The sequence below is a fragment of the Magallana gigas genome, chromosome 10 (assembly GCF_963853765.1).
Source record: "Magallana gigas chromosome 10, xbMagGiga1.1, whole genome shotgun sequence".
Taxonomy (NCBI): Eukaryota; Metazoa; Mollusca; class Bivalvia; order Ostreida; family Ostreidae; genus Magallana; species Magallana gigas.
Window position 1 is genome coordinate 26,190,455 of NC_088862.1, and position 72,089 is coordinate 26,262,543.

Here is a 72,089-nt window from a genome sequence, read left to right on the forward strand (position 1 = left end):
ATTTTTTGAAAGACATATTGCTTAGAATGAAAATCTCGATTTTACTCTCGGTGGTGCTGATGCTATCATATTGTAAAGGTAAGAAAATGTATTAATACTGTTCATTTTCTAAAGTTTTGTTCAAAACATCGAATATAATAAAACAGTTTGTATTTTTAAAAAATGAAATACAAATTAACGTCCTTTTCTGGTTACATTTACACAAATCTCAATTTTTTTGCAAATAATGGCTTTGAGAAATGTAGTCAGGTTTGAGTTTCCTCTTTATTTTGTTTGATACAAAATATAACATTTTACTTTAGTCTACAAACTTATGTTCTCATTTATCTAAAGAGAGTGGTGGTATTTATAGATTATGATAAGTTTTAACTAAATGGGTGAAAAAAAAACCGCTTTAGATCTTGCTAGTTTTTTTCGTATCAACAAATAAAAAATGTCTAAGATAAGTTTTGGATTGGTTTTAGAAGAACGTGTCAAAAATATCAGATTAGGCTTTTCTCAAACAGACGTTGTTCAACTTTTGGATTCAATTTACCGTTAGTGTATTTGTATATAAGACTATCGACATGAATTATAAACGCAACTCTTTAGCTCCCGATTTAAAACAAAAATGGATGAAAGATTTAGGATCTACAGTGCCTTCAGTGCCTCGAATAGTAAAAAAAACCCCTTCAATTTAGGGTGAACGAAAAATTGCGCTAGATTTGGACTGAGTTACCTTACTCACGATATGAATAGTAAATTGTATGAAGAATTGAAATACACACCAATTTATTTTCCGAAGTTGTTAGTTAGTGTAAAAGAAATCTGAAGCAAAAAAGCAACGGTATCAGCAGTTAATTGTCTGATAAAATTAATGGGGTTAATATCTTACAGAGTGTTTGTGCAGATACAAGATAACTCAGTCTAATACTAACGAAAGTTTATATGCACTGTTATTTTTTAACTTTATTTTTTTTTTTACTTTTAACCATAGGACAGTTTAGTTCCCAGGTTGTCCATCCGATTTTATTTTTCAAGACTATAATTAAAGCAGCAGATCTGTATCAATTAGACTGTTAGAATTATCCACAATTCAGGTTTATTAGGATTTAGAGAATTTCGTACTTATTTACTCGGTGATCTAAGGAACTAATGTCACTGCTAACAATATATCAGTTTTGTATTTGCAGGCTCTTTAACTCTTGTTTAAATGTGCTGGATGTTAGTGACCAATTAAACATTATATTAATCTTCTAAGAAAGAAGAGAATCGTATAAAGATAGAGCAACATATTGGCTAGTGCTGTCGAGCGCTAGAAACTACGTTAGTCTTTTTCACTGGAGTACGCATGCTCGACTCCATAGTAGGGGATTCTGGGAATACTGTACTACTGTAGATAAACTGTACCATTTGAATTTCGTTTTATCATCTTCACATGAAGTTTTATTGTAAATGTCAAAAAATAACAGTAGCTTAGGTCTTAAAGTTATTTTAAATATTATAAGAAATAACTTGCTTTATCTTAACTACCCTCGAGCTCGGAAAACAACCTCGGATCTGTTTTCGACCTTGCGCGAGAAGATGCGATTACTACAAAACAGTACCAATGATTCTTGAAAATTTTTAACTCGAAATTTGAATTACAGTAGATACATAATGATTAATGCACAGTCAATCAGCTATGTCATTGCCGATGTGAAGCCCACTCTAGATTCACAATTATTCTAAATTAAGACCCCACTCCAGCACAATTCCAGTACAATTCCAGTACTCCAGTATGCCTTCCTATTTTTTGTTTATTTACAGTTTTTCATTTTATAATACATATAACACATTCATACACACATACATACAAGTCATGATCTCATAAATCTAGAAAACTATTCAAGTTGATACAATTTTGCATAAACTGAAATGAATAAAGCTCTTGAAGTTAAATATTAAGAAAAAGATTTTTCCATTCAAACCATCTATCATTATGTTTATCATATATAAGAAGAGTTTCTGATAGCAACACATTTTTCAATTTCATATCTAAGGTTTAAGTGACAAAGTAGACCTGCAAATATTGGAACTTTTTTGTTGTACAGACATTGAAAAATATATTGTTTTGTATACAGGATCAAAAAGTTGATGACTAAGTTAGAATTAGAAAGAGGAGTCTCTCCAAATAATATGTTATACTCATTAAAGCCAATTCTTTTTGAAACAGCATAATATATATGCATACTTAAACTACTCCATAAATCTAAAACAAAGGAACAGGATGTGAAAACATGTTCAATAGTTTCTACTTCATTATTACAAAAAGAACATGTATCATTATCAACTATTTTTATCTTTTTTAGATACAATTTTACAGGAAGAATTCTATGTAGAGTTCTATATTGAAGCCACTTTACAGTAGTATCAGTTGTAACTTTGAAACAAACTTTGAAAATATCCTGTAAAATTAGTTCGGAGTAGCCTCTCATGCCAATTTTTGAATTCCATCGAATGATTGAGTTTGGAATAATACATTGGACATTTGTATTGATTAAATCATAAATAGGTTTAGTGCCTTCCTATTGTTTGATAATTGATTCAGAAATTTTAACCAATGTTTTAGAGATCTTCTTCTGTGTTTTATGATGACTACAGCGCTAGCACATCAATCTTCTTTAAAGATAAGCTTGTCATATTTCAAACTTGAATACTAGTATACAGGTTTTTGTTTCTTTTCTAAATGATAGTTTGAACAATGTAGCTCTTCAATCATATTTAAGAATTTTAAAGAGATATGATGGCTAAGTTGTTGATCCACTTTCCTTAAAATTTTCTTTTTAAACCGAAGCCCGTCAAAAAAATTCTGATATATAATATTTCAAAATTAAGGAAAAAGAAACTTTGAAAGTTGTAATGTTGAATGGAAAAGTCTTACTAAAGTATATAGCATGTACTACTACAATGTTTTTACATCTACGGCTGATAGTTAAAATAAGATTATAATTTAAACACTTTTTAATAAACATGTATTATACATCGTAACAGATATATTTTCTCATAAATTTTAATCTTAATAGGTTGTAGAATAACATTTGTAAATCATGGCACAGAAGCACAGGCAGCCCTTTCCTACTGGACCGGTTCTCTCTCTCTGGCTGATTGCCAAAACTCATGTGCAGTGGACATATCATGTAGCGGGGTTGGATTTGATTCGTCCTCATCAGCATGCTCAAAAAGTGGGAGATCTCAAAGCAGAAACGCCAGGGGATGTTTTACCTGTTCTTTCTACCACAAGCAATGTGGAACAGGTATATATATATATATATATATATATATATATATATATATATATATATATATATATATATATATATATATATATATATATCCAAAATGAGTAAATAAGGACGAACAAATCCTTTCATTATTTTATTCTCCATTGAAGTCATGAAAGGCCATTAATTCAACCTTTGATAAACATCCCATTGATGTATATTTTTGAACCCTTGGGAAGTCTGAATCTATGTTATGTATATAGGGACAATCAAACTAAATCAAGCTATCAGTTTTACAACATGTATTTAAATGGTTTCAGGTTGCACCCTGCAGTACACTGAATCTTTAGTCGATGTAATGGCCGATCCTGTCTACATAACTTTGACTGTATCCAGCTTAGATCTTTGTATGGCTTCCTGTACCTCTGACTACCAGTGCCTCGGTCTAACCTATGATTCTTCTTTGACAACTGGTCAGTGTAGTATATCGGAGAAAAACCTCCCAGGGCCTGGGTCGTGTAACACGTGCAGATTCTTCGGTAAATCCTGTTATAGCAGCGGGTCTATTGTAGTAAATCCGACAACAATGCCACCAACAACTTCGAATGATGTTACAAACCTGAACAACATTGTATCAACAAATGATGTCACTACAAAAGGAAGCATTACGTCCCCAAATGGTGCCACTATAATAGATAACAATGCGTCTCCAAATTATATATCAACCGAAATTAGCAATACGTTGCATAATGATGTAACGACCCAGAATATTATGTCATCAAATGATGTCACAACCCGAAACAACATTGAGTCATCAAATGATGTCACTGCAACAGAAAATAATATGTCACCAAATGGTACAACACATTTGATAAAAATTTCTCACGAATTAACGTATCATTCATCCATTATCCTCTTAATTTACTTTTTAAACCGAAGCCAGTTAAAGAAATTCGGATATTATAATTAAAAAAAAAATCGAAGCATGTATTGTTACAATGTATTTACATCTTTGGTTGATAGTTTTAATATAATCATATAATAAAAACTGATAAATAAACATGAAATTATACATCAGAAGAGGTATATTTTTTCATTAATTTAAACAGGATGTACAATGCCATTTGTAAATCATGGAACAGAGACAGAGTCACTCCTTCCCTATTGGACCGGTTCTCTCTCTCTGGCTGATTGCCAAAACTTTTGTAAAGTGGACATATTATGCGGCGGAATTGGATTTGATTCGTCCTCATCAGCATGCTCAAAAAGTGGGAGATCACAAAGCAGAAACGCCAGGAGATGTTTCACCTGTTCTTTCTACCACAAGCAATGCGGAACAGGTATCTATCTATCTATCTATCTATCTATCTATCTATCTATCTATCTATCTATCTATCTATCTATTTTAACCTTTTAAATCATCAGCTACGTATACATGTACGGATTTTATTTTTGAATAATGTTTAAACCATTTAACCGTGTGTTAACAAGTAAACGGTTTAAAAGAAGCTCTCGTAAGATTGCTATTTATTTAAGATTATTATAAAAAGTAATTTCGTTTACACGTCATTTCAGTATGAAATTGTACCTCAACATTTAAAAATGAATAATTTAATTTTGGTTGTAACGCGCTCTCTGATTGGCTACAAAATTATTTTATATCGTATAAAGAATGTTGCCTACGTCATAGTAAGACTAAAGTAAAAAACGTATCAATACGCCTAACGTTACGCTTGCATTTTGTACAATTTTACGTCATTTTAAAAGACTCAAACGATCGTTTTTATCTACAATAAAGAGTAAAACAAATTAAATTATAAGCAATGAATTCAATATTTATTAGTTTTATACGATATAAAATGGTTTGAAACAGTTTACGCTTTTTTATTAACCGCTTCGGTTTTCATAAAGCATAAACTGCCCCAAACCATTTTTTGTTTTCCCTTGGACTGAAATGTCACATTTTCATTGGTTTAAACATAGCACGTAATTGCCTCATATATCTCTATATTTGTTCTGTGAGAAATAATATTAGGCAATATGGTCGTCATTGGTCGACGCTTCGCTTACTTATTTCGACATTTCATAGTATTTTATACATAAACTGCATGCGTTAAGTTCTTAAAGTATTTGGAGTAGTTGCCCTTTGAAATTCTTTAAAATTAGAGTAGTTGCCCTTAGAATATTGACGTCACATTGTTTTGTCTGGAGCAGAACAAAATGGCAGCGTCGATATTTGCTCATATCTCTGTAGAGGAAAGGGAGAAAACATTTAAAATTGAATAGCAACAAAACATTGTAAGTAAACATGGGTGAAGCAAAGATTTTGAAAGAGTATTTGAAAGGTGAGATTGAAAATTTTGAAGAGTTTAAATGAGTTTAATTGGACGAGATGTAAATCATCTTGTACATGGCTTTGCGAAGATCATTGCTATTTGTGAATAAATATGTCGCTTGATAGTCCTCGAGTAAACAAAACACTTATTAGGTTAGTTACTGACTCACTACGGAAATATATTGGGTTGATTAATCTCATAGAAGGCTCCTCCTTGCCTCGCCATCTATGAGATTGATCTACCCAATATATTTCCGTAGTGAGTCAGTAACTAACCTAATAAGTAATAATATCGCATAAAACAAATAAATATTGAATTCATTCCTTAAATATGTCTGAAGAGAATTAAATGACTACCGGTATATCTTACAAAATGAGTGTAGAATAAAATACTCAATGAATATGTCCAGCTTGATAGGGCTCTAGACAGGGAAGTAGAGCTAAACCAATTATTAAGGTTTGATACCAATCCCCTGTTAGGCTCTGAATAACATAATGAATATTTTCAGTTATGCTTCAAACCGTTTACCTCATCAAAACCACATCAAATGGTGGATAATAGAATTGTCTTTCTTTATTCTAATGTTGATGTCATAGGGATATCCTGATATAATTTTTACTGTACTTTAAGGTGCACGTAAGGAAAACAATCGCGAATTTCTTTATTTCTGAGCAGTGTTGATGGCAGGTTTTTTGTGATGTCATAATTACAATTTCCAATACTTTCTGGTCGGCTTGACAATTCTACGAAGTGTCTGAAAATCAAAACAAACAAATCATTTCAATATTTAATTCTCCATTGACGTCATGAAAGGCAATTGGCTCAACTTTTGATGAACATCGCATTAATGTATATCATTGAACTATGGGAAAGTCTTATTTTGCGTTATGTATATAGGGACAATCAAACTAAATCAAGCTATCTGTTAAATGGTTTCAGGTTGCAGCCTACAGTACACTGAATTTTTGGTCGATGTAATGGCCGAATTTGTCTACAAAACTTTGACTGCATCAAGCTTGGATCTTTGTTTGGCATCTTGTACCTCTGACTACCAGTGTCTCGGTCTATCCTATGATTCTTCTTTGACAACTGGTCAGTGTCGTTTATCGGAGAAAAACGTCCCAGGGCCTGGGTCGTGTAACACGTGCAGATTCTTCGGTAAATTCTGTAATAGCAGCGGGTCTAATGTAGTCAATCCGACAACAATGCCACCAACGACATCAAATGATGTCACAAACCAAAACAACATTGAGTCATCAAATGGTGTCACAACCCAGAGCAACATTTTGTCATCAAATGGTGTCACTACAACAGAAAGCAATACGTCACCAAATGGTGCCACAACAATGCATAACAACCATATCACTGTATCAACTATAATTAGCAGTACGTCAGATAATAACGTAACAACTCAAAACAACATTCTGTCATCAAATGAAGTCACAACCCAGAACAACATTTTGTCTTCAAATGATTTCGCAACCCAGAACAACATGGTATCATCAAAAGAAGTCACAACCAAGAACAACATTCTGTCATCAAATGATGTCACTACAACAGAAAGCAATACGTTCCCAAATGGTGCCACAACAATAGATAACGATACCTCACCAAATGATGTATCAACCCTTATTAGCAATACGTCACAGAATGATGCAACAGCTCAGAACAACTTTATGTCATCAAATGATGTTACAACCCGGAGAAACATTATGTCCTCAAATGGTTTCACTACAGTTGAGAGCAATACGTCCCTAAATGGTGCCACTACAGTAGAAAACAATACGTCACCATTTGATTTATCAACCCTAATTAGCAGTACGTTGCACAATGATGTCACAACCCAGAATAACATTCTGTCATCAAATGATGTCACTACTACAGAACTCGATATGTCCCAAAATGGAACCACTTCAAAAGATACCAATACGTCACAAAATGTTGTAGATACCACAATTAGAAATACGACGCACAACGATGTAACAACGCAGAACAACATTATGTCATCAAATGATGTAACAACCCAGAACAACATTGTGTCAAATACTTTCAGTACAACAAAAATCGATACGTCCCCAAATGGAACCACTACAATACATACCAATTCCTCACTAAATAGTGTATCAACCATTATTAGCAATACGTTGCACAGTGATGTAACAAACAAGAACAACATTCTGTCATCAAATATTATCCCAACCCAGAACAACATTGTGTCATCAAATGATGTCACAACCCTGAACAACATTGTGTCATCAAATGATGTCACAACCCAGAACAACATTGTGTCATCAAATGATGTCACTTCAACAGAAAGCAATGCGTCCCCAGATGGTGCCACTACAATAGAAAACGATACCTCACCAAATGATTTATCATCCCTAATAAGCAGTACGTTGCACAATAATGAAACAACCCAGAACAACATTGTGTCATCATATGATGTTATAACCAAGAACAACATAATGTCATCAAATGATGTCACTACAACAGAAAGCAATTCGTCCCCAAATGGTGCCACTACAATTCAAAACAATACCTCACCAAATGATGTATCAACCATAATAAGCAATATGTTGCACAATGATGTCACAACCAAGAACAACATTGTGTCATCAAATGATGTCACAACTCTGAACAACATTGTGTCATCAAATGATGTCACAACCCTGAACAACATTGTGTCATCAAATGATGTCACTAGAACAGAAAGCAATACGTCTCAAAATGGTGCCACTACAATACATAACGATACCTCACCAAATGATGTATCATCCATAATAAGTAAAACGTCACACAATAATGTTACAACCCAGAGCAACATTGAGACGTCAAATGATGTCACAACCAAGAACAACATTATGTCATCAAATGATGTCACAAACCAGATCAACATTGTGTCATCCAGTACTGGAATTACAACAGAAAGCAATAAGTCACTAAAAGGTGCCACTACAATAGATAACTCACCAAATGATTTTTCAACCCAAATAAGCAATACGTCGCACAATGATGTAACAACCCAGAACAGGAAAATGACATCATATGATTTCACAACCCAGAATAACATTATGTCATCATATGATGTCACTTCAACAGAAAGCAATACCTCGCCAAATGGTGCCACTGCAATTCATAATAATACCTCACCGAATGATGTATCAACCATAATTAGCAATACGTCGCACATTGGTGTAACAACCAAGAACAACATTGAGACATCAAATGGTGTCACAACCCAGAACAACACTGTGTCATCAAATGATTTCACAACCCAGAACAACATTGAGACATCAAATGATGTAACAACGCAAAAAAACATTTTGTCATCAAATGATTTTACAACCAAGAACAACATTATGTCATCAAATGATGTTACTATCCTGAACAACATTCTGTCATCAAATGATGTCACAACCCAGAACAACATTGTGTCATTAAACGAAGTAAAAACCCAGAACAACATTGTGTCATCAAATGATGTTACACCCCTGAACAATATTGTGTCATCAAATGATGTCACAACCAAGAAAAACATTGAGACATCAAATGATGTCACAATCCAGAACAACATTGTTTTATCAAATGATGTCACAACGCAGAACAACAATATGTCATCAAATGACATCACTTTAACAGAAATCAGTACGTCACAAAATGGTTCCACTACAATTCAAGACAATACGTCACCAAATGATGTATCAACCATAATAAGCAATATGTCGCACAATGATATAACAACCCAGAACAACGTTGTGTATTCAAATGATGTCACAACCCAGAACATTATTTTGACATCAAATGATGTCACAACTCAGAACATAACTGAGACATCAAATGATATCACAACCCAGAACAACATTGTGTCATCAAATGATGTCACTACCCAATACAACATTGTGTCATCAAATGATGTCACTAAAGCAGAAAGCAGCGCGATACCAAACGGTGCCACTACAATACATAACGATACCTCAACAAATGATGTATCAACAATAATTAGCAATACGTTGCACAATGATGGCACAACCCAGAACGCCATTCTGTCATCAAATGATATCACTACAGCGGAAAGCAATACGTCACTAAATGGTGACACTTCAATAGATAACAATGCGCCACCAAATGATGTAACAACCATAATGAGCAATACCTTGCAAACTGGTGTAACAATCCAGAACAACATTGAGACATCAAATGATGTCACAACCAAGAACAACATTGTGTCATCAAATGTCACTACAACAGAAAGCGATGCGTCCCCAAATGGTGCTACTACAGTACATAACAAAACGTCACCAAATGATGTATCAACCATAATAAGCAATACGTCGCACAATGATATAACAACCCAGAACAACGTTTTGTCATCAAATGATGTCACAACCCAGAACATTATTTTGACATCAAATGATGTCACAACTCGGAACATAACTGAGACATCAAATGATGTCACAACCCAAAACAACATTGTGTCATCAAATGAGGTCACTAGAACAGAAAGCAATACGTCGCTAAATGGTGCCACTACAATACATAACGATACCTCACCAAATGATGTATCAACTATAATTAGCAATACGTTGCACAATGATGGCACAACCCAGAACAAATTTCTGCCATCAAATGATGTCACTACAGCAGAAAGCAATACGTACCCAAATGGTACCACTACAATAGATAACAATGCGTCACCAAATGATGTAACGACCATAATGAGCAATACGTCGCAAACTGGTGTATCAATTCAGAACAACATTGAGACATCAAATGATGTCACAACCAAGAACAACACTGTGTCATCAAATGTCACTACAACAGAAAGCAATGCGTCCCCAAATGGTGCTACTACAGTTCATAACAATACGTCACCAAATGATGTATCAACCATAATAAGCAATACGTCGCACAATGATATAACAACCCAGAACAACGTTTTGTCATCAAATGATGTCACAACCAAGAACATTATTTTGACATCAAATGATGTCACAACTCAGAACATAACTAAGACATCAAATGATATCACAACCCAGAACAACATTGTGTCATCAAATGATGTCACAACCCAGAACATTATTTTGACATCAAATGATGTCACAACTCAGAACATAACTAAGACATCAAATGATGTCACTACCCAAAACAACATTGTGTCATCAAATGATATCACTAGAACAGAAAGCAATACGTTACCAAATGGTGCCACTACAATAGATAACGATACCTCACCAAATGATGTATCAACTACAATGAGCAATACGTTGCAAATTAATGTAACAACCCAGAACAACATTCTGTCATCAAATGATGTCACAACAGCAGAAAGCAAAACGAACCCAAATGGTACAACTACCATAGATAACAATGCGTCACCAAAGGATGTAACAACTAAAATAAGCAATACCTCGCAAACTGGTGTAACAATCCAAGACAGCCATGCATCACTTAATGAAGTCACAACCCAATATAGCAGAATGTCAACAAAGGATTTCACAATCCAAGTTAGCACTCTGTCAGAAAAAAATGTCCAACCTCAAAATACCAATGCATCAACAAATGAAGTCACAGCCCATAGCGGTAGTACGTCACCTAATGATATAACAACTCAGGACGGCAAATCATCCTCAAATTATGTCACAACCCAAGCTAACAACACGTCATCAAATGATGTCACAACCTTATATAGCAATAGAGCACCGAAAGATTTCACAACTCAAGATAGCAAAACGTCATCTAATAGTGTCTCAACCAAGAATAACGAAACATCACTTTATATAACAACTCAAAACACTGAGAATTCATCAATTGATTTACCAATCCAAAATCATTACTCACCAGCTGAAAATGAACACCCAACAACTGTGGTTTTAACAACTCAAGACTCGTTCAAGCTTGAAACTACGACTCCTAATAACACACCACCAATAACTGTGGGTGTATATAACTTAACAGCATTACAGCAAACATCTACAACTGTCATGACCGACTCAAAGAGTGTGGCTACTTTGAATGACCCTATGAGTTCAGTTTCACACAATGTGTATTCAACCTCAGAATCTGTTATAAAAAACACATCTTCTATGTGCACATGCCATTGTTACGAAGACGCTAACAAACCAACTTTGGAGGAATGGACTTTGGATATGCGGCGGAATCTTTTAATCTCAAAAGATACATTGTCGTCGCAAACAAGGAAGCTGAAAACCGCCACAGACCCGCGGTTTTCTTCTTACGTAATCGGGATGTCAGGGGTCGCGTTTTTGATTGGTTTTGGAGTTTTATTACTTTTATTTGATGTATCTAGAATTGTTTCATCTATCCTCAACCGATGCAAACCTCATCCCTCTCGTTATAATGAATAATACGTTTAAGGGCACGTTTGAGAAGTTGATGAATTACCGAATGACATCTGATCTGCCTTATATCTTCAAACTGATTGATTATCTTTTGAAGAGTAAACTCATAAGTTTAAGCTTAAGAAATTTATAATGAATAGGGGAATTATGTGATTAGTTTGTTAAGATTGCAAGAAAAACCTGTCAATTTGCCTGTTGTCTATCTAGTTATTTACACATGTATATCTGCATATACGCACGAGAAATTATACATATTTTCATGTTTTCTCGGCTTTAGTTAACATTTTTAATTTTTGTGCTGATCAAGCAAAATGGTAATGTTAATTTTGCATGGGTTTAAATTTTATAATAGTTTATAATAGTTTGTATTTTAGGCATGGTTCGTTTAATATTTTGTTCACCTATATATATAAACAATCGCATTAGAACAAAAGAATTTTGATTTTTACTTTGAACTGAATTCATTTTTTTTTTTACCTGAATATTTCTTATCTACTATCCATCCAACTATCAATCTGATTACAGACTACCTGAGACTATATATATATATATATAGATAAACGATGTATATCTTTTGTTTGCATTTTGACCAATGCTACGCATAAACTTTTAAAACAATACATATATGAACATCGAACGTGTGATGACTTTTTTTTTCAGCTTTATTTCCATACTTATATGTATCATATAAGACAGTGAAATATAACATTTGGTTCGCAATTGTGACATATTGGCTACAAAAGTCCTTTCTTCAAAGACATATAACTAACTTGCAATTTGAATAGTCACAGTAGACACACTATTGCACACCTAAGAACGCAGATTGACTAATTAATATCATGGAGGAAATGTTGTATAGGACGACTTCATTATGCATTGGACAGATACATTGAATAAGATTTAAAATTAAGATAAGCTTTGGTTTGATATATACCAATACAAATGCATGCAGTCACGCTTTTAGATTGCACACATTTATACACCGATATATTTGTAATGAACCTGGTGTATTATTGTGTAAACCATCAGTATGTTGTAGTGGCAACTCTACGTCTAGATGAATAAATTGTATGCCCGTAAAACGGGGACTTTGCTTTAGGGAGGAGTGGGGGAATCAATTTAATAAAACAGGCTTAAATCTGAGTTCAGTGATTTCGTATAGTTGAAAGCGGCACAAAGATCAATTTTTATTTCAAAAAGGGGTTACGACGCATACCCCCCCACCCTCTTTTATTAATAAAAATCCTTATGTATGTATGTGCGGTTGGGGCTTCAGTTGACATTTAATACACTCTAAATTGGAAAGATCAAGAAACAACTGCATACATGCGAAAGCCGAAAACAAACTAAATCAGCTGCAACAAAAAAATGCATGCAGACGATATACTGAATAATCAGTTTCAGTTGAGATTGTCATCTCGGATCACTGCTTTAGTTATCCCACCAGTGGCATTTGAAAGTTAACTATATATCACTGACTATATATCTTTATTTAAGAAACCACTACGAACGAGGTGTATTTAACGATTAAAAATTGAGCGTTCAAAATTATTCCAGGATATTCCTAAAGATACTTTAAAAACAATAGATATACGACCAAATAACACGTCAAGCCTTCGTATGTCACAAAATGAATTTTAGTTAAAACAGTACTGATTTTAAAAACATTTTACATATTTTTTTTTCTTTAAGTAAACTTTGAAATCCTATTAAAGATGATACCTGTAACCTAAGTCATTTATGATCAATAGAAAGCTTTTTCTTTATGGATCTTGTCTGGCTATTAAACATTTTAATGACATGTTCAAAGGTAATTTATAGATCAGAACTATAGATTTTTTTTTTACTTGCAGCTATCTATAATGAGAGTATTGGTAGGTACGTAATGTATATAACAAATAATTATTGAGTTCACATATATTCCGGAATATTCCCTGGAGATACATACGAAAACTAAACCCGATCCACGACCAAGATACACAAGACTAATGGTGTCACAAAATAGATTTCTGTCAGGAAATTTTTGTTTTAAAAACATTTTGCATATTATTTTTCAAAAGTAAACTTTTAAAAACCTAATGAGGATCATGCATGCGACATAAGCCATTAATGATCAATAGCATGACTTTTCTATATATAGTGTGTCTAAGAATCTAATATCGTCTTATCTTTTACGAATTTTCTTAAGACGTATTGAGAGGTTTTTTGATATTAGGAATGAACATCCTGATTTTCTCCTTGCTGGTACTGATACTACCATATTGTGAAGGTGAGATACAATTATCAGTCTTCGATAAATAATTGAATTTTTTTCATTAACTGTTTATGAACGGAGAGATGTGTTTAAAAAAATCCAAAAATCAGATGATTTATTCACACATCTTTTTCAGTGAAAAATAACCTTAAAAAGAGAAGCAAATCAAAACTCTTTTTTATTTTGTATCACACTACAGAAAAGAACGAAAAGAGAATACGTTTTTTTCGGCCCTTAGGATATGAATATGACCATTTTCTAAATGTATAAAAAAAATTGTATGTGAAATAATAAAGAATGACGGATATTTACGCCCAAACTCCGCCACCTATTGTTTGCAACGGAATGAATTATAAGGTGTTCTTCATATCATTGTCTCATCCGATTTTCGAAACTTTGAGGTCCTTAATTTTTTATCACCCCTTTTACTTTTCACATTGTAATGAGGCGTTGTCTGGATTAATATATCAAGATCTGTTTTTTTGTTGTTTTTTTTTTTACATCGAATTCTCATAGGATTCAGGCGACACACCCATTTTGAAAGCCTGATTTCTATACAAGTGAATTAATTTTACAAGTTGTTGTAAACACAATCAATAAATACATTTATATCAAACATTCACACCCATTTAAGAAATTAGAATACTTGTGCACTCATATTTTTTTTTATATTTTAAAACATGTAATATCGTGTGTGCTTGTCTCTATTGTAAAGGTAGGTTGTTCAAAAATTTTAACCCGCTGACCTCATGAATGACAAAGGCCTGAGCACGTTAGTTAGATACATTCATATTCACGCTTTATTGAGCACAACTATCCTAGTGTCCTTTCTGACATATGTTATTTTTCAAATAATATCTGCAATATGACTATATATGTCAGAAAGGACACTAGTTTGTGACCAAAAATGAAAAAAAAGTGTTTAAAAATCTTTTTTTGATAGATGTTTTGTCGGTCTCAGGCCAAACAGGGGATTTTTTTTTTAGATTTGGTTCATTGATATCACTTAAAACCATAATAAACACTTCAGACATACTTTCATATACTATGGCATACTATTCACACGCTTTATTAAGCCTAGCCCTTCTTCTTTAAATAATACAATGACCCACTCGTAGCCGTAACAGCGAAGTCTGGATTTCGCACTGAAGAATGTAATATAATTTTATTGACATTATTTCTAATGAAAGTCTCCTTCACAAAAAACTTATTAAAACTGTTTTCATAAAGGCCATGCTAGAAGCTCTTAACTAAAATATTACAATAAATTTGTTTTAACGGGTCGAAGTAAATGTTTGAAAGGGGGCGTGATGGCAGATTTTAGGGGATTGATTCTTTATTCTAAACTTTAAGCAAAGATAATTATGGATCATATCCCCCTAAGAATAATTTGTGTTAATGTATTGGTCAACATAATTTAAAAAGGGTCAATAACTGAATGGATCAAGATGTAGTTTTAGAATGAAACTTTCAACGCTTAATAATATATGTCAAATCTTGCTAGTTTGTTTTGTACAAACCGTTTTAATCATTGATTTATAATCAGGTTGTCAGCATTATCTACAAACAAAGCTCAGCCAGATTGTCTGATTTATTTATAAACAAAGCTTAGATAGATTGTTGGCATTGTCCACAAAAAAGACACAATCAAATCGTCGGAATTATCCACCAGCAATGTTCATTTTAATCGTAGGTATTTTTCATGAATAAAACTCAATTAGATCATATCATATATCCTGAAACATCGACCAGTTTGGTTTCTGTTGATTTTTTTCAATAAACAAGACATGGTTAGATGTCTGATTTAACAATAAAGTTTAACAATATTCAATTAGGTTGTCGGCAATATCTAAAAACAGCAATCAGGTGGGATGTAGTCAATACATGTGTCTGCAAACAGGACTCATATAGGCTGTCGTCAATATTCACAAACAAGACAAAATTAGGTTCTTGGCATTATCAATAAACAAGACGACATTAGGTTATCAGAATTTTCAGCATTAAAATAAATGTTCACTAACAATACTACAAAGGTTATCTACAAACAAGACAAAATTAGGTTGACCGTATAACATGTATCCACAAACAATACTCAACTAAGTTGAATGCATTATCCGTCAACAATAAAAAACTAGATGCTGTCATTAGACAGTAATACCCGCACCAAGTGTTTGCCCCTAAATAACACTGTTTTGTACCATTTTAATTAAAAATGAAGGCCACATGCAAGCTCCCGTAATACATTTAAAAATTATAATTTTCATAACTGAAGGATGAGATCCCTTCCCATATGATAATACACATGAGCAGCACTTTATGTGCAATTTGGGGTTGAACTGTTTGCAGTGAATTTTCAGTTAATCAATAATCTTAACATTTCATGTCATAGAGAGTATAATGGTCTATATAATTATTACAAACAAAATTAAAAATTAAATTATGCCCCCACCCCGTGGCGGTTGCCGGTTTCAGATTTGCTTCTGTGTACCTACATGTACATCATCGTGTGCACAGATTTAGAGAAGGGGTGGGAGTGAGGGGTCCAGACCACCCCCCCCCCTGAAAATTCATTTATATCAATTGTAAAATTACCAAAAATACACCTTGGACCCCAATGCTCAGACATGTAAACGCCCTAAGCCATTGTGCTTCAATGTTAGGTAACATTATATGGGGGGCAAATATCTAAATAATATATAATATACTTTATTGTTTATCTCAATAGGAAGTATACATCACAATATGCCGGTGTCCTGCACCACTTTAAAGCTGTTATTTACCTAATAAAATAGTGCAAGTGGATTTGAAGAATAGGTCATAAAAATACATGCATGTTACAAGTAACTGATCTTGTCTGAAGTTACGTACACAACACAGGCCTGCAGGTCTCATTAGCGGGTACTAGTTTTATCAAGCTCTTCGATTGTATACATACATGTCATTACATACATGTCTGTGTTTTCCATATGCAGAAAAGGATTAGTTAAGATCAGCTAAAGGAATTCATTATTGTGTTTTAATTTGATTATCATTATGATGTTGACCAATATAGGTAAGCATAATGCATGTACATGTAGTAGCAGTAGCACAATATAATGAGATGCCAGCATACAGAAGTTCTACTTTCACTTTCTAAATGTGATCTTCCTTTGACAGTATACTGTATCATCATCTTTTAATATTGAAATAAGCTTATCATCGTTACCTATCCTATCGCATTTGTAAAGTTTCTGTCATTTTAGTTGCAAAAGTTATTATTTTCATTTGTCAGACTTGCACTATTGAGTTGACCCCATATTGACCCTGTATAAACAACTTCTTATTAAATTGGTGTATTACATGTAAGTATAAGTGTAGACACTTATCATTTTTATATGAGTTATAATAGGAAGGAAGGAGTATTTCTTTCTTAATGTATTATAATGCATCAAATACAATGTAGGTCATGACCTTATGGGACTGTTCTGACCCCACGGAAAATTGAATTAAGCAATTTCCAAAATGTTAATGTGCATCAGGAGAAAAAAAGCAATCAACCAATGGTTTGAAATTTGCTACTGTACACATGTAAGAATGTATTAAGAAGACTGAATCTTTAGAACCAGGTTAGATGGGGGGGGGGGGGGGGGGGTAGAATGTGGAGTATAAACATTTATAATTTGAATCATTTATATATAACAGGTTATATTTGAGTTTGTTTGGGGGTGGGGGTTCCAAGTAATATATTTGACAATTTTTTAATGTAATTTAAAATAAGACTAAGCCATACTAAAGTCATGAACATGAATAGTATAGAACAAAACACAAACTAATACATGCATATATACATAGGAAGTATTACAAAACATAGATGATTGATCTATATCTGGGTTCTTAAATTGAATCATATATCATGTACATATTATATTATTGTTTCTTTGTTCAAGACATTTCAGATGGTATGAAGGTCATGATCCCAAGTGCTCTTTCTGAAATTATGAAATATCGTAAAAACCATTGAGATCCCCACCTTAATCCAAAGATATTATTCCTCCTTAGGTCATGGCGCATCATATAATTATGGCATGTATGTCTTGACCCTATGGGGTCATCCTGACCCCCTTAGTATCAGAAATTGTTAATTATCTTTAAATTATTGATTTTTGATGATCCTATCTCTATTTAAACTTTATTATTAAGTCTCCCGAATAAAATTTAGAGACTTATTGTTTTTGTACGGTTCTTAATACATGTATTATTATTCTTCGTCTTCTTCTGTGTCTTTTTCTTTCCCGCTCTGAACTTGTTTCTCAGAGATGGCTGAACAGAATAGTACAAAACTCTAGGATATGGTAGGCCTGCATATCTAGTTGTGCACCCTGGTTTGATTTTTCTCATTTTGGGTTAGACAACCACTTTTCGGGGGGGGGGGGGGGGTGGTGTCAAAGGATGTGGGGTCTAACATTGAACCTTGTAGGAAGAATCGTAGACTCTATTATAAATGGTAACTTGAAGACGGACAAAGATAATAATTTAGGGTTTTTAATAATCATATATTGACTGTTGCTGGCAATATATAGGGTTTATTAGATCTGACCCCTGGGGTCATCCCCACCCCCCAGGAATTTGAAATTACCATATATCTCAGAAACTGTTATAATCATGACCCCTAAACCATATATATTCATGTTTCTGATGTCAAGGAGCATCAAATGTTATGTAGTTCATGGGCCCTGTGGGTGGTCCTGACCCCCTCAAACAGCAAGCCCCTTAATATCTTCAAAACAGTTGAGATCCCCACCCTTAAACCATATATATTCTTGTTCCTTGTGTCAAGGGGCATCAAACGGTATGTAGGTCATGGGCCCCAGGGGTGGTCATGTTGCCCCTCGAACAGGAAGTGCACGAATATCTCAAAAACGGTTGAGATCCACACCCCTTAACCATATATATTCTTGATCCTTAAAGGGCATCAAAAGGTATATAGGTAATGGGCCTCAGGGTTAAATTTAATTTTTCAAAACCGTAATAAACATCTATGGAACAGTTCCTATCATATCCCAAGATATGATGTGTCTATCCATTAAATCATGAAAGGAGTTCTAGGATCTATGTTTTCTTGAAGTGATAAACGTCAATTTTCTGCTACTTTTTGACTCCCTGGATGAAATTTAAATTTTTAAAACCTTACTGCACATCTATAGAACAGTCCCTATCATATCCCAAGATATGATGTGTCTATCCATTAAATCATAAGAGGAGCTCTTGGATCTATGGGGTTTTTTTTAAGTGATAAACGTCAATTTTCTGCTACTATTTGACTACCTGGATGAAATTTTTAAAACCTTATTGCACATCTATAGGACAGCCCCAATTATATCCTAAGAGATGACGTAGCTATTCCACAAGTTGTAAGAGGAGTTCTGGGAACCATACTTTTTTTGCAAAAAAACGTCATTTTTTGTTGCCAGCTGATCCCCTTAATATAAAAAAAAATTCTGGAACCTGATCACACCTCAGTATGACACCCCCAATCATATTCTAGAAGATCATTTGGCTACTGCCAAAAAAAATGACGTTTTTGAAACCATATTTTTTGAAAAAAAAAAACACGTCATTTTTCAGCCATTAAATGACCCCCAGGACAAAATTGAAAATTCCGAAACCTTATTGCGCATCTATAGGATACCCTAAAACATATTCCAAAAGATGATTTGTCTACTGTTGAAAATGTAGAAGGAGTTCAAGGAAGAAGGTTTTTTGTGAAAAAACGTCATTTTTTACCAATTATTTGACCCCCAGGACTATCAGAAAATTTTTGAAACCCTTTTACAAAACAACATGATACCCCAAATCAAACTCCAAGAGTTCAGTTTGCTGGTTTATAAGATGTAAGAGCAGTTTGAGAAAGTAAAACGTGACAGACGGACGGACGGACGGACGGACGGAACAGAGTAACAACAACATACCCGAACTTTCTTTAGAAAGTGCGGGTATAATTAGGTTACCGGCATATCTTACCCAAATAACTCAACAGTCGGCATTATCTACACATGAGTATCCGATTGATTGCATTGTCCACAAATAAGACTCAATCGACTTTTTTTTGAAAAAATTTTTGTTTAAAAATTATAAAAAAAAATTCAGATTGAAACCCCCCCCCCCCCAACTATTTGTAGGGTAAAGTATTGAAAAAAGGGTATTTAAACCTCTAATATATCATTTATTGTTAAATACTCTTTGATACCACCTATATTTTCCTAAAAGTGGTCAATTGTCTGTATGATATCACTCATAACATTGTTTTTAACAAACATATAGAATTATTATGCATTTTTTCGATTATTTCAATTTTAACAGCATGTTCCGTAACATTTGTAAATCACGGGGCAGGATTGAAAGCTAACAATCCCTACTGGACTGGTACTCTGCCTCTTGCTGATTGTCAAAACACGTGTAAAGTGGACATGTTATGTGGTGGGATTGGTTTTGATTCGTCCTCGTCAGAATGCACCATATCTGGAAGAGCCCAAAGCAAAAACGCTAAGACCTGCCCCAGCTGTTCGTTTTACCACAAACAATGTGGAATAGGTACTAAAATAATACTGTTTAAAAGCTAATACTATGGTTTCTTTAATATTCAAGGGTATCAATTTTCGTGGATAAAGTGAAAATCACAGTTTCAAGGATACGTAAATGCATGGCCAATGACCCCATCAATACAAAATGTTAATAGAAATTGCATTTAAATGAACATTTAATTTCATGAATCAACTTAAAAACGAAATCCACGAAAATTGGTATTCAACGAAAATTGGTGAAATCACAGTAATTGGTTTTTTTTTTAATTTTTACATCTTTTCGCCCTTCCGTTTTCAGCGAAGGAACTTAATATATAACAGGGAATATATCACTATTCAAGTATGGTACAAAGTCGTTTTTAAAAGAGAAGGGCGAGAAACAAACACGGGACGAGAATAATCTTGCATACGGTTTGTTTTAAAGAAAAAAATTCAAACAACTACTGGAATCGTTGTAACGATTTTTATTTTGTTTTAAACACTGGGTCTTCTTATAATGCATTTCAAACTTAAAAAAAACAGATAACTCTACATTGCTTGAAGATTTTTGAGAATCTGCTTCATAGATGTATCTTGAAATTGATTTTAGTGTATCTTTTGTCTGTTGAAAGTAATTTTGACTTACATTCTAGAACAGCGATGCGTTTGTAAGCTTGCATAACCGGTATATTATAGATCAAGTTATAAATTATTTTTTATCCATACGCTTTTATTCTATATATCTCACTTTATAAAACTGATTATGTCTGACAGAAGACGAATTACTACATCTGTTAAAATAAACATTTAATTTCCATAACTTTGTTTAAATTGTGAAAAATCACAATTTATTAAAATGTAGATCAAACATACTCGTTTGAAGTGTCTCGTTCTACTGGACAACAAACAGGGTATGATATATAACAATCATAAAAATGAAACACCGAACTCCAATTTTGCGCTGAATAACTCACTAAGTATCAGTTAGATGAGCTCTTACATTGTGTAACTGATAAAAGATATTACACATTGATGAAATAAGTAACATTTCATTCTTTATTCTCATAACATTAGATTTTTATTGCAAGTCTGATTATCAAAACTTTAGACATCCTTTTAATGGTATCATTTCTCTTCAATAGTCATCAATACCCTACTAATGTCAAACATTAACTATTGATTTATGTTTGCTTAAGACGTTTTCTAAACAGAATGACTATATGTGTTTTGATAGCAATTATTTGAATGGTTTTAGATTGCAACCTAAATTACACCGACTACTTGACCAATGAAATTGCCAATCCGTTTTACGCCACTCTTACCGTATCCAGTTTCGACCCCTGTTTGGCTGCATGCACTTCCGACATTCAGTGCCTGGGAGTTGGCTATGATTCCTCTTTGACAACAGCACAGTGCCTGTTATCAGAAAACAACTTTCCAGTGACTGTATCTTGTAAAACGTGTAGATTCTCTGGTAAATCATGTGATAACAGCGGATCTATTGTAGTCAATCCAACAACAGTGCCACAAACGACATCAAATGATGTTACAACCAAAAACAGCAATACGTCACCAAATGACGCCACAACTCAATACAGCATTACGTCACCAAATGGTGTGACAACAACAGATAGCAACACGATACCTATTGATGTCACTCAATATATCAAAACTTCACCAAATGATGTCACAACCAAAAACAGCGATATGTCACAAAATATTGGCACAACCAGTAATACCAATGCCTCTCTAGCTGATTCGACAACTTTAAACAGTAATACGTCACAAAATGATGCAACGACCCAAAATAGCAGTACGTCGTCAAATAATGTCACTTACCAAGATAGCAATACGTCACTAAATGATGAAACAACCAAAACTAGCTTTACGTCAACCAGTGATCTGACACCTAATGTAAGCAACACGTTACAAAATGATGACACTACACCAACAGGTATCGCATCACCGAAATATGTCGAAACTGACTTGATCTATATGTCAACAAATGATGTCACAAACAAAATAAGCAACACGTCACCAAACGGTTTAGCAACAGAAAATAACAGTATGTCAGCAATTAATGTCACAACCCAAAATACAGATACATCGCCAAATAATATCAGCATTACCTCATTAAATGATAGCCCAACTCAATTTAGTAATTTGCTACCAAATGATGTCACAATTCAATATAGCAATACTTCACCAAATGCTATAACAACCCAAGCTAGCACTCCATCACAAATTGAAACTACAACTCAAATTATCGAAACGTCATCAAGCGAGTTTACAACTCAAACTAGTTTAACATCAGTAACTGACGTTACTATTCAAAATGGACACTCCTCAACTGGTGTTCTTACAACTCACGATACGTTCTCGCATGAATCTATGACTCTCAATATTGACTCGTCACGAAAAACTGTAGGTGTATATAACTATAATTTAACAACAGTCCAACAATCATCCACAACAACCATTGCCGTCTCCAAGACAGTGACGGACTCAGTTGTCCCTATGAGTTCAGTTTCATACAATGTGCATTCGACCACAAAATATGTTGTAGGAAACACCTCTACCCTATGCATCTGCTACTGTTACGAAGATGCTAACAAATCAACTCTGGTGGAATGGACATCAGATATGAGGAGGAATCTGCTGATACCAAAGGATACCTTATCGTTGCAAACACGTAAACTTTTCTCCGCCTCAGACCCGCGTTTTTCTTCGTATATAATTGGTATGACAGGGTTGTCCATTTTGGTTTGTTTTGGAGTTCTTTTTCTTCTATTTGATGTTTCCAAACTGTTTGCATACATCTTTAAAAGATACGAACCTTAAAGCACGCGTGTGAATGACATATGCCTTTCGTGATGTTTGGGGACTATAAAGGGACACTTTTTTGCTCATATTCATGAACATACTGTGGAAACAATTAAATTCGTGTGGGTCAATTTTCGTTAATTGTTAGTTTTTTAGCCGGTCTCTGCTGAAAGCATAGTCCTGGCTGTAGGCAGGCAGATCGCCAATGTTACTATAAATAGCACAACTTCAAAAGTAATCAAAAAACTAAACAGCGTCAAAGTAAAAGCTTCCGTTATACCAAGTAGTTACACAAAGAGCCACGTTTTGTCAAAAGTGTTGGCATTTTTTTTTTAATTTGAAAATTGTTTATTTTAGTTTTCTTATTAACAATGTGTTTTAAAAACAAGACTATGCATTTTAGACACATGCAATGCGCATGAATTTCCATGAACTACTTTCCTGCGCGTTGAAGAAATGAGGATCGAATTTATAACGCTTGTTGCAAAATCCATGGCAGCAACTGTTGAACTTCTTTCTACTAGACTGACATATTTTTGTTTATAGCCGCTTACAAAATTTGGTCGCTCTCTGACTCTCTGTCGACATTAAAAGCATGAAAGAGAGAGAGAGAGAGAGAGAGAGAGAGAGAGAGAGAGAGAAAGAAAGAGAGAGAGAGAGAGAGAGAGAGAGAGAGATTTTCAGTCTTTTCTACACAATATGCTTAAAGACACACCAAAAGAGCCCGGCTTTCAGTACTTCAGTACTTTGATTACTTATTCGGGGGTTTGAGTTCGTGCTTGTGTCAGTTTTCACCTTTCGTAAAATAGAATAATATTTCTTAAATTGTTTCGTTTAGGCTGTAAATTCGTGGGGAATGGCTACCTACGAATACCACGAAAAATGAGCCACTATGAATTCTAATTATTCCATTGTAACTGCAATTTTCTCATAACTTTTATCAATTTTGGTGCAAAGTAACAAGTATGAACTTTGCATAAGGATGTATTATTATCTATCGAAGAATATCCAATTTATTGTGAAAATTAATAATTTTAGACGGTTCATACAGAAAGAAGTGGTAGTTCAGCTTTTCGTTCAGCAGCGCATGTGCATCAATGACAAACAATCTAGGGTTGCTCTCAGCAATAGATTGAAACAATCAGGAAGTTCGACAGACATGGCTTGAACAGTATCAAAAGAGATAAAGACAAAACGAAAATGTGAATAATACATTGTTTAAAGAGAAAATCACGTGAAACCATCATGTGTCAGCAAAATATCACCGTATCATATGATTGTTTTTCAATTATCATTTTTCCAGCCATAGTCTGTCCAAAGTTATTGCTTTCATCACTTATTGAAGATTTTTTATAAAAATATATCTGACTTGTGAACAAAATACAGTTGTTATCGATGAAAGGGAGAGTAACCAATATATTATCATTGACAATTTTATAATTTTTACATAGTGTAAATATAAGTAGCTTAGCGTCAAACTGTTAAGGCACTTTTTTCTGTCTTGTGCATGATCCTATACTTAAACTATTTTCACTACCTATCATTTTTCTGTAAATTTTTTTTCAATTCAATGATCTCCAACTCCCTTGCTGTCATTTGGAATACCGTGATGATGTAAAATTTCAAGACTTGAGTAGGTATGAGTTAAATTTTTGAATTCAAGAAATTCTGTTACACACAATTGTGAGCTTTTTATAACGCAAAAAGATTCAAACGTGCACAGTTTGTATTCAGTTTCTCTCTATATATCTTAAGAGAAAAAAAAACCAAAGTGGGTAAAATTTAGCAGTAGTTTTTATTTTCTATCTTTTGTAAATTATACAACATATCTAACTTTACATAGTACTTTACAGAATAATATGATTAATTTTGTTGTAAACTATTTTTGTAAAGATAAAAAGCACATGTTTTCCTTAAACTTTAGTATTTTCTTATGCATCCATCTTCTTTGGAGTTCTTCTTCGGAGGAGGAGGAAAGGTGTCAATATAGTTTAAAAATGACTAGTATGGCAATCTGATACTATTGGGAGTGACGATAAAACGCAATTTTTAAAGATATTGTCTCCTAACTGTTGGTCACATGATAAAAATCTGTAAATATCCCGGTGAACCTTTTTAATGTTGCTGTTTATCACTTAATATATAATATATTTACGTTTGAGATATGTATATCGTTAAGAGTCATAAATTTTGCCAGGGTTTTGTTTTGGTTTTTAAGGGTTTTTAAATTTTTTTTTGTTTATTATTTTGTTTAAGATTTTTTGTTTGTTTGTTTACAATAAATTAATGAAACCTTCAAACGAGTTGCGCGTTCGATTATCATTCTGACGTCATGAAAAAAGGTTTTTGATATTGCATATGTTCATATAAGGAAGGATATTTTCAAACGTTTTGTTTATGTGTGGTTTTCAGAGGGGAGTCGTATTCAACACGAGTCACGTTTTTCGTTATAGGAGCAAAAATTAGTCAGCTGATTTCAGTGTCACTAACTTTCTATGTCTACGGTTTTAATAGAGAACAAAAAGGTAAACTGTGAGCATATTGTGTTTAAATTGCCTAGAATATCGGTCAATATCTGTTTGTCTATCACTGCTTTTATGAGTGCAAATTTTTATGGTTTGAAACGCAGACAGTAGGATCCGCCTGCTTACTCAAATCAATAAGTTAAACAAAATGTAGTGTGCTCAGTTTCAATTATGATGTCTTATGTTTCATCCGTAAACCGTAAAAGTTATGTATGTGGAAATAGCTGAAGAAAAGGGCATAAGTTGATGAATTTTCTATGTAAATAATTTAATTTGATAAGACGTCTGAGAAACTAGTAGTATCTCCTTATTAAAACACTATTGCAAAATATCTATTTGCATAGTCATTTTTGTCATTTAGATTACTTTCAAATGAAAACTTGGAAATATTTTAATAGAGTTAATGGACAATAAACGTAAAAAAGCGCCACTCACTCATTTAATAAATGAGTTAACATTGTCGAACAAAATGGCGGCCACCATAAGCTGGAAAGGTTTTGTTTAGCCCTTTCACCTGATTCAACTTCTTTTTGCACTTAAGACATAATATTTGAATTTTCCTTCTAGGATTACTGATTATAAACCTTATTATGTTTTTCTAAGAGTCAAATAAAAACGGTAATTTGTAAATTAAATTATGCAAGGGTTCAAATTTCATAAATAAATTGTTTGTACTGTAACCATTATGAATGTAATATTTCTGTTTTAAGTATATACAGAATGATTGAAATAAAACTTTGTGAAACTGATTCAACATAATAAACGCAATTTATATAGATTCTGATACATTTGTTTAGGAACTTCATATTAAACAACTGCATCAACGAAAAAAGCATATCCTTTTTTTTTTCTTTTTTTTTTTACAAATGAATTACTCTGATATATGCTTTTGAACTAGTAATGTATGTTTAAAAAATGTTTTGACCTATCTATCTATCTATTTATCTATCTATCTACATGTATCTATCTATCTATCTATCTATCTATCTATCTATCTATCTATCTATCTTTCTATCTATCTATCTATCTTTCTATTCATATGTGTATTATTAAAGGGACTTGGACGATTTGAGATCAACAATTTTATTTTTATTTTTTATGTATAAAATGATGTATAAAATGACTATGTAAAAAGTAGCATTTGCAAATATTCCAGGGCATATTTAAGGACGTAGATGGAATTCATGTCATTTTATTCTTATGTTTCATATGTTTTCTGATAACTACTAATAACGTTCTTGTTTTGTAGAACTGACTACTAACTAAAGATTATTGTCCTTCACACATTATTTTGAATAAGTAACGTTTAAATTATAATGTACCTTATTCGTCAAAACAAAACCATGTTTTTATCATTTAATTACTTGTTGTAAATTCTTGTTTGTTTCCCACAGAATTGTACAAATCAATATTAACCTACCAAGAAGTAAAGAACGTCTTGTTTACGCAGTCAGCGCGCAGAACACGCCGTTGATGCGTGGTAAAAACTCCTAGTAAGTCATTGACGCTCGGCGGATACTCAGCAAGAGCGCAGTCAATCGCCAAGTAGAACTTTGTGGAAACGCGGTTACACGCCGTGGGAGCTTCTTAAGAACGCCTAGGTCGCCGTCAGGACGCCGTGACATATCCATTTTGTAAAATTTGCAGATAAAATTGTACATTTTTTCTTGATTTAATGGGGACGCAACTTGGTGTGACATGGCCTTAATATACTATTTGAAATTATCGAGAATAGATAAAGGGGAATACGAGGGGTGTGCAGTGACCATATTAGTCTTGGGTTGTGGGAACATAAAGGATGTCGTGAACCATGTGGACTGGTTTTCAGAAAAAAGTCTTGAAAGGTACATGTATTAAAGAATGGGTACCTGACACAACTCAAGTATGTCTCTTGAAATATGATGCGACAAATTTACACTTGCCCTGATAGGGTAACTAACATCTTTAAATGTTTTTGGGACCCTAATATCCTGCCAAATGCTTTCTAGATAATTTTATATTTACACTATCCAATGTATTTTTCTGTGATAACACTACGTATCGATTATGTACTATATAACCCATAATACAAATGACGCCAAATTGAGGCGCCGGCGGGGTTTGCTTATTTATAATTAAAAATTTAATCGTAAGATGGCCTAAAATTATATAACAATAAGTAATAAGGAATCATTCTTTGAATAGTATGAGGTGATAATTTCGGTCGTGGCGTGATCAAGTTTATCATAAAGCCCTTCGGGCTTTATTGGATTTGATCACGCCCCAACCGAAATTATCACCTCATATTACTCAAAGAATGATTCCTTATTCCTTATATAAAGCTGACTGGTCCAATGTTATATTATTAATATGCACTTTTCGGTTTTCACAGCAATGGTTCTGTATAATATGTTAACAATGATATTTTACATTCAAATTAAGAAGGTTTGAAATCCTTAGTAAAATAGGCAAACAGCATATGTCAATTAGAAAATAATACACATAGTTTGTTTAGAGATTTTGAAATTTGTCCCCGATGACAAGGCAGATAGGATTATAATAATTATAACCAAATTGTCGGACCAATCAGCTTTGAAACTAAAAAGGTATACACATGGTAAAATCAGTTTTGTGCAAGAGACATTAAGTGCGCACAAGTCAGTGTGCTGTTTTTCCCCCAAGCATTCTATGTACTCCATGTAAATCTTTGTAAACCTGTACATTTAAAAAATTATTTTTATGATTATTTTATATTTTGAATAAACATTTTTTTCACTATGTGTATTTGTTTTGAAGTTTGTCTGTTGATAATCTTTATAAATTAGACCGCAAGAATTTTTTGGGGGTAAGTTTAGGGTGAGATTTAAGGTATTTAAGACTGTAAAGGTAATATGATGTAACGGTCACCAATTTTTTATTCAGGGTAAGGAAAGTAACAAGCAAACTCAATTACATGAGTTATCTAGAATGTTTTATTATTTGAGATGATTTTATATCTAAAGCGACATCACGCGAAAGATTACGAATCTCACTCTTTCTGTAGCGGCGCTGAAGGGATAAGTACATGTTTTCGCAAAGCAGTGTTAATATGGGTCAGAAAAGGACAAATGTCAGATATTGCCCACCCGCCCATCCCTTTTGACCAAATTAAACGTTCTTGATAGCAGAATACCACACAAATATAATCCAAAACTCAATTATTCGACCTATCTAGAGTGTGACTGTCACACTACTTAAGATGAATTTATTTCTGCAAAGTTGCCACCTTCGTAACCCGAATGAATTACCAGAGAAAGCATTTCATTGTTTAAATAGCAACAGAATGACTTTTAAATTCCGGTTACTTTTAGTTAAGAAAGAATTGTAGAGAAATATTTGATTTTTTACTATCTTCACAATCAAATGAAGACTGAGAAACACGTCTAGTAAAAAAAGAGAGAAATATTTGAATTTTCATTATCTTCACAATAAAAACTGACAAAAAAGTTGAGTAAACATAATTATCAACAATTTCGATTAAGCTCATCCTTTCATAAGTTCAATGGTCGATACAACGATCCTTACAGCAAATACAATGCTCCGCTAGGGCGAATGCCGATTGATGTTTTTCAAACTTATTGTTAGACCATTATTAATTACATGTACCGAATTGTCTACGGGTTTTTCCGTTTTCCCAATTATACGCAAAGAGAACATGGCGATTGTTACTGGTTAGCAGAGGATGCACACTCCTCCATGGCACTTATCCTACCGCTAATATTGGTAAAGGCCCATTTTACATATATACTTATCAAATTATTCAATTACACAAGATCATCATGTAGCACATAGATCATACTCCCATACCCTTAGAATTTATAAAATAATTAAAAACCATAAAACAAACTTCTCAAATATATGTCGGTATCTCATGATTTACAGAAAACAATCTTAAGAACTATTATGGCTATATCAAGTTCACGTCTAAACAAGCACTTTTCCTGCTAGAATTCATATGTGGCACATGTATATGTCAAACCGTTTTGCTGTGTCTTCACACAGGAGATGCACTCATCTTTTTCTTTAGAGATTTTGGATTTTATTCGTTGATATTAATTCTAAGAATGTCTAAAATTATAAACTACAGTTGACGCAAAGTTAGATTATTTCATTCGACATACAACTAATTTACTTAAGTATTCAGTAGCATATTTGCCAGTCTATTTTCATGCATGTCCTATGGCGTGTTGACCAGCAATAACACTATCTTTCAACTTTCTCGAAATTTCAAAACTCTCTCTCTCTCTCTCTCTCTCTCTCTCTCTCTCTCTCTTAAATACGACCATTTTCATTAATATTTACGCACCGAAAACGGTGGTATGCGTTATTTCGACCAACGGTTAAATAAACATATCATGTAAAATACATAATCACTTCTAGCTTCGTGAAAAAGTCAATGGAAACAAATGATTTTTATTGTTCAATGGTTGTCCCCCTACTGAATAGAAGTCAATGTACTGTCTCCTCCTTTGTGTGTTCAGAAAAAAAAAATATTTGGGATAAAAATAAATCAAAAGGTGACTGCGACAAGGTGTGAAAATTGGCCACCTGTGTATATATGTTGAAACCTCAGACTAAACGATGAAACACATCGTTAAATAAAACAGGGATTCCACTTTAAATAAAGAAATTGATTACGGCACGTTGCATAGTGATTATGACTGATTTAAATATGCCTTACGTTTATAATTATTTACCAAGAACTTCTATACATCTATTTAATGATCACCCAATATAGAAAATTATTAGACCTATTAATCTGATGACTACTTATCAAGGTCAAATTTCATATCAATGCATTTCGTCTTTTATTATTAATTTTATTAAAGTTATTGCTAAACACAGATAGTCCAAGCTTCGACTTCTCTTTGACTTCTTTAACCTCTGACATTCATTGTCTTGGCACTGGCTATGATTTTTCTTCGTCAACAGCAAAAGCCGTATCTGTTATCGCATAATATTTTTTTAGTGTCTGTGCTATTTAGCACATGCAAATATTCAACCAAATCCTGTAATAACAGAGGACATATAGTTGTATTCAATCCGACAACATTACCCACCGACAACAGCAAATGATGTCACAACCAATAATAGCAACACGTCACCAAATGATGTCACAACTCAAAACAGCATTTTGTCATCAAATTGTGGCAGAACCAAAAATAGCAATACGTCACCAAATTATGTCACAGCCAAACAATAGCAATACTTCGCCAATAATGTCTCAACCAAAAACAACAAAGCGTCACTTAATAATGTCAAAACACAAATCATCAATTCGAGTCTAAAATACGTTACAACACAAACTAACAATCCTTCAGCAAATTACGTTACAATCCAATATTAAATACGTCACCAAATGATACCATGTATCTAGTTTTAATCGAGTGTCACCAGATTTGCAAAAATGGAGAAATGTAATATTTTTGCAATTTCAAAAAATTCTTATAGAAAATGAACAAGATATTTTTTTTACGTATTCATTCCTAATTCGCTTCAATACGCTACAATATGATGTCATAATCAAAGATAGCAATACGCCACCAAAATATGTCACAACCCAAGAAATCATTACGTCTCCAAATGATATCACTACCCATGATAGCAATAGTTAAACACATGATGTCACATTGCAAGCAAACTTTACATCACCAAATATTTTCACAAACGAAAATAGTCATACGTCAAAAAACGATATCACAACCCACGATAGTAATTCGTCATCAAATGATGTCACAACCCTAAAAGTGTTACTACTCTTAGACTATTGCAAATATAAGAATACTAATCACTGTTTAAACAACCACCATTAATGAAAGAATTATTTGTAAGCTTAAAAAACAAACAGTGAACATATTAAGTTTCTACTTTGTAAAAAATAATTTTAAGAAAAATAACAAGCAAAATCAAAACATAAAATAGTCGATTTTTTAAATCTTATTATGACAATAAAAAGTCAGCAGAAGAATCATTTTGAAGTTTTTGAAGACCTCAAAGTCTTAAATTTTCATTTGAATACTAATCTATCTATCTTCAGGATATTAATACAGCATGATTTATTAAACAAATAGTAAAGTTCACATATATCCCGGGATATTCCCGTGAGATATTACAATAACCAAAACCTATCCACGCACAATATACACAAGTCAAATAGTGTCATTAAATAAATTTCTGTCTAAACAAGATATATTTTTAAATAGATAAGGTGCCAGTGGTGAAATCTTGGATTTTACCCTTTAACTTGGTAAAAATGATACAGTATATGCAACCCTACCCATTTTTGATCAATAGCTTGGTATACTATATATTAACCAGAGTTCAAGAATATACTGCTGTCTTATCTGTAGCGCATTTTCTTAGGACATGTCAATAGGTATTTTAGTGTAAAGAATGAAAATCTCGATTTTGTTATTGGGGGTGCTGATACTGCCGTATTGTGAAGGTAAGAATAATTTAGGACGACGTTTTAAAAAAAAAAAACTTATGAGATGATATTGATGTCAATCTAGCAAATCTGATTCGTAAAAAAAAATCCTCATTATAATATTTAAGATTGATTTTAAAGGAACGGTCTGATATCAGGCTGCGTTTTACAAAGGAGCATATAACTTAAAGCAAACGTTAAAATGTTCACAATTTTCAAGCTGCCAAATGTTTAAACTTAAAACCAATAAAGCATATATTTTTCAAAACATTTTAAGTAAATAGCAATGAATATATGTTAACGCGACGAAGGTCATTCAATTAGATTTAAAATACTTACGACTTTGTTGTAAGTATTTTGTAAAGGCAGCACATGTTCTCAGAATTTTCATTTATCATCTAACAAGGCACGTCAATTATACTCTGTGCAACAAATATTTATGCGGCAGATTTTCTTAAACTATTTATTTTTCAACAATACCACAGGGGTTCAAATATAGTTCATTCAGTACTATAAATGAAATCATATGATTTTTCCTTTGGAAGGTGTGTTGATTAAGCTTGTCAGATATCAGTATACGACAAAAAAAGTCTACGTGGATATTGTATTTTAGGCGATAAATATGTACCCGTATAATACGTTAAAAATTGTTTGAGTGACTTCCAAATTATTAAGGATGACATACTTTGAAATGTTTAATACCAACAAGAGGTTTAATTGCGTTCATATAGATTATTTTGATAAAAATTTAAAAAAAAAATGTAAATAATGAAATCTTGGATTTTATTACTATCATTTTCTTTATTCGACTTTTTGGGCAGGTATAAAGTTAAAGCATTATTTAAATCGTAAAAAAAATGAGAAAAACAAGAACTTACAGTCGGCATCATCAACAAACTAGACCCAGATACATTGCATATTGACGTTTTTAATCCACAAAAAGACTTGCATGTTGTTACACGGTCGGCATAAGTCATAAACAAGGCCCAGTAAGTTGGCGGACCAAACTTAATTAGGCTGGTGGCATAATATAATTCATTAACAAGGGTCAGTTAGATTGTCGGCATTATCTTCAATCAAAACTCAGTAATTGGCAATAGGCTGTCGGTAATATCTACAAACAATGCTAGGTTATTAGCTATAGGTTTTCTGCAATATCGAGAAACAAGACTCAGTAATAAGCTCTAGGTCATCCGCATTATCCGTTACAATATAACTGGACTCAGTAGCTAGCTACAGGTTGTATATTTATATGATTTTCTAATAAATTTGTTTTTATGAAGTGAAAGTTAATCTTGAGAGAGAGAGAGAGAGAGAGAGAGAGAGAGAGAGAGAGAGAGAGAGAGCACATCGTGAACAAATAGATATAAATTATGCTCATGAGATAAGCAAATGTTTTACAAGAATGCTTGAAAGTAATGACAAACTATAATTTAAAAAATAAGATAACAAAAACAACTGAACCATACATATCTACTACAAGTTATGACAGATATTCTGCCATTAGCCAAATGACCACTACGTAATACGTGTAAACTGCAGTTTTTACATACATGTACACGTGTGTATGTGAACATGGCGACTATCTACATGTTTCACACCGTAAATGACCATTTATTAACATATAGGAAACCATATTTCCGAGGTCGTTCATCAGACCTTTTTCAAACTGATGCAACAGACCTGCAGCTATCAATTTGACTGTAGGGAATCTCAAGAAATCGGGCTCAGTAATATTGACGGCATTTAGTGCCTGTTTACCGGATGGTCTTGGGAATCAATGTCATGCTTCGCTCATAATATATCATTTTGATATGCAAGTTAAATCAGATATGCTTTTTAACTTTAACCTAAGAGGGCTGGATATACGTAGCCATTTAAGGATCATTTTAATACCCTTAAAAAAGCTTTGTATAACAATATAGCAAAACATTCGAATTTCAATGCTTGAATATGTGGATTTTTTTCAGTACTGAATGATGCATGGCGGTAAAACTGGGAAATTTTTTTCAACAAACATATAACAAAAATATATATTTTCTTTTGAATTTTAACAGGATGCACCATAACATTTGCAGATGATGGGACAGAAAAGACAGCAATCAATCCCTACTGGACCGGTTCTCTCTCTCTGGCTGATTGCCAAAACTCATGTAAAGTTGATTTATCCTGTGGCGGGATTGCATTTGATACGTCCTTATCAAAATGCTCCAAAAGTGGGGGATCCCAGAGCAAAAACTACAATAACTGTCCCTCCTCTTCATTCTACCACAAGCAATGTGGAACAGGTACACATATAAACAGTTAAGGAGGATGTGCAGCTTTCTTGTACATTTGAGGATAAGAATGTAGACATTTCTGGAACTGGCTTGTTTCTGTCCAAAACTGGCCAAAAATATTTCCAAACGATATAGAAGCAATAACTATGAGGTCCTACATGTCATTTTGTTTGAAAAGTATGCACACAAGAACAGGGCAATACATTTTTAATCAGTCACATTAGCTGTAGAACTGCGAATAGATAGCTATAGCTTATTTTAAAGATTTAAATACCTGAACAAATATAAAGGGGGTTCATTGCTGTCCTATCTAAAACATTTGTTGAGAAAGTGGCCTTAAAATAGGGTACACTATTTGTATCAGTCGGCATGTGATCTATTTATAGAGCAAGAAAAATCCAGTCTAAACTATGGAGAGGCATTGACGTTATATTTTTATAGAAAAAAAATAAATTTTAATTGAAAACAATCCGTTTTGAATTTGATATACATCTCTATACCTGTTTAATGTTTGTTTTATCAGAATTTTTTTTAGTTTTAGTTCTTTAAGTGTAAGGTAAAGTAAATTCGTTTAAGAAGTGGGATAAGGGTCAAGAAAAGCGATTGTCTTAAATTAAAAGAAAGTATACACCATATTTCAATGAAAATATACTTGCAATGTACCTCTATAGACACAGACAAAGATATCATGTGATTTTTAGGCCCATTTTAAGAATAGGGTACCTTACTTTGAGACAAAGTTACCACTTAAATGAGCAAAATTTAAACTTTTTCTCAAGAAATGGTTGTAGAAAGGCCACCAATGAACCCTTTTCATATATTTTAGATATTTAAATCTTTAAAATAAGTCTGTAGCTGCGCAGTTCGACATCTGTTCTTAGTGATTTAAAAGGCATTGTCCTGTTCAGGTATGCATACATTTCAAACAAAATGACATGTAGGACTTCATTATTATTGCTTTTATATCTTTTGACAACATATTTGGCCAGTTTCGGGCAGAAGCACGCCAGTTCCAGGAATGTCTACATTCTTATCCTCAAATGTACAAAATTGCCGAACACCCCCCTTTATTAATACATTTGTTTCATATGAGTCATGAGTATATGATGCATTCTTTTTATTGCAACACTGCTTCGAAACAATAGTTGTAGTAGGAAAATGATTTATTATGTGTATATCCTGAATAAATCATTTGTTTAACTTATTGAAGTTTATTTTACATATTTGTACTGACAGGTTGTGTTTTGCGCTCTTTTCCACTTGTATTTGATGTAGCACGCAGGGTTGTTAACCGAAAAAAAAACTTTTAAACGTCTTAACAAAAATGATAATTCATTAAATACTAGTGTTGGATAATAATATTCTACACCGCAGTCATGATTTCATTAATTTTACTATCCAATACTCGTGATTACGAATCTATTCATAATCCTAACTCCAGCAAGATCACAACTTCCAAGGGGCGATTTTTAATGCAATGTCATTGTCGTCAGTAGTGCAGGTGGATCTAAGAAATTCCAAAATAGGTGAGCGCCATAAAATAACATTCTCAAAGGCAAGTGACTTTTGGGTACGTAGCAAAGTAAGGAAAGTTAAAAAGAAAGGAAACAAAAAAACTCATTCTGCTTTTTTAACTTAAAAAACCGTGAATTTTTAAATACATGTACATGTATATGATTTCCCCTCGCTGCACAGAGTTGTAGAATATAATGCAATATAACACGTACCAATACTTTGCCCACATTTCCTTTAAAGTTTCTGGAATCCGCTAAATATCCCTTATGCAATATTGTGTATGTGTTTATACATGTAGATTAATGAATTTTGACATTTCACATAAAGAGACCTAGTTGAAAGTTTTCTTTTTTACAAGTATTCCATCACTTTGTTAAAAAGTGAGAATATGAAATGTATCCAACATGAATGGAATAGAAATACTCGATGTACATGCCTACTTCAACGTGGAAACAGACAGAGAAAAAGACATACATAATAAGTAATGTTTAAAAACCCTTTACTTAATTACAATCAGGAATATATATATATATATATATATATATATATATATATATATATATATATATATATATATATATATATATATATATATATATAAAAGCACTAAAAATAACCAACGACACGAACAATAAAGTAAAATATTGTCAAATTTTCGGGACAACCCGTCCCTTCTTCAGGACAACAAAATAAAAACTACATAAGAAAGAAGAAAAACATCTACAAAACTAGCACTAAACTAAACTAAATAATATATAAAAAACTAGATAATGTTTAAACACCGGATCAAAACGTGGCAGCTACATCTTTATATTTAAAGCTGACATGAATTCATAAATACGCATTATTTCCCTTTTATCTCCGACTACCGCCATATTAGTTGTCGATTTCTATTGTTCTGCTCATCGCTACACACCCCCTATATAAAGCCGAGAGCACAATTCATGCTTCACCGCGTTCAGGTATTTCATACATCCGAACACGTTACCTTGGACGAAAAGACTTGTAAAAACGCGTTTTGAACAAAAATGATATGACAACCACTTCACTGTATATCCAATAAACGACGAAACAAGACAAACTGAAATCCAGGCGCAGATACTTCGAAAACTCCTCGATAATTATAGACTGTTTTCCTGTGTATGTTTTAACATCGCACATGCGCAAACCACACACTGTGGCAGTTCGAGCAATGTCAATTATCGCATGGATTTTAGAAATGGGGCGTTTTTGTAGGAACGGATGGAAACGTTGTTACTTTCTTGGATTTACTATCATTTAGCTATTGTGTTGGATGTAGTGTCGCCGGGGTTTTCAAGAAGATGCAGACGTTATTCCTTCTGTATGAACGACACACGTGTTCGATGTGCATGCGAAGTAAGGCAGCACTGTCTGTGCAAAATAATACGGATACTGTGGACATCCTTTCAAAGAATAAATATATTTATTATGTGATTGATTGTTGTTTTCTTTATTCTTTATTACTACATTTTACTACAATGTGTATTTCATGCATTTATAAGTCCGTGCAACGCGAATGCCTCGATCGGAAAGCAACCGACCGTAACTTTCTTAACCGGTTTATATACCCCAGTGGCAGTAAAGGAGCGATCGAAACTAATATGGCGACCAAATGCTTTTATGAATTCATGTCAGCTTTAAGAATTCGAGCCCGAGAAAGAAAAATCCCGTCCGACGCAGCGGACGGTCTGTGAAGAAGTGCTGAAAGATAACGCGAACGAATTATCTTGCTAATTGGGGGTTGCTGTTAATTAAGTTGTACTAGTAAGATAATTCGTAGTGAAAGTTTGTAGGGAAGATTGGCCCTGTAAAAGACCACATAAATAATCATGAATGTAAAAACTAATGGAAGTGAAATAAAGCAAAAGAACAAAACCGATTAAGGAAATAGCTAATAATTTGAATAAATAACATGATTAATAGTTTGTACATGGACCGAAAAAGATGAAGATGGTGATATTGCTACGAAAACAAATCGGTACTTAGTTGATGTTCATTTTGGTGAATCTCACTTAATTTGTTAATGCCGTCAGGGCGGAATGACTTCAGTGTATGCATCCAAAATTTTTTTCTTTATTTTTTCTCTCCGCATCTGTCCAGTTAGGGTTGTGATCAATGACCAAAACCATCATGTCCTCCCATTTGTGATCATCTAAATTAAAATGTTCCCCGACGGGTTATTTAATTTTCTTAGTTTTGATGGTGGAACGATGATTATTGATGCGCCTGCGGAGGTCTCCTGTTTCCCCTACGTATTGTTTCTGACAAAATTTACAATTGATGAGATATACACAATTGTCCGTACGACAAGAAGTATTTGCGAAAATTTTGTAAGTACGGCCAGTAATGGGGCTAGAGAAGTCGTCTGCATCAGAGCTGTGTTTGCACAACAGACATCTGGTGTCAGAACAAGTTCTAAAGCCACCATTAGGCAGAGGGTTCTTTAGTTTGGTTCTTACCACCATGTCCTTAAGGTTTCTAGGGCGCTTGAAAGCTGCCATCGGGGGGTTTTTGAAAACCTCAACCATTTTATCATTGCTGTAAAGGATTGGTAGATTCTTCTTTAGGACTGCATTTAGGCCCCTAAGGACAGGGTGGTAAGTAGTGACAAATGGGACCTTGTTGTCTTCGTTTTTGGGTTTATATTTCAGAAGGGATAAACGATCCTCTTTAGCTAAATCATCAATTGCATTCTGTACAGAGTGCGAGCTGTAGCCCCTGGCACATAAGTGGGATTTTAGGAGTTGACTTTGCTCAGAGTAAAGTTCTTGAGTTGAACAAATACATCTGACTCTGGTGGCTAGGCCTTTTGGTATGCCTCTAAACGTATGAGGTGGGTGGCAGCTAGACGTCATTAAATAGAGGTGGGAATCTGTAGGTTTAGTATGAAGATTGAAATCGAGTTTACCATCGACTAAAGTTGAAGTAGTGTCAAGAAACGTGTTGTTGAATGAGGAAATTTCAGTCGTAAATTTGATAGAATGATGGAAAGAATTGACAAAGGTAATAAAATCATCGAGGTTTTTTCTGTTGTCTACCCACTTCATTTCGATGTCGTCTATGAAGCGCAACCAACTAAGAGGTTTGAAGGGTGACTGTGTTAGTAGGTTACGCTTTAGATTACCCATGAATATATTTGCATAAGGTGGTGCCATTTTGGTGCCCATAGCAGTGCCACTGACTTGAAGGTATAGTTCTCCACTGAACATAAAAGTATTGAATTTTAGAACATGCTCTAGGAGCTTGGTGAGAGATTCAGTTGAAGGGTTCTGAACCTCTCTAGCGTCCCATACCGGAATGTTGGTGTAAAGGGATGTGACATCCACGTCACGAGAATAGTATTATCTGGAAGATTTGAAGATGGCGTTTTGTTAAGATAATCCGTTGTATCTTTAAGATATGACGGTAAATTTTCAACATGTGGACGGAGATGAAGGTCGATGAATTCTGAAATTTTTTCAGTGGGATGTCCAATGGCACTTACTATGGGACGTCCTGGCATTCCAGGTTTGTGAATTTTTGGAAGAACATAAAATTGGCCGGGCTTACAGTTGATAGGAAGAAGGGTAGAATAAATATTGTAACCAATTTCATTATTTTCAAACATAGTATCTAATGTTTTGGTAATAGTATTTGAGAAGTCATCTGTTGGATCAGTGTCAAGCTTTTGGTAAAAACGTTCATCTGACAATTGTCTGTATGTTTCTGCAAGATATTTGTCTTGGTCCATCACAACAATTGTTGACCCTTTATCTGCTGTTTTAATGACGATGTCTTCCCGGTTCTTTAGGGTTTGTAATGCTGATCTTTCTTCTTTATTATTATACCAAGGCTCCGCATTTACCAGGGGCTGGTTCCCAGTTGCTCTTAGGTCTATAATCTAAAATCCCACTTATGTGCCAGGGGCTACAGCTCGCATTCTGTACAGAATGCAATTGATGATTTAGCTAAAGAGGATCGTTTATCCCTTCTGAAATATAAACCCAAAAACGAAGACAACAAGGTCCAATTTGTCACTACTTACCACCCTGTCCTTAGGGGCCTAAATGCAGTCCTAAAGAAGAACCTACCAATCCTTTACAGCAATGATAAAATGGTTGAGGTTTTCAAAACCCCCCCGATGGCAGCTTTCAAGCGCCCTAGAAACCTTAAGGACATGGTGGTAAGAACCAAACTAAAGAACCCTCTGCCTAATGGTGGCTTTAGAACTTGTTCTGACACCAGATGTCTGTTGTGCAAACACAGCTCTGATGCAGACGACTTCTCTAGCCCCATTACTGGCCGTACTTACAAAATTTTCGCAAATACTTCTTGTCGTACGGACAATTGTGTATATCTCATCAATTGTAAATTTTGTCAGAAACAATACGTAGGGGAAACAGGAGACCTCCGCAGGCGCATCAATAATCATCGTTCCACCATCAAAACTAAGAAAATTAAATAACCCGTCGGGGAACATTTTAATTTAGATGATCACAAATGGGAGGACATGATGGTTTTGGTCATTGATCACAACCCTAACTGGACAGATGCGGAGAGAAAAAATAACGAAAAAATTTTTGGATACATACACTGAAGTCATTCCGCCCTGACGGCATTAACAAATTAAATGACTTCACCAAAATGAACATCAACTAAGTACCGATTTGTTTTCGTAGCAATATCACCATCTTCATCTTTTTCGGTCCATGTACAAACTATTAATCATGTTATTTATTCAAATTATTAGCTATTTCCTTAATCGGATTTGTTCTTTTGCTTTATTTCACTTCCATTAGTTTTTAGATTCATGATTATTTATGTGGTCTTTTACAGGGCCAATCTTCCCTACAAACTTTCACTACGAATTATCTTACTAGTACAACTTAATTAACAGCAACCCCCAATTAGCAAGTTAATTCGTTCGCGTTATCTTTCAGCACTTCTTCACAGAACGTCCGCTGCGTCGGACGGGATTTTTCTTTCTCGGGCTCGAATTCTTAATATAAAGATGTAGCTGCCACGTTTTGATCCGGTGTTTAAACATTATCTAGTTTTTTATATATTATTTAGTTTAGTTTAGTGCTAGTTTTGTAGATGTTTTTCTTCTTTCTTATGTAGTTTTTATTTTGTTGTCCTGAAGAAGGGACGGGTTGTCCCGAAAATTTGACAATATTTTACTTTATTGTTCGTGTCGTTGGTTATTTTTAGTGCTTTTTTATATCTCATCTTATAACCTTGTATCTTTTGATCCGACACTTTAGATAACGAGTGTTTGCTAGTGCTTCTTATGTATGTGTATATATATATATATATATATATATATATATATATATATATATATATATATATATATATATATATATATATATACACACACACACACACACACACACACACACACACACACGAGATAGAAACACTTTGTTTTCTTTGTTCCGACTATTAACTATAGTGTAATATACATGTAGCGTCTTCCTGTCGGAAATCTTATAAATTTATGTCAAGTAGGAACAATCATTAAACAAAATGAATCTTTATCTTTTATACGATATGTACATGTATTTGTATGGTTTCAGATTGCACTCTGAAATACACCGACGTTTCTGTCAATGTAACTGCTGATCCTTTCTACACAAATCTGACCGTATCCAGCTTCGATCATTGTTTGGATTCTTGCACCTCTGACTATAAATGCCTGGGTGTTAGCTATGATTCTGGACAGTGTCTTTTATCGAAAAAAAACCTCCGAGTGACTAGTACTGTGCCATGTAACACGTGCAGATTCTCCGGTAAATTCTGTAATAGCAGCGGATCTATTGTAGTCAATCGGACAACAATGCCCCCAACGATATCAAATGATGTCACAAGCCAAAAAATCAATGTGTCGCCAAATGATGTCAAGTCCAAAATTACCTTAAAGACAACAAACGACGTTAAAACCAAAAATAACAATACGACATTAAATGATGATACTACCCAAGACATCAAAATGTCCTTAAAAGATATTACAACCCAAGATAGCAATACGTCAGAAAATAGTGTCCAGACCCATAAAAGCAACGCGTCATCAAATTATGTCACAATCCAAATTTTCAATATGTCATCAAATGATGCGATGACCTTAAATAACAATGCGTCTCATACTAGTTTCACAACCCAAGAAAGCAAGTCGTCCCCAAATGATTTCTCATTCCAAACTGACAATATTATATCAAATGATGTCACAACCTTACATAGCAATACGTCACTTATCAATTTCACAACCCAAGATATTGATGCCGCAAACCAAACTAGCATTTCACTAAACGGTGTCACAACCTCATATAACAATACATCACTTACTAATTTTACAACCAAAAATAGCAACTCTTTGCCTTATGATGTCACAACCTCAAATAGCAATACGTTGTCATACGATGTCTCAATCCAACATAACAGTACGTTGCCAAATGATGTCAGAACGATAAATAGCAATACGTCAATAAATGATGTCACAGCCCAATATAGCATAACGTCGCTAAAAGATTTTACAACCCTAAAAAGCAACATATCACCGATTAATGTCCAAACTCAGAATAGCAATTCGTTAGAAATTGAGGTTACAACCCGAAATGGTAATACGTCATTAAACGATTACATCACTTTAAAGAGGAATACATCAGCAAATGACGGCACAACACAATATAGCAAAATGTCTTCTAAGGATGTTAGTACACAAGATAGCAATACGTCACTAAATAATGTCGAAACCAAGAGTACCATAGTGTCTCTAAATGATGTCACAACTCAAAATGACAATACGTCACCAAATTATGTTACAACTTCAAGTAGCATTACGTCACCGAATGGTATAACAACCCGATACAGCAATTCGTCACTGAAAAATGCTTTAACTCAAAATAGGAATACGTCACCAAGTGATGTCACAACCACAGATTGGAAAACTTCCTCGAAATATGTCACAACCGTTTTTGGCTACACTTCGTCAAAAGAAGTCCCGACCAAAGATAGCAACACGTCACCGATAGATTTTACGACTCAAGAGCGCAAATCGGCATCTAATACTGGCTCAACTAAAGATATCAATACTTCACAAATTCATATTACAACTCAAGGTACTGAAAATTCATCAAACGATTTAACAACTCTTAATACTTACCCATCGCTAACTGACGTTACAGTTCAAAATGGACACACCTCAACCATGCGTATGGTTCAAACAACTCAGGACAAGTCTCCGCACGCATCTACGACTCCCTATGTTGACACGTCACCGAATGTACGTGTTCATAACTTAACAACTTTCCAGCTATCATCCACAACAGCCATTAACGACAGAGAAAGTGTGACGACCTCGAATGAACATGTGAGTTCAGTTTCATACTATGTGCATTCCTCCTTAAAGTCTGTTGTAGAAAACTACTCTACTGTGTGCACCTGTCATTGTTACGCAGACGCTAACAAATCAACTCTGGTGGACTGGACTACAAATATGAGGCGGAATCTGTTGATCTCAAAAGGTGCATTGACGTCGCAAACACGAAAACTTAAGTCCGCCTCAGATCCACGTTTTTCCTCTTACGTAATCGGGATGTCAGGGGTATTGATTTTAGTTAGTTTAGGAGTTTCTTTTCTTTTATTGGATATCTCCAAGATTCTTGTAGATATTCTCAACCGGTGCCAACCTAAGAGCTCTCGTTCTAAAGCATCATTGGTCTAAGGATACTGAAGAGGTTGACAAAATACCTGATGACATCCGATCTACCTTAAAGTTTCAGATATGATTGATTTATCTTTATACTATTGTGATAGTTTGACTTAGTTTTATTTTTAGCATTATTTAGTTATTCATTCATTCATTCATTTGCTTTTTCAATCTTTCACTCTTTGCGCTGCACTAACACTTATAAGTGTGTGTAAACTTAAACACTCCTATCCTAAATAATGGTGTAGCCTGTTAAGGTTATTTATTTCAGTGGTTTCTATTATTTCATCTGACGATAGGTATTTTTGTATTTACGGTTTGTGATTGTTATTCTTTTAAAACATTAATTCCTCAAATAAATACAATTCTAAACCTTTTTAAGTCAAAGATTAAATTAAATAAATAAAGTTAATAGATAAGTCTGAGTGTGAAGGGTGAATGTTTTGAATACAGTACAATGTAAATATCGCTGAGCAGTATATGTCTTATATATTGAATTGTGTAGACAAAATCTTAGATATTGTATAAATTGCAAATAGGTCAAGTTGTCATAATGAGCTCGATCCGCTGATTGATACGTGTACGCAGTGTCGTGCACTCAGTTAACTATCTGTTGAAATTCGTTATTGTAAATAGTTTTATTATATCTATACTGTGGAATCGTTTAATTTCGTGGGGGCCAATTTTCGTGGATTGTAGGATTTTTGCTTATTAGTGGGGAAGTAATTTCGTGGATGTGTCGGTTTTCAATTTCAAAAAGAAAACTAACTCTTTCAAAATTTGTTTTCATCGAGGATGTAAATTTGTGGTGGAAGGCTTTCCACGGATACCACAAAAATTGAGCCACCACGATTTCTAATGATTCCACAGTATATTAAAGTAATGATTCTAATAATTGGAAATGATATTAAACATAAAATTCATATTTATCGTGTATTGCGATCAAATGTAAAAAGATATAATTGATCTATACAATGTAAGTAAATGTTATACAAGTTTGTTATGTCTTGAATGTTTGTATTATTATACTTTCATGTTAAATACTGAAATCTGATTGGTAAAGACGCAGTTGATAATCCGTTCTATTACCCTTAGCGTAAACAAAACACTTGGCAACGGGTAACACAACAAATCGTTACATGCACGTAAACTATGCGCATACGGTTCGCCATAGAATTCATTTCATTCAGATTTAAAAGCAGTTAAGTTTTCTTTAAAATTAAGACATTCAGTATAATAAAATAAATAGTGCCTGTTTAGAAGGGTAAGAGTTGAAATTGACATCCCTCAAAAACCATTGTCAACCTCCACTTCGCGTCGGTTGACAATGGTTTTCTCTGGGTGTCAATTTGAGTTCTTACCCTCCTAAACAGGCACTATTTATATATTGTTATAGTGGTGTGCTTATATGTTTTATGCATTGTTTTAGGGTGAAACGATTAACACGACGTAACAATCAGAATATATATAATTAAGATTCCTAAAATCGAATCGTCTTGATGTTTCATTTATTCGCCCAAGAACGGTTACACTATTATCTAGTAAGGAAAAAATATACATGTATATGTTAAAGCTTTAGAAAACTAATATCTTCCATTATTTTACGGAGAATTTCTCTCAATGAGATCAATCTAATGAAATCTTATCTTGACAAAGATGAGAGAGAGAGAGAGAGAGAGAGAGAGAGAGAGAGATAAAGCATAGTCTTTTACAATAATGTATCCTTAATTCAATTTAGTGAATACAAAGCCCCATTTTTGCTGTGAAAATTGAATTAATATTTGAATAACTAAGAAAGATCTATACTACTATATTAAAATAATAGACTCGAATTTTTGGGCTTTAATACCGATAAATCGGAGGAGTACTGTCTTTTGTTTTCTATTTTTTAAACACCATTGGTACTTGAAGATTACTAATTTGTTTTTATATTTTTCTTAATCAAGTGCGATTATGAATAAGCAACGAAAGTTCCTTTGATAATCCGGAAATCATCTGGATTATTTTGGATTTTACCATCTTGTGCATGCGCATTACATTCACACTAAATCACGGGAGGATCTTTAGTTTATGTTTTCACAATACATGTATAACATTTGCATGGATACACTCAGAAACAATAATACAAATACGTGTAAATATTCATTGAAAATTTCATAAAAAATATATATATATAAATATATATATACGTGAGATAACTCTAACTCAGTGTATTTAATATGAAAAAATCCCGAGGTCAACATGGTTTGTAAATTTGAAGCGAGTAAAAACGTTGGTGAAAAAGTGTTGAGTTCTTCATTAAAATGAGTTTAATTTTAAGTGTAATTTTCAATGCAGTTTCATTTAGTTTCTCCAAAATCGTTCCGGAGCGATTCTGCAATTTTTGCTACATTACGGGTATATGAGAGGCAATTTTAACTGTGGCGAGGGCCAGTCCCGAGACACAGATTACTCTAACTATGCAGAGTGTAGCAAAATTAATAGCATTATTGTAGCTTAAAGCTTGATTATGTAAATGTCAACAATACGGTGTGTCGATGTATCTGTTTAGTGAATGTCGGAAATCATATGCAATATGTCAACCCGTGCACGCACAGGTCAAAGTCTAGTATCTTAAAAACAAAATGACATTCAATTGTTGCTTTCGGCCATGCATGGTGTTTAAATGATGTTTTTTGCTATCGGAAAAAGGCTAAGTCACTTAATACCGGTGTTCCAAATTTTCTATTTCTTTTTAAAGAAAAGCGAGATTTTGTTCATTTTTTTCCAAGATTGCAAAGAATTTTTTTTTTTTTGAAAATTGCATGTTATCTATCAATTTACATCAAAATATAAGCATTTAGTGCTAATATTAATATTCATACTGATGTTCTTTCGTATGAAATGTACATGTATGTGTATCGTCGCTGTAAAGTCAGGGATATGAAACATACTATTACTTATTAGGTTAGTTACTGACTCACTACGGAAATATATTGGGTTGATCAATCTCATAGATGGCGAGGCGAAGCAATTTATTTCCATAGTGAGTCATGATCAGTAACTCACCTAATAAGTGTTTTGTTTTCCCGAGGACTATCAAGCGACATATTTATTCACAAATAGCGATGATCTACGCAAAGCCATGTACAAGATGCCTAACACCTCGTCCAATTTAAGTCATTTAAACGCTTCAAAATTTTCAATCTCACCTTTCAAATACTCTTTAAAAATCTTGGCTTCACCTATGTTCACTTACAATGTTTTGTTGCTATTCAATTTTAAAAGTTTTCTCCCTTTCCACTGCAGAGATTTGAGCAAATTTCGACGCTGCCATTTTGTTCTGCTCCAGACAAAACAATGTGAAGTCAATATTCTAAGGGCAACTGCTCTAATTTTAAAGATTTTCAAAGGACAACTACTCCAAATACTTTAAGAACTTACAGCATGCGGTTTATGTATTAAATACTATGAAATGTCGAAATGAGTCAGGGAAGTGTCGGCCAATGACGGTCATATTGCCTCATATTATTTCTCACCGAACAAATATAGAGATATATGAGGCATTCACGTGCTATGTCTAAACCAATGAAAGTGTGACATTTAAGTCCAAGGGAAAACAGATGTACATTGAATAGCCATATTGCTATTTAGTTTGCTTTCGTATATTGCGTTCACATAATCACATCACAAGTATTTCATTCATACAGGTATATTTAGTTTTAGATTGTTTGAATAAAGGCACTTTTCTTGAAAATGTTACGAAGAATCACATTTCACCATGAAATCCCATTAGAAGTATTGTTAGTAGTATAATCTTACAATGTTGAAATATTTCAAAGACCCTTTGAATTCTTCAGTTTCATGTGATTAAATACATTAAATAATTTAACAGTTGATTGCAAATTCATCAGTAATAGAATCATAGAGAATGTCAACAAATGATTTTATTTGTATGTGACGATACTACAAACTAGAGACGAGCTCGTTGCAAACAACGATTAGGCCTTTCATCGTAGCTGCGTCATACTTGTGACGTAATACAAAAAATGATACCTGACCATGGTACAATATTAGAAATATAAACACTGAGTAAAAGAAACAAAGTACATGTATATATTAAAAGCAAATGCAGATCTTTAAAAGTTGTCTATAGTTTGATTCGTTGCATGTTGTTTTTTGTATGTGCATTTTATTTTGAGAAACTAATTTAATCATCACAATTGACTTAATATAGACAGAATATGGACGACGATTATATTCACACAGTGGGTATGCCCGGTATGAAGATAAAAAGACCAAACATTTTACACGCGTTTTTTATCGAATGCAAGCGCCAATGAATCTTTTAGACTAAGTATATATGCGGAGATCCTGGACATTTTAAAGGGGTTTTTGTAGAATAATTTTGTTTTACGAGGAGGGGGAGCATGCGCGGATCAGAAACAAAATTTCCGGGGGTAGGGGTTGAGGGTCTGACGGTTATTTGAATTTGCCAGGGGATGTCCGAGGCATATTTTTGATAAGTTTATAATGTACATGTAATTGAAAGAAATTTTGCGGGGGTGGGGTGGGGTCTGGAACCCTGAATAAGTAGTTTGGCGCGAGATGAACTGTGACGTCACGGGGTCAACGCCGCTATATGAGAAACAGGAATATCGTTTGAAAACTGTTTGTTTTCTTAATATGGGAACATTTATTTTTGTTGTGTTATTTCCTTATCAACCCTGGATGACTAAACATACAATAATTGTTGTTTGAGTTTAAACCCGTATTTTATCGAACAGAAATGCTGAATTCGGAAAATTGTTTGCTTCATGAATTTAGTCAAATGTGTAACACATTTTGCATATAAATGCACAGCATATGTAGCAAAAATGACAATTAATCAAAGCACTATTGTTATAAGAAACATATTTTGTTAATATTGTCATTCTTTCGAATGATTTTTCGGTGACATTATTAACTGATTAATAATATTGATAATACATATTTCGTAAAAGGTAACGCTAGGTTATTTTTCTTATAAGGCATAAAATTACAATTGATGTCGCCCGATTATTCAATAATATTGATATCGGACCAATAACCATCAAAATAGTATGCATTCTTTCACAAACAAACACGGAATTATAAACGGATCAAGGCGAAAGTCCAAAAGTAAATGGCTTCATGATTAAGTCTGTCTTGTAATCTTTTAAAAATACGAAAATGGGATTTCATTTTACATTTATTTACATCCTTTGTCAAAATATTCAAGTTTAATAAGATTTTATTATGATTCCTTGTCAGTAGAATAATTTAATCTATATAGAGTTAAAGCGTTAAATTGCTGACCATAGCGCTCAAAAAAATGTTGCACTTTATTAAATAAGAAATTAAGACCAACGTAATTACTTCCGAAACAATTACTTGATCACATAAAAATAAGGTTTAAATTTGCTGAATTGTAAATTTGATCATTATTTAAGTGATACGATAAGTAAGAATAAAGGCATTTGTTTCGAACATTAGTTTACTTTTTGATAGTCTCATGCATGATTCTTAATCACTGATTGACGGATTATACACATGTATTAGCTTTCGAATGCTTCATTTTACACAGTCTGATTCATTTTTCTATATTTTTTTAGAAGCATGGTAGAAAGTTGAGACATGTGGGAAATTGGTGGTTAGAGGAAGCATTGAAAAGAGTGAGTGAGGAGAAGAGTGGGGTGAGTTAGAGAGTCGGATTATGAAGTGAGTTAGTAAGGGGAATACAATTGGATGAGATAAAAAGTCGGATAATGGGGTGAACTTGAGAGGGGACGAATAGTAGGGAGGCGTTAATGAATCCTGCTTGACCGAGTTACGAAGGTGAGACCTATACAGCAAAATGTTTTATTAATAAGATGGTATAGAGAACCTACCAATATTAATGAGGATAAAAACACATTATTATAAAAAACTTTCATCGCTTTAGAGTTTTCTAATTTTGCATATTAAAAAAATAAGTTTAAAGATTTTTTGGAAGAGTAAATTTTATAAAAGTCCCAGAGGGATTCAGACTCACTACTTACAGCTTCGTGGTTTACTCTCTAACCCATTGCGCTACACTGTTAGGTAACAATTTTTAAAAAGAGAAACATTAGACATACACGCTTAATTTTATTGTTCATTTTCATGATTTCGATAGGATGTACGTCACTATATGGAGGTTTCTCATACAAGCTTAAGCTTTTAAAAGGTCTGCAGTTTTACAGGACAGGGGGGAGGAAAGCAAAATATGCCTGATACGAGAAGTGTTTAGATTTGATACATGTTTTTTGTTTCATTTTATCATTTTTAGGTAACATGGACCATTGTGATTTTTATGTGTAAATTGTAGAAATAAAGAAAACAATTTGAGTCATGTACAACATCAACATTGTATCTACCTATGGAAGAGATGTGGTGTTGCTCATTTCTAGCAAAATTTCGAAATTAAATAATGCATTGCAATGCATTGCCATAATATATATAATCAATACACAAAACATCAATTCAAATAATAAATGGGCAGTTTGTTTCAGTATTTTAAAAAACAAAATCAATAGATGTGTTTAGATATATATTCGCTCAGTAGAGAGGTGTATATTTCACTCTCCAAGTAGACTGTCGTTTTAAACTTTTAAAAATTTATGAAGATATGTGGAAGATTAAAAACGGTTTGAGCTTTTTGCTTTACCTGAATGTACAATTTTTTTGTATTTATTGTATCCACGGAAAAGCATTCATAAGATGTCAGGACCTTGATGAAAACTTAAGGGCCGAGTTACCGTTATTTGACCTCTTCTTGAGCAGTAAACTTTTGTGTGGAACAAAGTGTACAGAACAAGGCTATATGTTCGTATAACAATCATTCCTTTTAGTTGTGCAAAATATCTGCCCAAATGGAATTGAGTCCGTCATCCTTAACCCATTAAAGATATGTCATCAGGAAAAGAAACTTGCTAATAAAGAGGTTTCCTTTACTCTTGTTAATGATTACCATGGTTACAAATTTAACAAAATTTATAGAAAAACATATCCTATGGAAAAGAGTCTACAATTAACTAAAGTTCAAAATCTACAAGAACACAAAATACCCACTAAGTCTGTGAAATATTTATAATCAATATAAAGTTCCCCAATAAATATTTGCATGTCAAATACTGGGTATATATTTTTTACAAGTTCCTTCTTTCAAACTTGGACAAGTGTAATTAGACATCATTGTTACGAAAATAAATATTACTTACATTAAGTGTGTCTCATTGTTGTGTTTTAATTTTTGATGAAGTTCCATTTCAAATTACAAGGTATCTAAAATGGAATGTTCAGAAATTAATTCTACATGTATCAAACACTATCCTCAACATTTGCAATTTCATATCACAAGCACACATACATTTAAAACTCAGAGAGAGAGAGAGAGAGAGAGAGAGAGAGAGAGAGAGAGAGAGAGAGAGAGAGAGAGAGAGACACACAGACAGACAGACAGACAGACAGAGAGAGATAGAGAGACAAAGACAGAGAGAGGGAGAGAACAAACAACTACATCTTCATGTACAACACATTTGTACAACCTAATGACCAACACAAACACCCCCCCCCCCCCTTGAAATATTCAATATTAACCCCCTCGCCCAAAATTAATCCATTGTTCCAAAAGTATGAATAGATAAATACAGAGAAATATCTACTTAAAATGATTACAGATAATTTCATTCAATAATATGGTTATGATAAACAAAGATAGGTTTTATGGATTAAGTACTAAGCAACATTGTAGGCTTTCACATGTCAGTTAAGTGTGCTTACGTACATCTACATAGTCACATGCATGACAAATTATTTATGCTTTAATGCCGTACTGTGACTGTCAGAATTTCCTCGTAAACGATTCAAACAAGTCTGAAGAATATATCCCTCCTTATACAAATACGAAGTAGTGTTCCCTGTACATGTTGATGTGCTTCACTGTGGATTGAATGTGCATATGAACGTACAACATGCATGGCGAACAAATACACAATTTCTCTTCTGCGTTTCGGCATTCATAGCTCTGTTTTTCCCACAAAGCTGTTCGTCACTGTTTATGTTTGGGGTTACAGACAGGGAGGCCCCGACAAAAAATGCTCTGCGTGGACACATAGCACGTTTAAATAAGTAGTTGTATATGTTCATTGCATTTATAAATGATTTAGATAACAAAATAAAGCCGTGAAATTTACTCACAACAATAACAATAAATGCTACCCCCTGAAACAACATTGTTCGCTTGTGTGTCTATGTAGACAATTAACTCGTTCATGTACGATTCTCGCATATTTGTTTTATGAAATTACAAATAAATATAGCACAGAGCTTGTTTGATTTCATACCAAATGACAAAATTTAATTTATTAAAAGTAATCTAGTTTTTTTTTTCATAAATGATAAAATTTTTAGCTCTCAGAAAAAGACGTTTATGGACTGCTGACCCCTGATTATAGGAGCCAGCCCTTTTTTCTTAAAATTATATGAAAACTTTCGTTATTCTAAACAACTTTTCTTCTGTATGTTTTAACAAAATATTTTTACATTAAAAGTTATGATACAAAAAGCAACACAATTTCAGCCCCGAAAAAAACCTTTAACTTTAACGACAAATTGCTGAAAACTTAAAAAAGAAATTTACCAAAATGTTCATGCTAGCAAATTTAAATCTACAACACTTAACTACAATTTCACGAAATTCCATGCACCTATCATCTGTAGTTCCCGAGATCAACTCTGGATAAAAGACCCCCAATTTTCAATTTAAGGGCAATACATGTAACTCATAACTAAAAGTGAATTTTAAAAATTTGTAAAAAAAACCTTTCTTAGACCTTAACATTACCTACATACCCTGAAAGTTTAATAGCATTCAGTAAAAAAATGTTCGACAAATGGGCTGCACAAAATTTGCAGGAAAAAAAATGATAAAAAGAAACCGTAGAAAAACAAAAGGATCTTCCGTTGGAAAGGGAAGACCCCAATAAAAAGAAACCGAAAAAAAGCAAGAGGGTCTTACGTTGGAAACGGAAGACCCTAATATGAATAAGAATAAAAAAAACCCGTAGAAAAACAAAAGCCTAGGGTAATCCGTTTGTAACCGAGCAGTCAAAGAAAACTGAAGATGGTGTACTGTGTATCCGATGATTTTATTTGAATAATAAATATAGAGGCATTGACCTACAAAATAATACATAATACGAGAAAACTGACCAAATGAAAGAAAAAACATTAGCTATAAGTTACCACAAATTCATTATACGTTTCATAAAAAATCAATTACAGTGCGTACTGTAAAGAAAGCCAACCTTTGAACTTTACAGACACATTCCAAGTATTGTAACTTTAATTACAAAACTACACTTTATATTGACAATGCAATTAAAATAAAACCAGATTCCAACATTTACAGTGACAAGTAAAACATAACTTAATATGAAATTTACATAACATAAGATGCCACAGATATCAACTGGATGGTATTTTCTTGAAACGGTATACTGCTCTTACTGAATTAGAATAATAAGTTACTTATTTATACACATAGCTTCAATATAATTGGTAAATATTATGAATTTTATAAAAGTCCCAGGGATTCAAACTCACTACTTACAGCTTCGTGGTTTACTCTCTAACCCATTGCGCTGCACTGTTAGGTAACAATTTTTAAAAAGAGAAACATTAGACATACACGCTTAATTTTATTGTTCATTTCCATGATTTCGATAGGAAGTACGTCACAATATGGAGGTGTCTTATACAAGCTTAAGCTTTTAAAAAGTCTGCAGTAGACAGGAGGGGGGGGGGGGGGAAGGAAAGCAACATATGCCTTGTACGAGAAGTGTTTAGATTTGATACATGTTTTTTAAATTTGTTTCATTTTATCATTTTAAGGTAACATGGACCATTGTGATTTTATGTGTAAAATGTAGAAATAAAGAAGACAATTTGAGTCATGTACAACATCAACATCGTATCTACATATGGAAGAGATGTGGTGTTGCTCATTTCCAGCAAAATTTCGAAATTAAATAATGCATTGCAATGCATTGCCATAATATAATCAATACACAAAACATCAATTCAAATAATAAATGGGCAGTTTGTTTCATATTTTAAAAAACAAAATCAATAGATATGTTTAGATATATATTCGATCAGTAGAGAGGTGTATATTTCACTCTCAAAGTAGACTGTCGTTTTAAACTTTTAAAAATTTATGAAGATATGCGGAAGACCAAAAACGGTTTGAGCTTTTTGCTTTACCTGAATGTACAATCTTTTTGTATTTATTGTATTCACGGAAGAGCATCCATTAGATGTCAGGACCTTGATGATAACTTAAGGGCCGAGTTACCGTTATTTGACATCTTCTTGAGCAGTAGACTTTCGTGTGGAACAAAGTGTACAGAACAAGGCTATATGTGCCTGTCATATGCCTGGAACCGAGATAGCAAACGGTGCATGTTGTTCTATCAGAGATGTTCCAAAGACACCCAAAGAGATCAAACAGAAAAAAGCTGGGAACACTATGAAATACGAGGTGATGTATACATGTATATAAATTATATTAATAAATGTAATGTTAATAATTTTGGTGTACGTGTATACGTGTATTTTTTTCTTTTACATCATATAGATATTCATTAACAGCGAAGACTGAATTATTCAGATTACCTGATATTGCTTAATTTAAAAAAAAGGAATTTGGGACCTAAGAAATGTTATCATTATTTAGCAGTGAATGTTGATGTCATTGTTTTCAACAAGGTACAATGTGAACTTAAAGGTATGTTTTACGCACTATACATTTATTAATTTTTTTAAATCAATTTTTGATTGATTACTAAACAATACAAGGAACTTGAAAAATATTTGGTTTAAGGAGCTCAGAAAGCATACAGTCTTCACTTATATATCCCTTTGATGAAAAAAGAATAGAATCTAACTAAGATACAATGATGTGTTGAAGAAACCGCCGTATGTGTAGAAATAAAACGGTCAATTTGTTTATGTACAACTTTTTATTTATTATGCAGTGTGTATACAAGTTGTAATAAATTTGAGCTTCAATAGTTTTTCGTACACTACTTGTGGTCATTAAAGCGTTCACCGTCCAGTAGTCTGAAGGTTTATAATTACCTGATGGCTCAATCTCGTAGGTGTATTTGTTGAAAGTTATTGCATGTAAGTTTAAAAGGTTACAGTGATCAGAAAGCGCAAATTGTATAATACGTTTCTGAAGTTTTGGACCATACAAAAGTATACGGACTAGAAAGTATTATAATACGTAACTATCCACACAGGGTGTCAAATGAACATCTAAATCAGATAATTGAAACCGTCATTCTGGTTTTTTTTACGGGGAGGGAGGGGGGAGGGGGTGTAGAAACATAAGTTTTAAACAACAGTTATTGCGGGGGCAAATGTCCGTGAATTTGCAATGTTTCAGCTTAGTTTAACCCCATGATATGGTAACTCATCATTTTGCCCATATTCAAAGAGAACATATTAGAGCTGACATGAATTCATGAATACGACCCTTTCCCTCTCATCTCTGACTATCGCCATTTAAGTTTAAGATTTCTTTTGTTCCGCTCACCGCTACACACACTCCTTATAAGGCCGAGATCACAATTCATGTTTACAGCATTCAGGTACTTCATTCACCCAAACAGGTTACACTGGACGGAAATATTTTTAGAAGCGCTTTTTGAAAAAAAATATGACAACCACTGCACAGGTAAGGAATACCCCCCCCCCCAAAAAAAAAAAAAAAAAAGACGAACCAAAACAGATAGAAATCAAGGCATACAGGTTACAAACATCCTCGATCATTGTAGAACGTGCCCCTGTGTCTTACTGCTATACAAGTAAAATAGGTTTCCAAAACGCTTGCCTGACTTAGCAAAAGTATTCCATTGGAAGCCTGTATCATTTACTTTATAAAAATAGATTTTAATTTTAGCTTTAAATGGAATGCGCATATTCAGGACGTTATAAGTCTTTCATTTTAGTGCATAAATATTATTGACAATTAAAATCATTTTCAATTATTTCAGAAAGGTATCACATATTTGTAAGCTTGAAAGTTGAAAAGAAAACAGTTAAGTTTTTAATTTTTTTTTTGTTATATTAACGAGGCCAGGTCTAATTTTTTCTGCCCTAGATTTTTTAATGAAATTTTTTACATAAATTTCTACTGATATAATTATTGTTTTAAGGAAAAAAAATCAGACATTTACCACACCGTTTGTTCAAGGGGTCATCTCAAAGATTGTTTATCTTTAACATGGGACCCTATGGGATTTTGCCTGAAATGTATCAATTTTGCACGTTTTTTACATTTTTTTTAAAACTTCTGCCCTAGGGATTTCTTTTTCTGTTCTACATATTAAAGTTATTGCTTAAAGACATCAAATGGTCAAATAAAAAACCCCTTTTACCTCCTGGTTTGATCCAGGAGTCTTATCAAAGTTATTTTTTGCATGCCTAATTTCCCAGTTTGCCAGATAATGGCTATTTTTTGATTTGACAAAGACGGAAATGGTAATCTTTAAGGTATTATTAAAACATTCAAACACATTTCAGTAATAAATAAATATATAACATCGCATATTAAAGGTTATTAATATAAAATACATGGTACTGTCTTGAAATATAGAAATTCAGCTATATTTAGGCGGATAAAGAAAACGTGACAGAGGGCTAGGCTTGCTGAACCCCCTTCACGTATTCGAACCGAGCCCAAATATAGCTTATACTTTGAGACATTTATGTTTATTCCACAATATAATATCAATTTTACGCATCAATCGAGCTAATTTCAACAAATTTTGCTGAATATCTGCAGTTGAAACTATTACGCCATGGCGTCAACAAAGCAAAAATATGACGACACAATACCAATGAAACGCTGCGCGAAAGCGTGCGTACTCGTTCTGTACTCGGCCTCGTTAAGATGACAGAATCAAAGGCATTTCTGTCATTTTCTCATAACAGAAAAGGAACAGCTATAGTCTGCCCCAAGTTATTGTACTGTCACATTTGGGCGATTATATTTTTAATTAAATACACACACATGTGTAGAAGTACAAAATAAAAATTGTTGAAAGGGGATACATGTATACTATTATACAAGATATCTTCATAGACACATTATCATTTTTCAATCGGAAAACTAACAGGATCGAAGACATATTTCTTGCGGAGATTTATAATGAAAACGCGTTGGTTTTTTTTTTCTCCATTCGGAAGCCACGCCGAATACTTAGCACATTTTTTAACGTTATAATCATCCGGGTACTTTTTATATCTGTTGCAATACAAAATCCCAGTAGACATATGTTTTGCCATGTATTGAAACCTAATAAGACAGAGGGGGCTTTTAAAAAAAAAAAAGAAATCGTCATGACGTCAGGCAATCATCACACATAGAGTTCAATAAACGGAGTGTCTTTTGTAGAAACTAGTAAAAACGACAACAGGTTGTTATTTCCCGGATTTGTTATCCCTTTTTAAAGCGCTAAGCATAGCTGTAACGCTTTTTTGTCGCCAGATTTCTAAACCTACTTCCACTTTCGTTTTCGCGTTTCCTATATACCGCCACCTACTGGCGGATGCTGAGAGGTCGTACCCTGGAGATGACGTACTCTTGAAATATCATAACTTTGCAGTAGGGAGAACTCATTTAAATTGAAGTTATCCTGCATGCAGATGCATTTGTTCTACTAGTATTAAATTAACAATAAGTTTCATTTAAATGTCATTATTTTATATCAGATACGGGTGCTCCAAAACCCATATCATGATGATTTATTCCGAGAGAAAAAAAAGATGGTATATGCATTAAGTTGTGTTTTAGGTGTATACTAATAAGTGAAATAATTCTACAACATCAATAGGTTTTGAGTTATTTAAATTGTAATATCTTACAGTTATGAACACCATGTTTTATATAAAAATGAAATTTTTTTGACGAGTTACTTGAAATACTTCAATAAACATATGAAATAATCTGTATAAAGTGATACCAGTTAACCTCGTTTAATTTGCAAATATAATTTTTTTTTAATGATCTAATTTATGTGCAGTATGGACAAATTACGCAGTAAAAAAACACTTTACAAGAACCATGCACTCTGTAGCTCTGCTAAACAGTAGCGAAATCTGTTTAAAACTAACTAGCAATATCATTATAAAATTACTACAAATGATCTCGATTTCCAGAAATTGCTAAAATGTTAAAATCAAGCATTCTCTTTTTAAACATGCTTTAAGGCAGATTGTTATATAATTGTAAATTTGAAATTTCAATCTTACATATTAAGTGCATTTTTCTCAATAACGAACGATATGATTCTTTACATGTATTTTCATATCAATCGATATATTTTTAACACTTTCTTCCCCGCTTAGCGCTTTTTAGTACTTTCAGTACTTTGATTACTTACGGATTGTTATGATTTGATGATTTTTAGCTCACCTGAGCTGAAAGCTCAAGTGAGCTATTCTGATCACATTTTGTCTGTCGTCCGTCTGTCCGTCCGTCTGTCTGTCTGTCCGTCTGTCCGTAAACTTTTCACATTTTCAACATCTTCTCAAGAATTACTTGGCCAATTTCAACCAAACTTGGCACAAATCATCCTTAGGCAAAGGGGATTCAAAGTTGTGAAAATTAAGGGCCACACCCGTTTTCAAGGGGAGATAATTAGAAATTAAGGAAAAATTTCGAGAAATTTTCAAAAATCTTCTACTCAAGAACCAAAAAGCCAGGAAAGCTGAAACTTGTGTGGAAGCATCCTCAGGTAGTGTAGATTCAAAGTTGTGAAATTCATGACCCCCGGGGGTAGGGTGGGGCCACAATGGGGGGTCAAAGTTTTACATAGGAATATATAGAGTAAATCTTTAAAAATCTTCTTCTCAGAAACTAATCAGCCAGGAAAGCTTAAACTTTTGTGGAAGCATCCTCAGGTAGTGTAGATTAAAAGTTGTGAAATTCATGACCCCCGGGGGTAGGGTTGGGCCACAATGGGGGGTCGAAGTTTTACATAGGAATATATAGAGTAAATATTTAAAAATCTTCTTCTCAGAAACAAATCAGCCAGGAAAGCTTAAACTTGTGTGGAAGCATCCTCAGGTAGTGTAGATTGAAAGTTGTGAAATTCATGACCCCCGGGGGTAGGGTGGGGCCACAATGGGGGGTCGAATTTTTACATAGGAATATATAGAGTAAATCTTTAAAAATCTTCTTCTCAGAAACTAAACAGCCAGGAAAGCTGAAACTTTTGTGGAAGCATCCTCATGTAGTGTAGATTGATAGTTGTGAAATTCATGACCCCCGGGGGTAGGGTGGGGCCACAATGGGGGGTCGAAGTTTTACATAGGAATATATAGAGTAAATCTTTAAAAATCTTCTTCTCAGAAACTAAACATCCAGGAAAGCTGAAACTTGTGTGGAAGCATCCTCAGGTAGTGTAGATTAAAAGTTGTGAAATTCATGACCCCCGGGGTTAGGGTGGGGCCACAATGGGGGGTCGAAGTTTTACATAGGAATATATAGAGTAAATATTAAAAAATCTTCTTCTCAGAAACTAATCGACCAGGAAAGCTGAAACTTGTGTAGAAGCATCCTCAGGTAGTGTAGATTCAAAGTTGTGAAATTCATGACCCCTGGGGTTAGGGTGGGGCCACAATGGGGGGTCGAAGTTTTACATAGGAAAATATTGAGTAAATCTTTAAAAATCTCTTCTCAGAAACTAATCAGTCAGGAAAGCTGAAACTTGTGTGCAAGTATCCTCATGTAGTGTAGATTCAAAGTTGTGAAAATCATGATCCCTGGGGGTAGGATGGGGCCACATTGGGGGGGGGGGTGTTAAAATTTTACATAGGAATATATAGAGTAAATCTTTAAAAATCTTCTTCTCAGAAACTAATCAGCAAGATGATTCTTTATAATTGTTAAAGACTTCGGCTCCAGGACAATTCTTCGGCCTCACAAAAGGTTCAGAGTTTGATGTAGCTAAATATCCCATATACATGTATAAACAATTGTAAAGGATCTTTTTAAGAACTGCAATACTCAACATGTGATATGACTATAAAATTGAAGCAGGCAGCTATTTTTCATTAGAATCTTTTTGTATTACTGTATTGAGTTATTGCCCTTGATTTATTGATTCTTGATTATTTTAATTAATGCATCCACTGTTAACCAATTATTGTGATGATTATTTTCATACAATAATAAATATTCAATGTATATAAGTTGTTCTGCATAAGTAGTTTTGGGTTAGGCCGGATTAGTTTGTTTATTTTTGATTTCCAATTTTTAGATACTATGAATTATTTTAGACCGGCACATATATAGGGACAGTGTTTATTGCATTACAATGAGCGACTGTTTGGGGTTAAACTTGAACAGGTACGATTAGATTGAGTGTGTGGACATCCCTGCTCTGTTTAATCTTCGTTGTTTTCTAACCTACGATATAGAGTGTGCGGTCATTCCTGCCCTGTATCCCATTAATACTAGTGTGCGGTCATACGTGCTTGTATTGGTGGTGGTTGCGGCGGAGCATTAGTGTATGGTCATCCCTGTTGGTGTTCTGGTCTTTCTAGCGCATGTGTGGTACTCCCTGCTTGCGTTAGGTTGAGCTGTTGGCGCAAGTGTGCGGTCATCCCTGCTTGCGTTAACGTTGGTACCTGTTGAGTTGCGTAGGTGTGTGGTCATTCATGCCTGCGTAACGTTGCATCCCTATATATGTGCAGGAGCGGTGATTAAAGTCTGCTCTTGTAAATATTGGCAGCAATCAGGGCTATCCGAGTTCCAAGGGGGAAAAATGGATTTCATTTATACAAGATCTACATGTATTATTGTACATTGTCCAATTGTTTGTATTATGACTCCATTAAGCTGACTTTATCATACCTATTGTTCCTCAGGTGAGCGATGTGGCCCATGGGCCTCTTGTTTAATTTGTCATTTATTTTGTGATGTAAATTTGAACGTTTCATTTATTCTTACAATGATAAATATATCCAAAACGCGTGATGACATATATTCTTGTGCTCATGTGCCATGTTAAGTGTGTTTACAGGAAATTGAACGCCGCAGATTTCCAGTGCAAACATATGGTGAAATATACACCAAATATAAATATTATGGGCGGGAGAACAAACTGATACACAGATACACTTCTTCATAAGATTTATATGATACAATTTTAAATGCATATATTGTAGCATGATACATTAGCATTGTAAAATAAAAGAGCAATACAACACATATGTTGTTATCGCTAATCTTTAAAATTACCGTCCAATCAAAACCTGTTTTATGTTATTTTTACTAATTGCTGACAGGGTGCATTGTACATGGGTCATTTAAATGAGACGTGTTTTAGGTTTTATTTTTTTTAAACAATTTTGAATTAATAAATTAAGTGCCAATCTTGAAACAACTCTCAAACAGGGACTTATAATAACAAATTAAAGGTGTTTACCTAAAAAGAGACTTTGTAACTGTATTACTTGTACATAGCTTTAACGACAACATTATAAAGACGTACATGTCAAGATTTTTTGATAATATATGTACCTCATCCCTGAACACAATGGCTCCTAAAGCTCTTTAGTAACCCCCCCCCCCCATCTCCCTTCAGGAAACTACTACCAAATATCATATCCCACGGTTCATTTTACCTACGCCTGATGGCCTAAACGGTTATAACTAATCTTCAAAGGGAATACTCGTATACGAAGGTATTTCTATCCTGTTCTATCCTGTTCAAGCTAATGGGAATGTGTATTCAAAAATGAGTATGAAATTGAAGTTTCGCACTAATTTCTAGCAATTATTTGTACGTTAAACGTCTCTATAGAAAAAAAAAATACTGTATGAATTGCTAATGTATATGAAACTTTAATGTAAATGCACAATGTACATGCATTAACATAATACAACTTGGGCTAATAGCAAACAAAGGCTATAGAGTGGTGAGAAATCAATCGATATCTAAAAGTTGCTTGTCATACCCACGAAACGTTACTTAAAAATACCTTTATACAAATGATTTTTTTTTATTTTACAAATCAATTGTGTAGAAAAACATATAGTTACATAAATTAATTTTAAGCATACCTGCTTAGAACATGTTAAATAATACTAAATTGCGACTAGATATTCTAAACATTGACATGTAAAGTACCCTTTGTATTGTTTGAATTTACAAAACCTGTCGATTTTCCTAAATTGAGGAGTCAATCATTTGAAAAATGTAAATTTCTTAATAATACATAATTTGTACTCCAGATTTATTCAAATGTATTTGTACCAAATTGCTAACAGATTATCTTTCAAAACGGTAATTTCAAAGTTATGCTTTGATCTATATTAAAAAAGCATCAGTGGCCTTTAAAGTACACAAAATTCTATTTTCATAGGACATTTATAACAATTTTATCACAGCGCAGCAATTCAGAAACAAATATGTATGTCCACTTTCTAGCACTCTTTGAAACAATGTTGTCTTTTTCAAAGAGTTTTTTTTTATATTCATTGTGGTCTTCATTTGAATTTTGCTATTTGTTAACTGTTCAAGGGTAATAAATTGTGTTGTTCGATAACGTGTAGAAACTATGTGATGACTAGTTTTCATTAGTGTTTATTATTCTATATTAGATAGCGATAGTCTTTCTTCTGGTTTGTCTGTTTGTTTGTTTGTTTGTTTTTGCTCATAAATGTTGTCATATAATAAATCAATTTGTGATTCTCTAATGTAAAATCTTCAAATGTTTAATGTTGCGATCCATATTGTAAGCCCAGAAAAAAAGAATGTGATGACTCATAAAAAAAATTATTTCAGCTTTTTTATTATCAATTTCAATTTCACTTACGTACATGTACTTTTAAAAATATCACCAAAATGAAATAAAAAATTGTACCTTTTAAAAAGGAAAGCTTATTTGATAAACGAAAGTGCATATTTGATTAGCGTTTAAATCTTTAAAGTCTTCTAAATATTAAACAACATTTATTTTTTAAATAAATAGGTACAATTACCAGAAGTACAAACGTTTTCTTATAATGCAAAGCAAAGAAGTAATATAAACAGGAAACATAAAGTGCATTTACGGGTGAATGTGTTGTATATAAGCAGAATACAGTCCTAATAGGTAAAAGATGATCTTCTAGACTCTAATGCTAATTTTGAAAAAAATATCATACTGACTTTAAACACATAGTGAGCGGGATGTCGTCTGTTTCTCCGGATCGTGAAGGGAACATAAGAGGTAAGAGAGGCAGTATTAGTTTTAATAATTTATTATTATCTTAAAGTATCATCATGTCTTTTATTTTTTAATTTCGCACATCTAATACGCGCACTTTTGAATATGTTAATGATCCGAAACACCCTTGAGTAAAGTGTCGCATATGAAAAAGAGGGATTCGAAAGGTTCAATTGTTTACCTATTTATTATTATTATCATTTTTTTTTTGGGGGGGGGGGGGTACAAGTAATCAATAGGTGATGTTAAATTAAGGTTTATATTATACCTATAAGCAAGCTGACCAAAAAGTGAAAACAACCTGTTGTTTACCTCTGTCGATTTTATTATGTTTTCATATTGTTTAAATATTTTGCTTAATCAATTTTTTTCTCCTTTCTTTAATTTCTCAGTAGGAAGTAAACCAAAACTCTATGCAAAGATTACACTGGTTATTGTTTCTGCCGTGACTACAACTGTCTTCATTGCTTTTTGCATCGTGCTTGGTTTGCTAATCAAAGGTAATGTCAGCTCGGTCAATCAATAGCGGTTTTATATGTCAGGCAGATGAAAAAAAAAACCTGTTTAATGGTAATATGTGTGTTAGAATTCAATATATATATATATTTTTTATTTCCAGAAAAATTCGGTGAAACAAATAACAATTGTGAAAGTGGAAACTATCATAACGGTTGGTGTCGAAACATATATATTCACTGTAATTTGTCATGTTACATGTACTTCAGCTATACAATTGTATACTAGTTTTTTTAGTGAAAACACTATATGGGGATGTCAGCATACAAACAGAAGATCCAATTTTTATAATGTTTATGTGTCATTTTACATTTACATCTGTGTCGGTTAAGTATAATATATTCTACTGTAAATTGTCTTTTTTGTCTTTTTCTAAGTTTTTTTCTTCTAAATTGTCCATTTCTTATATAAAATAGAATTTTTTCGAAAATTATATGCAGTAAACTAATGTTCATTACCCCCGCCTTTGGGTCATGCCACCAGGATTATAAACATGACGTTTTGTTTATCATTGAAAAAAAAATGAAATCTTAAGGTGGAATAACACACCTGAAAAAAGTCACTCAAATTAACAGGACATTGTTTGATTATAATAGGTAAAAAGATAGATAACTGTACATATGTCAAATAAGCAAAAAATTTGCAGTTTTGGGATTAAAAAAAATGAATATCTAAAATAATTATTTCAGTAAGTAACAACAAAAGCCCTTGCGGAATTCGAACTCGGGATGAACAGATCACAAGTCCGACACTTTATCCACTCGGCTATGGAGTAAGTTACATGTTGCAGTCGATACAATCATTTAAATAAAACGAAATGTCGTTTCGATCAGTGGCTAGCCATTTTGTGATGATGTGTTATTCCACCCTAAGTCGAGCTGTTTTATTTTGTATGTTCCAACTGTCTTGAACAAGCACTCAATATTTTACGTTTTTGCTTACATAATTTGTTTTCACGCTTTAAGAATGTTTTACAGTCCATACAACCTTTAAAAAAGTTGAATATTTGTAAATTAAATAAAGATATATTGATCTTATAGAGAAAACATTTTCTCATAGTCATACCCTATGGTTAAAAAAATACCATTTTCTTGCCCGCGAATAAGTATTGCTGTATAGAACTTTGTATGTAAAAAAAACCCTCTGAAACTATTATGAGAAAACATCGTTTTATAGCATAAATCAATTCAAAATGAAAACTTGACAAAAGCCAATATCATGTGTTATATTATAAGACACGGCGTGTACTTTGTGCATGCTTAAAGTGTGCGCCGTCGCATGGCGTTCTAAAATGTTCTAGGCGACCCCATCGTGACAAATGAAGAAGCCATTGCGTTGTTACAGCGCTGTAAGAGACTCTACTGCGTGTATCTTGGCGTTTTATATTCTTTAATAAAGGACGCATCAGGATCGCCTTCAGGTCGCAGCCCCGATGTGACAGAGGTTTAACAAGGAAGAAATTTCGAAATCTGAGATATAATTAAGGTCTTCCGTTTCCAACGGAAGACCTTATTGTTTTTCTTCGGTTTCTTCTTCCCTATTTTTATTAAGGTCTTCCGTTTCCAACGGAAGACCTTATTGTTTTTGCTTTGTTTCTTTTTCCCTATTATTAGGGTCTTCCGTTTCCAACGAAAGACCCTCTTGTAATTCTATTGTTTCTTTTTATTATTAAGGTCTTCTGTTTTCTTACATATTTTGTGTACACGGTTTCTCAGAAACTACCCGGTCGATTTACATGAAACTTTCAGATCTGATAGATATCGCGGGCATGTTAAGGTTTACCGATGAATTCTACAGCGATATGTAGAAAGTCACTTGTCTTTACCTCATACGATATGACGTCATAATTAACTTTGACGTCACGATCTACATTCCTGTCGATAGTTCTCAGGGAATGTATCTTAAGGACGTTATTTACTCATGGTTTGAGTTTTCAAATTCGGATTGTTATAAAATTCAATGTCATGAGTAAAATTTGTTCTAAACACTAAAAATATTTACGAAATGAATTATTATTTTTACTATATTATGGAATTAGGCTCAAACAAAGTTGGACTTTTAGCAAAACAGAGGAAATTCGGACTAAAATTTTCAGATTTTGTTTTTCACTGACAAATTTTTAGTAGTACTGTAATATTCAATATTAAGATTTTATTTGTTACTCAACATCATTTTGCATATTTTTTTTTGGTTTTATTTCACTTTTTCGTTTAGATATTTGAATTACACACACTACAAAAATAGCGAAAAATGCTAAAACACGATAAAAGGCACCATATCTCAAGACTTTGATCATTGACCTCATATAACGTTTATGCCTGCAGAGTAAGGTCAATATACCTAGTTTAATGCTATAAATGTTTAAGTATTATCATCATTTAGTTTTTTTTAAATTGAATCAAAAAAGGGTAGGAATATAAAAACTGATAGAGGAAATTCGGACTGGAATATTTTTAAAAATTGGGAATGAAAGTTTAATGCTTTGTGTCTGTTAAGTGTCACTGCCATTCATAAACTGTGTTTCATTTTTAAAAGAGTTTAACAATTATTATTATTTTCATGATTAAGAAAATCCCAAGCATAATGTAAAATTTTTAGTGACTTTTTTTAAATTTTCAAAAAATATTCAATGGCCGTTATCTCAAAAAGTAGGTCATTGACCTACTTTTTTGAAAGTGAAAAATAGCACTACCATGTTAGGTCTTTTACACACAACAGATGGTTTTTCATTATCATCAGTGGAAATTTTTTTTCATTCTGAGTAAACGTATACCTTAACGTTAAAAGTGAATTATATCAAACCAGTATAATACCGCATGTTTCATTTACATAGATGCTGCCGTTAATGCTAGACGTGCAGAATTTATTCATATTAAAAACCAGAATATAAAAATCGGCAGTTTTAAGGCATCATTTTAAATAAAAGACTATTTATAAACTAGTGGTTTGGAGACTCTCCCTGCTACGTGTAAACAACTGAATGAAGAATTTTTAATGCATGTAAAACCAGCTTGGCGCAGGTGAAAGATCAACACAATTTTAGAATATTTTACGGAAAGTTGGTAGAGAAAGTACCGATGTGAAACGTGCTTGGGAAACATACGGATTTGCCCCAATTTTTTGTAAATCGCTTTTGATTAGTAAAAATGTACATTATTTTGAAGATTTTGTGGAATGTTTCAACAATATCTTCCATAAACGAAATATCTATTTCTTTCCCAAGCAAGAACTTCAAAGTGTATGACGTTACAAAGGATTTTTCTTAAAAATATGACTGTATAATTTAATGTCATTAATCACCTGCGCCGATGCGATTTAGATAAATCGTTTGCAATATTAGGATTCGCTTGTCACGTGATTACAAAGTACATATGACGTCACAAAAATGCATCAAATACAATGTTTAACATCGGTGTCAATAAATGTGACATATATTTTAAGAAATACTCCCGGTCAAAGTATCTTTGCGATGATTCAAATAATATCGTTTTCAAGCCGTATTATAGCATCGGAACGCCTTAACATTGCTGCGATTGCTCTGAACCTTATTGGTGTATTGCGTAATATGAGTGTAAAAAGCTAGATTTGTTACCTTGTATTTGTGTTTTATTTGGCAAATAAACGGGATATTTGTGCGTATAACTGACATCAAGGGTACCACTATACATACGGGAAGTGTTTAAACATTTTAGTTAATTTCTAGTGAAACACATTATGGATAAAAGAACTGCTTCTATGCAATGCATTTGAGTCGCATTTAAATCTAGCTGGATTCCGAGCTGTGTATATGAACAATTACGTATCCGATCCCTCGCCCGCAGCCGAGGAAATATGTCGCGGCTAAACTAGCGAGCGGTCTGCCGTTATCTAATACACAATATTTGCGTCTTGCTGTAATGCACACATGGGTTTATTAATGCAGCTGCAAACTCAAATATTTCGATTTTAATAGTAAATAAAAAAAAAAAAAGAGTATACCTTTACCTACAGTAACTACCATAGACAGTGTACCAGCCTTACATTCGGAAAGTGCTTAAACAGTTTAATTCTTTTCTAGGAAAACACGTTATGGATAAAAGAACTGCTTCTATGCAATGCATTTGAGTCGCATTTAAAATCCGAGCTGCATGTATGTATCCGATCCCTCGCCCGCAGCCGAGAAAATAGTTCGCGGCTGGACTAGGAGCAGTCTACCGTCATCCAGTACACAAAATTTGCGCCTTGCTGTAATGCAAACATGCATGGGTTTATTAATGTAGCTGCAAACACAAAGATATCCGATTTTATCGATATTAAAAGTGTAAAAGAAAAAAGATTATACCATTAACCTACGAAGTAATGCTGTTTTGGCCTCGTAAATAAAAGAATATATGTGTCACGGTGTGAAATTCAATCTTTCGGACTATTTTTAATTATTGTGTAAAGTAACTTTTTCGGACCGTGTGTTAATTGCTACAAAAACTGTTCATCTATTTCGACAACTGTTTTATAAACGTTATAAATTCCGCGCAGCATCAATCCCACCTGAGGCACAATCAGTGATGGACAGCTAATCTTTTAATTGACTTCTGTTTATGTTTATTGACACTTAAGCTTCTTTCATCTTATTAATCCTTTTATGTACATGCTGCTAAAATGTCCCGAGTTACTCAATAGCTGTTTGATGATTGATTTACTTACATCTGTATTTATTATGTTAATCCTTTATTGTGTTATTCCATTGCTCATTATATATTATTCAGAATTGTAAATTATAGTCAGTTGGAATCAGACCTTCGGTGCTGGTGCATACCAAACTCACGTAAAAGTATATTTCATGTAAAGTCTATATAAAAACGCGTGTTGGCTTGTCTGAGGTTTCATGAGGTTGGGTCCAACAACAAGAGAATAAGCTCACGGTTGGCCCAGGGTTAGTCTGCACGGGAGATAACGCCCGTAATATATAGATAGTATGACGGCGTTCATTGTGATCTCGTCTATGTCATTAAATAGTGTTATTGTTGGAAAATAAAATTCAGTTATCAAACTGAAAACATTTCAAACCCACTACGTTGAGTTCCACATTTACATAACACGGCCGGGAGACGCCGCGCAAGTGGACAACCGATTCGCTATAGTCTAGGACACATGCTTCTCGTGTTTACATGTATACGTTATCACACATTGATTCGTTGTTAAATTATTTCAATTTTAAATTATATTGGTTAACGATGCATCAAATCATTGATTCAAATCATAGAGCGTAAAATAAGGAGAAAAAACTTCCATCAATAAATATATTACAACGTTTTTACAGTCGTACGAGTTGAAATGTAAATACATTCACCTGTGTCTATTTCTGACATTCTGCTGCTGAGAATTTGATGCAGTACACTAACCATTTCAACAAAAAAAAGGGGCGATATTCAAATCATGATTATTCCAATCGCACATCTTAAGTATTTGTAATCTGTGATAATTCATTTGGCTAACAAAATATTAGAATGTGTTATGAGTTATGAGAGAGGGGGAGGGAGGGTGTGTGTGTGTGTGCATGAATTAAGCTGGGTGTAGTAAGTGAAACTTGAAATTATTTAATGAAAAGCGATAAGACAGCTTAAGTGATACAAGAATTGTAACCATATCAGCGTGGTTAACAATAAGAGGGTAAAACGACCATGAATTTTGACAAAGGCAACAACGAGTCAAAGAGAGATTGATACAAAACAAAAGTGCGATTATATCTTGTAGGAGATAAAAAAAAAAATAATTAATCTATGTTTGCCATAAATACAACATTTTATCATAAGAATATTTTAACGTTTATATCCGCCGGATATTTCCATTTCCCTTTATTGTTTGCTGCCTATTTAAGCTGCATGTTCCTTTTTGTCGGCCATCACAGTATCAAATTATTTTCCATGCAAACCAAATGAATGATCTTACAGAGTCAAAGACGTATTTACACGGAATTGCTCTCCTTTCAACGTAAGAAATACTTATTCAAAGTAAATAAAAAAAAAATTGGGGAATACAAAAAAAACATCATCATGGTACTCGTTAGAAAAGATAACCGTTTGGTTTGTTTAGCATGTTTAGCATCGATTATAAACAACATAAACTTAAAAACTATCAACAAATGTATAACACTGCTTTATTCTTGTTCTTTTAATAGTAATGCTGTATACTTTATATGTTATAATAGATAATATAAAAAGCATAGATGTCAAAGTCATAATACAATCATACTAGCTTCGACGTTAGGAGCCAGTTAACGTTTAAACACGAGGCGGAATAACGCAAATCCCTTTTATGTCGTTTATTTTGTAAATAAATGTGTACATTGTACAGCATAACTTGTCTAAACCGGCGGAGGGTGGTTCTAAAAAAATTGGTCGGATTAGGCAACGTCCGGTTTAGAGAACATGGTTGCAAATTAATTATAGTATTAAATGCGGTAGGTCTTGATCGTGCATATTCTTGCAAAATTTTCAAATCTTCTGAAATACATTGTATATTAAATTTCATCGATTTTATATACGGTACCAATTTTCATTTTCATTTTTTTTTTTGGAACACCCAGGGACTATATCCATAACGGAAATTCAATACATACGATGGAAATACTTTTTCCATGAAATCATCGTTATTGATAATTTTTAAAACATCCGATTAACCTGAAAAGTGCATGCTTAACCGGAAATTTTTAAACAAACATTAAGAAGTCAATAGGTGGCTGAAATACCTAATGGCGGGAACTGTTTTGATGCAGGGAACAATCGATGAATAAAAACAAATTGAGCATTTTGACAGAATAATATGCAACTCTGTACGCGTAGCCATACAACGGGGATAACAAACGATACCGGCAGTCTTAATCCCGCAGTATTCTGAATCAAGGCCTGAAAAATGGTATTAACTATAATCTAATTATCTAATTTTGGCAAAAAATGTGTATTATATATATATATATATATATATATATATATATATATATATATATATATATATATATATATATATATATATATATATATATATATATATATATGACAAAGACGCTGTGGTATCTTTTATTTCAAGTTCACTGGGATACATCGAGTCGACGTAGGTATGGAAATAACGATTGTTAATTGCTAATACGTCGTCGATATATCTGAATAATTAGTTGAAGGCCACAGCGACTGATTTATTTTTTTCACGTACAAGTTGTTTTAATGATTGAATTCTGATTCGTAAGAATACAAAATAAGTCTGCTAACTTTTGCACTTTTGCACAATTGGTTCAGATGTTCGATATTAAGGTCTGGCAGAGTTTGTTTGTAATTCAAGAGTTCGGAAGCAATCGTTGCAGTAAAATTGTAGGAAATACAAGGGGTTGACTTTATCTTGAAATATGACGGAATGCAGGGCTGAACTTTTTTGTAATAAAGAATATTGCTAATATATTAACGACATCGATTCCCTTATTGGCATACTGCACTATGAAAAAATAACGTGGTGCATGAGCAGTACTTTCTTTTTGTGTAGGGTTAAAAAGCCGATGATAAGCAATATCCAAAATCATGGATCCGAGTCTGTATTTCAGAGTAGAAAAATCAAAATGTGGCTTTTCCTTGACTTTTTCATGACGATTATTTAATTCTTTCAAAGGGACCGAGTAAAATTTGGTGCAAATGTAATGGAGACCCAATTGTTTGTTTAACTAAGGTAATAATGAATCAAAGAAAACATCGTGTATAATTGGTTTGTTATAAGACCGATGTCCATGACTACGTCTACGTCTATGTATATAACTGTTCTTAAGATAAAAACGAGATTTTAAAATCAGCGAGATGTGCTTCTCGCGATTTTACACGGATATTATTTTCACGCGTTTAGTTAGAGAAAGAGAGAGATCGGGGGGGGGGGGGGTCGCTTAACCTCAATATTTAGAAGATTTTAATTTTTGGTTTTGGTCTTTCCCCGTTATTTATAGTGTTGTGGGACATTGCGGTTGGTAAACCAGCTCAACAGTCGTCAACCTTTCCACCTAATGAAGCAGAGAGGGCAGTAGATGGAAACAGAAACACAGACATTCTGCAAAATTCGTGCTCACACACTGCGGATTCTCCAGAACAAAACCCATGGTGGAGAGTGGATTTGAGGGCTGTGTATTACATTGTTAGTGTCAGAATGCTCAACAGGGGAATGGACGAGCACGGAATAGGTTAGTGTACCAAAACATCTCTACATATTTTAAAAATTAAAAAAAAAAGTCT

The 72,089-nt window shown here is 33.5% G+C and overlaps 2 protein-coding genes across 3 annotated transcripts in view; both read left to right on the plus strand.

Moving 5' to 3' along the window:
* The first annotated feature begins 3,068 nt into the window (after positions 1-3,068).
* On the plus strand, positions 3,069-23,571 carry LOC117683769 (uncharacterized). Its single transcript, XM_066072664.1, has 5 exons — positions 3,069-3,275; positions 4,385-4,582; positions 6,634-10,924; positions 20,531-20,761; positions 21,986-23,571. Exons 1-5 carry the CDS (start codon positions 3,069-3,071, stop codon positions 23,569-23,571), a joined length of 6,513 nt encoding a protein of 2,170 aa, XP_065928736.1.
* Positions 23,572-54,209: 30,638 nt separating this feature from the next.
* The window catches only part of LOC136272413 (fucolectin-like), an 18,969-nt gene continuing 1,089 nt past the window's right edge, over positions 54,210-72,089 (plus strand). The window contains exons 1-3 of one of the 2 annotated variants that reach the window (XM_066073952.1): positions 63,624-63,833; positions 63,953-64,003; positions 71,807-72,037. In XM_066073952.1, the coding sequence (XP_065930024.1) occupies positions 63,662-63,833; positions 63,953-64,003; positions 71,807-72,037 (454 nt within the window). In that variant the 5' untranslated portion in view covers positions 63,624-63,661. Of the gene's footprint in view, positions 54,587-63,623; positions 63,834-63,952; positions 64,004-71,806; positions 72,038-72,089 lie in introns of those variants that run through there. The other variant, XM_066073951.1, reaches the window with a different exon arrangement.

Coding starts and splice junctions, on each gene's coding strand:
- LOC117683769 (XM_066072664.1), top strand. CDS start 3,069: ATGGCACAGAAGCACAGGCAGCCCTTTCCTACTGGACCGGTTCTCTCT. Junction 4,583..6,633: donor CCACAAGCAATGCGGAACAG/GTATCTATCTAT, acceptor TCTGACTACCAG/TGTCTCGGTCTATCCTATGA. Junction 20,762..21,985: donor CCACAAACAATGTGGAATAG/GTACTAAAATAA, acceptor GAATGGTTTTAG/ATTGCAACCTAAATTACACC.